This window comes from Dermacentor variabilis, chromosome 11 (genome assembly GCF_050947875.1).
Source record: "Dermacentor variabilis isolate Ectoservices chromosome 11, ASM5094787v1, whole genome shotgun sequence".
Classification (NCBI taxonomy): domain Eukaryota; kingdom Metazoa; phylum Arthropoda; class Arachnida; order Ixodida; family Ixodidae; genus Dermacentor; species Dermacentor variabilis.
The window spans coordinates 47,098,886-47,159,833 of record NC_134578.1 but is presented as its reverse complement, the minus strand read 5'-3'; the positions used below and the strand labels follow the sequence as shown (position 1 = coordinate 47,159,833).

The window sequence follows — 60,948 nt, the reverse complement described above, 5'->3', positions numbered from 1 at the left end:
ACCCCCTCAAGAAAATAAAAACAATGAACCTCCTTACGGTTAAGAGCAACCAACATTGCATCCTCCCTCTCTATTCCCCCCCCCCTCCAGGAAATGAAAGAATGAAGGTATTTTCTTTCATGTCGTATCAGACTCTTTCTGTTTATTTCTGCGTGTGGTGTATGGGCATCAAAGGCGACCAAGGTTTAGGCGTTAGGGTAATTTCTGGTGCCACCCAGAATATACGCAGATTCTATAAACTGAATGGCTGTGGCAGCAAGGTCAGCTTACCTACATGTGCCGCGTTTATGCATGATTTTTATAGCAATGTTCGCTCTCTATGCCGTTGAGAAAACGCTTCTGTTAGGCCGTTTGATGAGAAAGTCAACTGAGGGTGTGGCAGTTCAGTTGGCAAATGCAGAACGGGAATTGTTGGAGGCTTAGTGACAGTCTGAGAAAGGCGCCGAATAATATGGTAAACCCTCGTTATAACGAAATCGTCGGAACAAGGAAATGGATTTCGCAGTAAGGGGTACTTCTTTGAAAGCATAGACGCTTTGAATGAGCCAAAGTAACGCTGGTTGTGCTCTTCAACAGTGCAGGACCTCGTAAAACTCGCATTGAAACAACTGAGCTCTTGATACTGGTGACATCCCAGTGGGAAAATTCTACTGCTTTCTCGTCTGTCTGCTTTTGCCACGCCTAACAGCTAGGCGCAGGGAGCTGCCGCCACCTGGTGGAAGCGTCTTCTTAACGTCGTTTTCTTTCCTATGTTGTTACAAAAAAAGATAACGCACTTAAAGGCCATCGTGCATGCAGCGCCGAGCAGTTTCGTACAAACTTTCTTCCACTTCGCACTTCGTAGTAACCATAGTCCGGCGCCATTGCACTTATAGTAATACGGTTTAAAATGTGTGCACTGCAGTCTAGGACTGCTAAATAGTTCGAAAAAAAGCGATGTCTCAAATAAATCGACTGTGTTAGATTGAGGAGCTGTTGTACTTATTTTCGAGCGACTGATTCGTACTTGTAGTTGATTCATAATTTTTTTTCAGCTGACACACGAAGGTCGTTTGAGGAACAAGCAGTGGCTGATGGCCCCGCAATGCGACCCACTGTTATTAAGTTTGCAAGGCGCGCACCAAAAAGCGGAGGTCAACGTACGCGCCATTCTTCCGTCCACGACAATGCTGGTAGGGTGGTTGGAACTCCCTCTTCCGAAGCCGCGTCGAAGGCGGAGGTTCCGGTGCAAGAAGCCACCAGACCCATTTCCACTGAACAAGATACTCCTCTGTTCAAAAGGTATACGCTTTGCTCAAGGAATTCTTTCAATCCGCATGTACAACAAGCCATGTTAAATGAACTAAAAAAGTTCGTTTCATAGCGAATGAAGTCACTAAAATATGCCTTTTACCCCGACAAAAGCTATCAGTTCGTCGTCTTAAATCGTTCTCTCCGGGCTAAGTCAATTGGCCTGCATTCTGGACGTTGATACATGTCGACTGCTCGCAGAGTACGAAGAAGCCGTATATGGCTTTTTCGTACTTTTGAAATATTTCTGCTATACGTTGCTGCAGGGAAAGTTCCCGAATATTAAAAGATTGGTTATTCGCCTACTTTAGAACACAGTGTAATCCTTCTTTGTGAAGTAAACATTAGCTGGCCCCTAGCTGATATTTTCGAAATCAATGACGTAGCGTGGATCACGACGTCACTTAAACATAACGTGTCATCGCCATGATTATTTTGTATCCGCGCTGTTTGTCTCACCATTCTTCCTGTCGCAATAATGCTAGATTGTTCGGCAATCATTGAGTGTAATCTGCTAATCCGCTTAACTAGTTGTCGTGTAGTGTGTTTAATTCATTTATTCGTGTCATCGTGAAAATTTTTTTTATTGAAAGTTAGGCAGATCCGACGCAGATGTTGGAATTTTAGTGGCACGTAAAAACACACACACGCACACGCACACACACACGCGCGCGCACACGCGCACACGCGCGCGCACACACGCACACACGCACACGCACACACACTTTTAATCAAAGTAAAAGGAAGTGTTGCTCAAGCGGTGTGTATTGATCCTACACTACTAACGGTGATGCACGCCAGTGTTTTTTGCGTCATCCTGTATGTACAGCCTGAAATCTCATGCAATGGCTTTTGTTTATTCACCCACAAAGGCCACAACTTTAATTTTACGCTAATTTAGTGTTGATACGCAGCCCCGCTGACGAGATACGGCGAATCCAAACACCTTTATCAATGTGGATGCACATTGTGGAGCGTCTATATCGCAGCAATGTCGCGAGGATGACGGCTATGAATTATGCTTTTTGCTGGGGTTATAATGGGGGCGACATATCTGTGCACAGATAAGTACGGTCTCGGACCTCTTGTGTCGCAGTGACGCATGTCCGTTCTGGAGGATAGGCCGATAATGAGTACACGCCCAGTGTTACGTAACGGACGGCTACGAAAAAGAAAATCTACGATACCGGAGAATCACACAACCATAATGCGCTATTTGATCAAGAATTCGATGCGATTTAGAGATACCTATGAGCCGACGTGATACGTTCAGGTTTCAAGTAGGAATTTATTTAATACGCCGAACGGAGTTGCCGTTAGCGATACTGCTTTGTCGGTCAGCAGTCAGAGGCTGCACAAGGCCGTTTGCTTGTAATTGTATTCAGCACACATATAACCTATATATATATATATATATATATAGGGGTTTCTTCAAAGTTCAGCACACAGGGCCCGACGTAACATATGCAGGGAAGAGACAACGAACCTTTTGGAAGACGTATTAACGTTCTCGGCTGGTGGACCAGCCTTCGTCAAAGTACTCTGACGAAGGCTGGTCCACCAGCCGAAAACGTTAATACATCTTCCAGAAGGTTCCTCATCTCTTTCCTGCATATATATATAATCGGCCGACATAAACCAGCATCGGCATCCACACCAAAACTCAAGAGGATACGCAAAAACAAGCTTCGTTTTATTCAAGTTTTCAATACAATAAACCAAGCGGTGATTGCCTTTTTTTTACAGTTCCGGCGAACCAAGCGTGCTGAACGACGCGCTGAACGAGCGCCTTCAGCATTATCGCACCCGATGGCGTGCTGCACAGCAGATTCTGGACGACATTGGTGCTCGGTTTGCCCCTACCAGGCGCCAGATACCCCTGCCCGCCATCGTCGCGTATAGGTATAGTAGAGGGCCGTGTTGAGGGCCGACTTGCTTGTGGGCATCGAAAATTATATAGCCGGTGACAACCTACGGTGTCTGACTTTAAATTCCGCACGAAAACACGGGCCAACGTAATATACCGGACACACAAGCGCGCGCTATCCCAGAGGAAATTGAATGAACGGAGACGCGAATTATTTTGTGAAAGTCATGGTCACGTGATTTAGCGATGTGAAATCACTGCCTAAACACCCCCAGTGGGAAGAACAAAGCAAGGTAACCAATTGGCTGTGGCTTGCATGCAGGAAGGTGTCTGCTCTCCATAAAATTTTAATTGGGAGTGCGCATCTGTGTTTCCAGCGAAAAATTTGTATCTTATTACAACCAAATAATTGTGTACGAGCTCTAGGTTCTCAAAACAGCACTCCCACTTCCATTTGAGCATTTGCGCCGCAAAACACAGTTATAGAGAAACGCTGACATTGAAAGAAATTCTCCTGACACCACGGAAATCGCTGAACGCAATTTCCTGGCGCATATGTAAAATTCTGTTGCTCTGAAAGCGGTGTGCTTGCCGCTTCGTTTCTAGGTAGTCGTCGACTATACAACATAAGTTAGAACTTACACGTGCACCCATTGCATTTCGGGTAATAGAACACAGAAGATATCTACAACAGCAGCATGATGATTTATTGGCATTCCCTTTGAAACATGGCGGTCAGTAATAGTCCCCCAAACTGCTTGACTTAATCAGGTATGCTATAGATGCTTTTGATTGTAGTATTTTATTGCGATAGCAACTACATTGAAACTACAGGTGCATTTTGCCGTCGCCGTGATGTTCCTCATAAAGCGGGAAGGCGATAACGCCATCGCTGCGCGTTTGAGTACGTTTGAGTGAAAGTGCGTGAGGGAAGCCGTCAATCGCGGCTCAATCTAGCGCTCGCGAAGGAGGAAAGCGGCGAGCAAATAAGCCGTCTTCCGTCGCACGAAAGGCCGTTGGCTGTTTTGAGGGATCGGATGAAGGGAGGGAGGGAGATAGATAGATAGATAGATAGATAGATAGATAGATAGATAGATATCTAGATAGATAGATAAGGAAGGCGGAGTGGCGGCGGCGCTGTGTTTTGCGACCGTGCGCAAGGGGAAGTGTCGATTGCGGCTCTATCTCGCGCGCGATAGGGAGGAAAGCGCGAGGCTGCGCGGGAGGGAGGGGGACGGCTTCGACTCCGCCAATCAGTGCACGCTCTGCGACGCGGCGCGCGGTCGCCGGTCGCGCGCGTTGTAATAATAATAATATTTGGGGTTTTACGTGCCAAAACCACTTTCTGATTATGAGGCACGCCGTAGTGGAGGACTCCGGAAATTTTGACCACCTGGGGTTCTTTAACGAGCACCTAAATATAAGCACACGGGTGTTTTCGCATTTCGCCCCCATCGAAATGCGGCCGCCGTGGCCGGGATTCGATCCCGCGACCTCGTGCTCAGCAGCCCAACACCATAGCCACTGAGCAACCACGGCGGGTGGTCGCGCGCGTTGTATCTTGAAAGGGATATGCCGACGGCTCATACCTTCGTGCGCGCTGCGTTCTCGTAGCTCTTGCGTTTCAAGCGATAGACAGCACGAAGGTGATTTCGCTTGCTGCTGCTGCCGCGCTTGCCCGCACCAGCGTTTTGACAGCGAGTGTCATGTGTTCATGTTTGCTTGTGCGCGCTGACACCATACTCGTTAATTCAGTCAGCAAGCGAATGTTTCCAAGTTCATATGGCCGATAAAACTTACACCCTTACTTGCTATATCTCTAAACTAATTAGCTATCGCAGTCGATGCTTCGACTCTCCGGCGTAACTGCGACATTTTTGTATGCATCTCCTAATCTTTTTTTCGCTTCCTTGAAACTTCTATATCTATCTTGTAGCGTTTGCTACGCCAGTATTGGATCCGGTCCTATCTATTTCTTCCCTGCCTTTTGCAAACGTCTCTTGCTTATTTCAGCGGCTGGCCGGTTGATGCTACCATGCATTTCAAATCGTAGCGCTTCTGAAAGTGGTTAAAAGATACCGAGATCCCCGATAGTCGATCTCCATCTAAAGTCAGCTAAAGAGGCCCTGTCCGCACAGTGCTGCACTGTAAAGAAGACATATCGTTGTGTGCATGGTTAAATCGCAATGTATAAACGATGCCAACGGTTTACTTGTATGCGCATATATGCATTCCGTTATAAAATCTTGCTTTTAAATATGCAGTAAGAACGAAATTCAGTATTTCATATGATAGATAAAATTTATACGGCATTTTACGCCGAAATACAACGTAGATTTATTACGTTCACACTTGGAGTTAAAACAATTGTTAAATTGTCGCGGTGGGGGTAAAAAAAAAGTTTGTGTGTTGTGCTCTCCCCCACCCCTAAATTGATCGATCAAACCGCCATTCTGTCATTGTCGAATGGGTTACTACTCCTTTAGATTGCACTTATGACTTTGTTCGCTTGAGCAGCCCCTTACAGGTTTGCGCTATCTGTGCTGACTCAAAACAGCTCTGCAGGATTATACGCACTTATTATCCAATGTGCGAGTTTCGAATGCCGTGCAGGCTCAACAAAGGTGCTATCAGGCATGTTCAGTCTTCATTTGGCGAAATGTCACAAATACTGAATGCTTTTTATTTAAAATTAAACTGATTGTACGGCCGCGTGCAACGTACTACTCGAAGATATAGTCCACCTAATATGCGCTTGCAGCCGATTCATGTTAGACTAAGCTGCCTTAATATCTGCATAACTGTGATGCCTTCAGCTGCGACGTGTAGTTGGCTATAAGTTCCATCGTTGCGCGTGCATATTGTGTAACTAAGGCGTATTTAACCTTTCTCAGACTTCTTCCTATAAGGTAATGCAGTTTGCTGAGTGTTGAATTGCATTTCGATTTGTGTGCGTTGTGCACTTGTGACGTGCATATTACCTAATTTTTTCATCGTATTCATGCGGAGTATAGGATGCTAGGCATGCTCAGAGCAAGGCAAACCACTCCTAAATTTATTAAAGAGCTCAGTCTCTCCTTCCTCTACCTTCTGTTGTTTCTCAGGTCTTGCCGAGGATTTTCTGCATTTCTCGCGTACTTGCAGGCAGTGGCCGTGGTGGCATATGGGACGATGGCATGGGAGAGCTGCTTCAGAATCTTCAAGGCGCGACAAGCCTCGCCAACCCCGGCAACCAGACTCCGAGCCTCAGAGACCCGTGGAAGAGCACCCGGTTCCTCCCACGTCGTTTGACGAGGAGTTCAAGCGCCCCTACCCGGTGTCTAGTGGGCTGCTGCAGCGCCGCAATGCGACGGGGGCGGCGGGCGAGCCCGCTGAAAACGCTACGAGTGCGACGGATTCTTCAGATGAGACAGAAAGTCATGACAGTCAATGGTCTTCGGTGAGCTCACGACTGTTCTAAAGGAGACGTCAAAGGGAAATGCAGTCAAATATCGATTTAGCGAAAGACCATGCATCAAAATTATTGATTTAAAGGGTACAAACATGACATGCTTAGCGTTCCCATTTTCTTTTTTTGCGTTAAATGAAAATTTTAGACCTCTAAACCTTCGAAAAACATACTTGCAGGATTCACAGTTTCCTGTGTCTGCTCGTTGCTTCAATTGAACACCTTTCAGGCCTGAAGCCTTTACAGAAAGGAGCGGTATGTACATAATAACAAAAAAAGTACATGCGGTGCCATACAGTTTACTATAGCTTTTTTTTTGTTCACAGCTCATTTGAACCTTGCATTGTCCGAAATAGGGGCGATGGGAGCAGGCAGATGGTTGAAATCAAGACTTGTCTTTTGCATAAAGGAATTCTGGCACAATTTTTGTTCGACAATACGGCACACCAACGTTTCGGCTGTGATCGAAACGTGTCGTGTCCGTGCCGATCACGACGCTCCGAGACACCGAGTTCTTTGATTCGTTCCGCTTGCTCAGGCGCACGTTTCGTTGTCGCGCCGAACGCTGCGCTGGTCGACGCTCACCGCGTGATTGTTGGGTGCAAAATTTGATGCGGGGCACCTCGTAAGTGATCGCTGCGCCATAGCGCATTGTCTTGCACCCCTTGGCGGATCGACGGGAACGCTGTCACGTTCCACTCTCGAAGGCGTAGCTTAAGCGTCCTCCAATTTTTTGTGCTGTTTTTCGGTTAGCCCGCGTTAGAACATCGCGGATGTGTCTCACCTGCAACTGATACTGCAACTGATACTGTTCTCGCTGCCATGAGAGTATGTATCTGCTTCAAAATGCAGGAAGAAGAGGCTCCCGGTTCGCCTTACCTGGCCTCCTTGTCCAAGTTTCTGCACCTGAAGCAGCCGGCTATTTTTCCACAAGTTGAGAGCTTCGCACGCTCTGTGCTCGACGTGCGTCGCACCATCTCCGACGAACCGGAGGAAGTGCTGGACGCCTTGTGCACTCAAAGCAAGCGAGCATACTGCTGGCTCCTGGCTTACCAGGTCACCCTGAATCGATCGATTGCCCCCTTACGGCGTTGAAGTTGTCCAGGTGCAGCCGGGATCCTACACCCTGCGCCACCTCGGCGGCACATTTCCCAAGCAGGCAACTGCAGAGTCAATCCGCGAGAAAGCGCGAGGAATGTCCATAGAGCATGAACGTAAGTATTGTGTCGTGGATTTCTAACTAAGTCCTTAAAACGTTACATCTAACAGAAAGGCTTCATACATCCAACGTATATGTTTGAATCTGTGGGGAGCGAAGCCTTAACAGCACTTGATGGTGTTTATTTTTACTGTACGCAACGTGCAACCTTGTGAAATGATTTCTGACACACCTCGAAAGTCGCGAATTGAATTTTATGATGCAATGTTTGGCACATTGCAAACTTTTTCATACCTGGGTGGTTTAGTGCCTAAATCGGGATCATGCACACTGAGGTGTGTAGGCATGGAAGTCACCGCCACTAAGCCCCGTATTCTAGAAAGCTCCTCCACTCAGCATTCCACCTTGACTTAATAATGATAACGGTGATTTATTGGCATCCTCGTTTAAACGGTATTAGCTCAAGCACACAACGTGGTGGCGTCGCCTGCTTGAGCTAACCAGATAGGTTGTAAATGTTTATCCGTATAGCGTTCTGCTTACTGCTATGGTGTACTGGAATGAATTGTGTAATGCGTATAGCAAAACAACGGGAGAACCTGGGACTCTTCTGCGATGACGCCACCGCACAGGCGTTGCGATCGACTGACGTGGTAGCGCTCGAAATATATGTTGTGCAGAACTTCCTTCATTTATAAACTAAAATACTCTCAAAACACAATTAAAATTATTATAATTAGCAAAAAATAAATACAAATTGTTCGTATTCATCAGTTATGCTGTCTAAGCTTGCAAGTTTCCGACCACAGATCATGCAGTGATCCTGATCGTGTGCTCAGCGTTTCGGTTGCAGAAGACAAACGCTCTTCTGCTGGTTCCGTTGGGTAAGAACGCAGGTGTTTTGTTATCAAAGTTATGAAAGTCCACGACAACCATAACTGCTGATCCCGGAGGACCCATGTTGGCCTCATTATAGCTCCGCCTGCCAGCAATAACTTCAGGTTGTAGCGAGTGATGACGCTGCAGTAGACCGGAGTGCTTCGGTACCCAGGCTATCACTGCGAAAAGAGCCATGTTTTCGCCCCAGGGAGACAGACTGAACTATTCTAGTGCACCGTGCTACTGCTAGCTAGTCTTTCTTTCTTTATTGAAATCTCTAAATCTACCTATGCCTGGATTTATCGATCTCCTTCCTTTTTTTTCTGACAATACTCTAAACATTGCTTGCTTATCTCGACTGCTGGCCAGTTAATGCTTCCCTCCGCTTTAAATTCCAGCGCTTCTGGAAGGTGGACATTACCTAAAGGTCTCCTTGGGCGAGTACCTTCGCGCTAAATTAGGACACGCTGAGTTGTCTCCCGATGTTAAAGCGATTCGCATTTTTTGGGTAGTTCAGGCTCTTCACGGGGCTAGCTGCTTCTATATGGACCTATCTATCGACCTGTCTCTAATCGTTTTCCCACAAGCCTGGGTCTCTGGGTAGTTTATGGCCAAATGCGTAGCGCGTCGAGCAGCCGTACTGAGGGAACCGGGTAGAACCAACTGTCGGACCCACTGGGGTCACTGGGTGTGTGGCACTGTGTACCGAAGAGTTCGTCAACGAATCTCTTTGGCGCCGACGCGAATCGCAGAATACGCGGTACGAGGTATGTACCACGCTTGAATGCATCTGTAACTCCGTCTTGGAGCACTGTGTTGGTGCCATTCGGTTTTGTGCTGCTCTTCAATGAACCTCTTTGATGCCAGCTTGGGTCACAGGCAATGTGCCAGTAGGTGTGTGTCGCTCTTCATTGAACGCCATAAGTTTCAGGCATGAAGGGTAGACTAATCCGTGTGTGTATCCTATAACTGCCCTGTTGGTTAACAATCGCAGCACCACCCGCCGTGATAGCGTAGTGGCTTTTGCATTGCGCGTCTAAGTCCGAGGGCGCGCGATCAAATTGAGGCCAGTGAGCGCGAAATGCAAAAAACTCCCGTGTACCGTGTAGTGAGTGCGCGCTGAAGAACCTATTTGGTCAAAACTACTTCGGAACCCCCGTACAACGTCGTGCCTAATAATGTTATCGTGATTTTGTCCCGTAAAAGTGTACAGTCAAATTTTTTGATCGCAGCGTTAATGTTCCTTTCGCGAGTTTTCTAGAAAGCTTTACGCAGGTGGCGACGCCTAGCGCATGACAATAGTGATAATAGCGCGTGGTGCGTTGTTGAAAGATGCATATATTCCTACATAAATTACGAGAGAGAACTTTGACGCTGGCGTTTGCGGGAGCGGTAAGTATGGCGGTCAATCGAGCGTTGCAATTATAGTTATTGGAATCGTGTACTGACAGCTCACGGCTACCGTTTAAAGACGTTCAATCATTACATTATATCGGTACTTATACCGGAGGAATCGGTCGGTATAACGAAGAAACTTGAGAAAAAAAGCTGAGAGATCTCACGCACGGTTGGAATCGATGTTATGCGAAGCAGTGTGCTGGGAGCCTACCCAAGAGAACGAAAGGACCATGAGATCTCCAAGACGTAGGCGGCTATTTCATGACCAACATAACATGCCTGTCGTGACATTTATGGCAAGACCCATCATCTATGTTCATCATACACTACTATGCCAGCTGTGGTACATACCAAGTTAACAAAACGAACATGACAGCACCACGACGTAGGCGGCTGTTTCATGACCTACATGACACACATGTCATGATAATCATGAAATGCTTGGCATTTAAACGTCAAGGCTCGCACAACGAGCAATGGAACGAAACCTCAAGAGACACGAAGACCGGGTCATGGATTGGAAAGCAAACAGGAGTAGCCCAGCTTCAACTTCACCTTTAGAAAATTTGCATGCGTAGTATAGTGTCGGATCGCACATGAGAAAGGTAATTGGAGATCAATGGGAGAAGCCTTCACCTCAGCAGTGGAGATATAAAGTGTCAGTTTCGCCTGAAAAGCGAAGCGTGGATTGCGATAGCAGATTAGTAGGCAACTATACGAAATAAGGGCACTAGTTTTATTGCATGGCCGTATACACTCCCAATGATTAGGTTAGTTTGGCGTCACGCGCGCACAAACAAACATGAATACATCTCATACGATGACCACGTACACTCTGTGACAAGACGCTGAAGTGAGGAAGCGCCGCGGCATCTGCGAGCAAAGTGACATTCGTGCTGTCTATCGCTTCAACGCAAAGTGAGTGCCGAAAACACACAACACGCACAAAGCTATGAGCCGCTGACTCATTTAGACTCCACCCACAACGCAGATGGCTCTCAAGATGCGGTCACGCGACCGCGCACAACTGCCACATGCGCAATTGTAGCCGGAGTAGAACGCCTCCTCCTCTCTCTCGTTGAAACGAAAGGAAGCACCTTCGTCCTTCCTCTCGCTTGAACGTGAACCAAGCGGTGAGAACAAAGCGCACACGAAGCTATCAGCAGTCCGCGCACTTAGTCCCCATCGGAGGTCGCTTTCAAGACGGGGCCCGCGTGGCAGCGCTAGACGCAGCCACCACCAGTGTAGAACCTGCGCCCCCCCCCCCCCCCCCCGGTGCCTTGCGCACGACGGAATCGATCCACCATCGTCGGCTCACCGTCGCACATAGAGACTACGGCGCATGGCTACGATATTATCGTCCTTGAACTTTATGCGGAACATCACGGCGACGCCGATGGTGACGGCACCGGCAGAAAGGCGCCTAGAGTGCTCATATAATTGCTATCGTAATGATAGGCTGAGGATGATGACATAGGTTAAAAAGGCAGTAACAGAGGACCTTCTCTACCGACAGTGTCACTTCCGGTCATACGTCCGTACCGTGGCGCTACTCTTAGCGTACATGGAAAGCGCTTGCACAACCCACTATGCGCTTCCTTGCAGAGTTTATCCTGGAGCGAGAATGTCTGGTCACGTGGATGTTGCGAGTGCATTGCTGCATTCGGCGGCTGCACCTTGACCTGACTGCAGTGGCAGAGTCGCCTGGTGAGTTCTGCCGACGGTTTCGACTGCGCGAATGCTACAGAGTCATCGAACTTGGTGCCAGTGGAAGAGCGTCGCCCAAAGGCCGCTTCTTTTTCCCCTTCCTTGGTCACGTTTTCCACCTCACCGAGCTGTCGCTCTTCGGGCTGCACCTGCTCCACCCGGAGGACAACTTCCGCCTCGCCGCTCTCGTCGCATCTAATGTGTTGCTCAGGAAGCTCTCCTTGAGGCGGTGCCACATAGCCGACAGGTAACACAGTTTATTCCTTGGTGTAGTGTATGTTAATACGTGCAGGACCTTTGCGCTTGGGTATAGTCGCTCCGATGAAGTTACCACTGAGAAGCGACAACTGCTAGCACCAGAAACACGTACTCGTTATAAGCATTAAAAATACAGGAGAAAAGGGTAAACAATAAGATTTAGTAAATGTTCGATGAATTCGCATCGTTAGGAACGACAGAACATCCAAATAAATCAGGTGTCTCAATCATGTCATTTTGTCACGGCAAATGTTTTCTGCCGGAGGCACAACTGCCCTTGTCGTAACGAGAGTTCAGGCAGACATCGCGTTCGCTACGTCAGAATCTAATTCTTGGGAGAGCAGTGCTTCAAACCAGATAATAAAATTTGTTTTCGCGATGACGTAAAAACGACTGTAACAGCTTTACAGGCCGAGATAAGAGACTATTTGGGAGGGAATGATTTCTGTTAGCCTTTTGGGAAATCTTACCTATAGCCCAGCTTTGTTTATGAAGCAAAACGGAGTAAATTTTTACGAACTTCCCTTGGGCATGAAGGATGCAAAAAAGTGCTGCATTTTCTTGCATGTACAGCAACACGCAATATTATCGTATTAACAGTGTAGATATTAAAATATCTCAACGGCATCTAAATAGTTCAAGATAAAGCCATTACTCCTTTATGACTTCGTGCAGATGCCGATACTAAGCTTATGTGCATAACGTGACAAGGTATATATATATATATATATATATATATATATATATATATAATATCTTCACATAAGTGCATTGGCTTAAAACTGCCTTACAACTTCCTTATAACTTGACGTTGTTAGGCACAAGTAGCTACACACCAATACTTTTGTCTCCTGCCTGTGCATAGCTATTTATTTCTGCACTGATACTCCAGTATACCCAACCTTAGCCAGCTTGACGTAAAATATATTGAAGTAGACGCAGTAGTCCTGGCTGATGCAAGAATAATCTATGTTTAGGTTGGCTCGCCAGGTGAATGAAAGTGGACCAACGTCTCAACGTTTGCATTCTTTCCACTTTCAGCAACTTGGCCGGACTGATCGATGCGGCTATGGGTCTACCTTTCCTAGAATATTTCTCGCTTTCTCTGTGCAACGCTGGATTACGGTTCAAACGAAGCCAACAGCTGGCGCTGCTGCTGGCAAGCGCTGGCTGTAAGCGTCTAAGACGAGTTCAACTCCGAGTTGCCTGCGACCTGAAGCCAATCTTGGAGCACTTAAGTGAAAACAAAAACCTCGTTGAAGTTAAGATCAGTCAGGAGCTCGCCGCTCCTTCCGAGCTCATGAAGCTCTGCGACCTAGCCGAAGTCAACACTTCTCTGAGGCGCCTTGTTCTTTCTGTGGACCTGGAGTCAGCCCTTCCCAGCCGCTACTACCAATTCATACTGGCCAAGTTCATAGAAAACGCGAAAATGGGGTTTCTAATGCTGGAAAATTCTTTCTTCACGACACGAGGTGCTAAAGCAATTGCAGGAGGTCTGAAGAAAAATGGCATTCAGGAACGAGCGTGCCCCCCTTTCGAAGAACTTCCTGCTATGAAAGACAAGTCTGAATCACGGTTCCTAAAGGCGCTCTACCTCAGAAGTTACAACTTTACTTGCGAGCACCTGAGTATTCTTGTGGAAGCACTAAATGCCAACGACACCCTCGAAGTGCTTGATGTGGGACATGTTCGGTCTTCGCCATCCGTCAGTCACGCAGACGTGACGCAGAAAATCATCGATGACGCCATCTGGCAGCATCAGCGGAAAACTATTTTCCAGAAAAACTGCTCTGCGCCTATTGTACGTGTCAACAAAGTGCACTATGCGGAAGAAATCCCGCTTCTGATCTCCGCTATTCGCAAGGACGTAACATTCCGCAAGTTGAATCTCGCATTTTGCGATGTTCCCAGAGATTCCTTAGAAACTGGCTCCCTCCAATTCAGCTACTTTTTCGCCGTGCTACCGTTTTTTCGAGCATCGGACGCGCTCCAGTCATTGGAGATAGACGTGCGTTTGCCCGGGATCCGTACCCACAGCTTTCTGGGACTGTCTCTGCTCGCTGCCACCAGCAAAACCCTGACTGAACTGAGCATCAGTTTAGCGGACACGTGCTGCGAATTCACCTCCGTCCTACTATTCCAAGGTCTCGCCTCGAACGTTTCCATTCGCTCTCTCACGATGAGCGGCTGGGGACTGAAGCATCCAGCGTTAGTCTGGTTCTGGTATTTCAGCCGCATGAACCAGACCCTCCAGAAGCTCCACATTCACGTTACCAGTGCGCAAAGCGAAGAAAGCGAAAGCCTTCTAGAATGCCTGCCGAGTATTATCAAAGAATGTCGCTGGATCGTAGACTTCAGACTAACGCAGGGAATACTGAAAGAGCCAATCGTCATTCCCGAAGTGCTCGCTCTTGTCAGGAAGAACCAGAAACTGGAACCTGTAGCAGTTGTACAGACCATAACGGCTGCCACGGCACCCCGCCGAGTCATGCGCGCTTTTGAAGAGAAGCTAACGGTAGACCTAGGTGTTAGACTCCGTCGTTCGTTGGACATGTCAGGATTCAAGGAGGCCCTTGTGGAACGGACAAACTGGTACACGGAGAAGATTGACAAAGCGATAAAGTTCACCAAGGGCTTGATTTCTCGCACTTTGGGCCACCGTGCGAAAGTTCAACGCCGAGACAGCGCATTGGGGCCCAATTTGGAGGGAAAGGGCAGGCGCTCGCTTGGGGAACTGGACGAAGTCACTCAAGAACGGATTTTTAAAAGCCTCAAAATTCCCGAGGCTTCTGCATGGCATTGCTCAGATATCAATGCCGCTGAATACGAAATGCGTCTCTCCGAGGTGAGCCATGCCGTCAGGACCATTTACGACGAAGAGCACCAATATTATGCATCCGCCTGCAACAAACTGCAAGAATTGATTAGAGGTTTGTGCACATAATGTCGCTTTGAAAGCCCCGTCGGCTTCCTTGTTGGGTCCATCAGCGACGACTGATAATAATGTGTCTTTTGTTTCGTATTTCTGTGGATTTATCACTCGCAACGTGTCGGAGTGTAACTTCACTCTGTCGAATTTTTATCGGCCGCATCCTCCTAAATTTACATAAGCATAAGCCTATGCACAATAACACTATTTACGAAAATGTCATATGAATTCATGACGCTGCAGTAATGCATCAAAGAACATCCTATCGCCGCCCATTTACTATTTTAAGAACGAAACTCTGTTTACATGCCCGACGGTTTTTCATAGCGTAGCAGCGCTGTGTTGTATGCTAAGCTGCGAAGATTTTAACTGTTTTTATGAAACGGTCAAGTCAGTGTTTACCACTGTAAATCACTTTAAAGAATTAGCTTGCTTTTGTGGTGCATTTATGAGATCGTGTATGCGTGTAACTGTGTTTACAAATCACATTGACCATCGACTTGACGCCAACCTTGTTGTGAGAAGTGAATTGAGAATGTGTTGTGGCGCTTTTGGTACGCCAACTTCTTGGCATTCAATCCGTCTATGCCATATGCTGTTGGGCCTGAGTAGAAATAAAAGCCAAGGAAGACTCCTTGTTTGTCATCTACATTGACACGTGTACATGTTTATCTTTATCGGGTGACCACGTTTCACTGCCTAACAGATGTTATCGCACAGCGCAGGACGCGCCTGTATGTGTAGGAAGTTTCTGGAATGTTATCGATGGTTATATCCACTGTCTGTCACCGAACCTTGTGTAATCTGATTGCATGTACGCGCGACGCGGATGGTGTAGAACTTTGCGGAAGACACGCGGGACCCAGCGATTTCTCTGGAACATTCGACCACTGATGTATAAAAGCCAACGCGCTTAACCCGCTGATGAGATTTTTGACGATCGCCGACTGTGTTCGCCACTATCGCTGTACTTTAAGTGTAGCCTGGTTTTGTGGGCACAGGTTCGCCCAATAAAAGTTAGTTTTGTCTTTCACATTATTGCTGCTGTGTTCTTTAACGTCACTATTACGTGACAATATGCACAATTAAAGGGGCATCACAGGAAACGTTAAGCTGGTTCAGTAGATTACACTTCTTGAGCATCAAGCAGGTCGGCTGAAATGGGGTGGAAGGTTTGCTAAGCCAGAAACGGGGCATGCGTAAGGACTAGCGGCGACGCCTGTTTCACATTTACGCACTGCACTCACTAATTTCGCGAATTTCAAGAAATTTCACAGTATGAGATTCCATTGCTTTTGAATATAAGCGAAACCGCCGTTTGGAGCTTTTAAAAATGTTTTGCACACTCAGCGACGTATCCGCGAAAATACCTTAAAAACTGACTGTACAGAACTTACATCATCGCCGCTGTAATTTTTGCACAATATTCTCGAAAGGAGATAGTCAATTAAGTGGCGACTATTTCACCCATTTTTTTGAAGAGTACAGATTGGGTTTTGAAGGAATGTTCATGTTGAAGTTGATACACGCTTAAACATTCCAGAGAGTTCCTTTACTAAAAACACTAGCTTAAACACTAGCATAATGGCAGTCGGTGGACTTTGGCACTACGTACGATGATTTATAAGCAAACGTATTCTGACCTTGCAGGCCCCCATGTTTTCACTACAGTGTATTAGAGTGAATGCTCAACCAAGATTGGTTCGCAATAATGTGAAGACATGAAATGAATAATAATGGCCACACAAGAAATGTCTCATAATCGAGGCTCGTTGGACAAGTTGGTGCATGGAAGTGCGTGCGGAATGCTAGCAAACTGGGAGGAATCGGACCTGAAACATTCATGTTACCTTTGTTATTTCCATCGTTATATTTTCTGGTCTACTTTCATTTGCTGGCATTCCTCACCTACAATATGCCTCTGGAGCCAACGTTTTGACCAAAACAACTTTTTTTCTGGGCAACTACTTTTCTTGGCCGCGTTCCTTTAGCTTGTGCTCCTCCGCTGCCAAAGGGAGAGGAGAAAAAGCAGGAACATAGAGTGGGCGCCGGAAGTAGAAATGTAAAAAAAAAATAACTCAGTACCGTTCCACTACCGTACCGGCGAAGCTGTTTGTGGGCCCTTAATCGTGAACTGCACCTCCGCCACCGGTCGGCCCGGTATTGTACTATCTTCAGGATCGGTCCACGTATGGGGAGTGATTAACGCCTGTGTCAACTCCGCTGCAGGTCGGCCCTGCATTTCACTATCTTCGGGATTTTTTTTTCTACACGTGGACACGACAGTAGAGAAAGATTTTTTTACAGCTTCGCTCTGAAAAATCCCCGCCCCCTCTAGTCCATGAAGATGGCCGAACAGCTAAGCTGTCTTAGTTACACCTAGTGTTACACCATGCAAGTCAAACTTAGCAAGCAGTCTATGTGGTAAATGTTTGGCTTCACCGCTTTCAGCTCATTTTGACTTTCGCGTGCTTCGCGGGGTGAGCATGCTTTAGGAGGGCTTTTTTTTGCGGTTCTCAGGACGATACGTGCAAATTGTGCCAGGAAGGACCAGCAAAACTCGAACACATGCTGTGGGAGTGCAATGTAGTCATAGGAGGGATGGTAGTTACTCCGGAGAACCTGTCATCGAAGTGGGCCGCCGCTCTGCGCAGCTCAAACCTTGGAATCCAGACTTTGGCAGTCCAGCAAGCCCGTGAGGCGGCGTTGAGGCAGGGCCTTGACGTTCCACCGGGGGAGACCTGAGCCTGGGCCGCGTTAAACCTTGCCGGACGTACAAGAAAGTTGTATCCATCCATCCATCCATCCATCCATCCATCCATTCTCCCAGTGTCTTTCTTTTTGCGCGTGAGGTTTGTTTGGGCGGTGATTTATATGGCGTAGCTCAGAGTCGACATGCCAGCGCTGCCAATGTGTTTCAGCGTCTCGGGCACGCACTTTCCATACCTCTGGCGCATAGCTCACGGTCGGCCCTACGACGACGAAGCCGTTCACGAGCCAACTCTCGCTGACGCTCGCGGCAGGCAGCTTGTTCCTCAGGAGTACGCATTCCTCGTTTTCCCATAGTTGCAGCTGGGATGGAGTGTGCGGAACCACTAATCCACAGCTCCGTATATTGGACACAAGGCCCACCACTGGAGATGCAGGCGCTGCAATCGTTTTGACGATTGGTTGGATTAGTTTGACGATCGACGTGGCCGCCGACGCTTCTTGCTGGCACAAGAAGTGCTGGCAGCCACGTCCTCTTAGTATCCCGTTACAATCGCTGGGCACTGTTCGTTGGCCGCAAACCGCCAGCATAACATTTGTTTCTTTCACGGCAGGGTGGAATATGTCGTCCATAAATTTGATGACGATCTTGCTCGATCGCCGAAAAGACACAGTGGGACAACCGCATAAGATTCGCATATAAGATAGCACTCTCATAGAGGGAAAGGGGTCACTCCAACCACTTTCTCCCTGTTGAGCTCTTTTCCTCTCCCGCTAGGTCAAGTGGCCCCTTGTAGCGAAGTCTGACAACGACCGCACAGGGTCCGCATAAACAGCTTGGCTGTTAGAACGACGGGAGAGGGGTATCCAGTCGTCAATAGCAAGGGATCCTAGTAATGCTATCGTATCGAAGTTGCCCTCGTGTAGCTTGCGGACATAGCTACTTCAGCTCTTTTTTTCTCCGGGTTTGGCCTTGGTGTGTTACCGAACAGGTTGAGCGGGGCGGGTGTGTGTATGTGCGGGGGGGGAGGTGATCTCACACAGCCGAGGCACAGAGGGGCGAAAAAGAACAGAGCCATGGGGCTTGCCTGGAGGAGTTCATAGAGAAAGCGCATGCGTGAAACCATTTCGTTAAGTTACAAATGGTGTTTGTGTCCACCTAAATCTATTTGTGAACATATCTATTGAGGAATTTAGGTTGATCGCGTCTTTGCAATGGCTGTAGGCACGTTGTACGTCGAACGTTATGCTTCGAACTTCTCATTATACACGCGTGTACTTGCAATTTTACGTAAACCACGTGAGCAACAGTGTCTCAACAGTGTCTCACACAGCAACACCGAATCACACTGAGCTCCGCGTATGTCTTTAGAACCTCTTCGGCACCAGCATATTCGCAGCCTTCAACATTTACTAAGCGTGACTGAGATAGCCTATAACTCTATAGCATACAGCTTCGTGCCTCATAGTCAGATCGTGGTTTTAGCCCGTAAAACCACATAATTTAATTTTAATTGAGCTTCCTACCAAATTGCCTAGAAAATTCTGGCGCATGGTCTTGCTGTCTTTAAATGTCAGAAATTCGCCTCCGGCATGGAGCTCATCTTCATAGTTTTCTTTCGCATGTACAAGTAAAATTATTCTAATAACTGTGTTCCAACACTTAGCAAGAAATGATGACAGCTGGAGACTTCTGTAGGCTGTTGCAACTTGCATTCGTCTGGTAAAAATACTGCGCTTGGTAAAAATGAGCTTACAATGTTGCAATGTTGATAGATATTCCGTTACAACATAGCAGGCAACTTGTTTCACTGCCCGCATTCGTGACAAGGAAATAGTTCATCACGTGGAGAGAAAGGAATTGGCTCTGCGTGATAGCAAATCATTTCTTCTTAAATCTGCGAGGCGGGAGAATTTTCACGAAAGGTAAAGTTCAAATAGCCATTTACCCGTGCATAACAAGAAGCTACAAAGCAAAGGCGTAGGGGTTTCTCAACAAGGTTCGCTGCTGAAGAAAATTTCGTCGTAGTCTGAGGATTGGACACGTGGCCGACACATTTCCGAGTGGTCGCTCTACCAACTGAGCGAACCAGGAGAGTAAAAGCTCGTTTGTAGCTCGACCTTATCAATGCGCTAGACGCGTCGGAGTGCGTGGCCACGTCCGGTTACGTTGGCTGGCCAGTGTGGTTAACCATGGGTCGACGCTGTTTTCGCCAACGTGACGTAACGAGTGAGCGCGCTCACGCTACGTGGGACTATATTTAGCCCTTAGCATATCGAAATCAGAGGGCGAGATAATAGACAAGTCGAATAGGCCTAATCAGTTCTGCGGAAACTCTCTAAGTGGAGGAAGTTTCTGTTTCAGTTATACTTAAAGTAACTAGACGTCGCATTAAATCGTGTGCTTTATGCCGTAAATTATGAATTGTTTTATAGAAAAGCGTCGCTGGTTTCTTGATTACTGACAACCGGGCAACTTGGCTGATACGTTTCCACGACGAGCGACCACAGAGCATCGCTTACACACGTTACCCGAACATGGTGCGTGGTATGCAAGCATTGCAAAGGTGAACAAACACGGAATTTTACCCGAACTTACTTCCACAGCTTATAGATGTAAAACGTACGTTCGATATTCCACAGAAAGCGTCGCAGATAGGGAACAACTGCACTGAGAAACACAAGTCGTGATACTAATACGACTGCATTAACTGCGTGGCTTCCTCAGCGTTGCGTGCCAAATACTATGCGAGTGGGATCGACATCGGAGCTATTAGTAGAAGACGAGGACGAACCACACGAGAGCCCGTGGCTTGGTACTCTTGTATTGATCAATACTTTATCTCATGTATTCAGTTTATTTTTCATCTTGGATTATATATTTATTTCATTTTTTGTGTTATGTATTTATTGACCGATTTATTTTATTTATTGAATCATATTACTACCCGATTCGTGGCCTATCCCCCATAGTGGGGTTGTGCTATTAATTGAGGCTTCATCATCATCATCATCATCATCATCATCATCATCATTGTGCGTGGCTGGCAGGACTGGGGCCTGTTGGCTTGCACTGCGGGACCGTGCCTTTCCCACATCGGCGCCCAACGTGGGGATCGAACCCACGAACCTGAGCCGTTCTCCCAGTATGAAGCGGAATATAGATAAAACAAACTATTGCCAACGGCTCGGAATAGGGGCCTTTTGTAAGTAAAGTTGGTGTCTTTCTCACCCGCTTAAACAAGCACGCTGTTACAGAGGCTACAATGAGAACGCTTTCGGGACCAGCGTTAGGTAATAATTAAAATTGTCCATAATTCTTTACCCCAGCTTGCGGTTACTGAGTTAAGGATTGCCGTTTTTTTTCAATGCAGACTACTTCACGACTGTTCAATGTATTATGTTGCCGATAGGTATGTATATAATTCCGTGATATAGGCCATGTGTACTTTAATAAACCTTTTCAGCCAGTACCCTACTGCAGGTATATGTTTTCTTAATAGATGCCTGGAAACATTTCGGTTCTCGAAGAGTCAAAGGCTACCCTCTGCTGTGACTGGCAATAAAAACAAACGCCCTGAGAAAAACAAAACGATAGCCATACAAATCACTCGAGGACGTGTTCGACCAAATAGTTCGTATGTCGTGACACACAGCCAACAAGTTCACAGGCCAAAATTACAAGAGAAAATGCAAGACTACTGTTGTCCGTGTAAAAAAAAAAATGGCAAGGCATCCGTTTGTTGAAGATGTGTGGGCGATGTTAATGCGATTGACAAGCTGCGTTATGGTGAGCGTGTAATTGATATTTTTTACATGCGATGACGATTAATATGATTAGCGGCCCATGCCAAGTTGCATTTATCCTGTAAAACAAGTTGGCGACAAAGAGGGAGAGAGGGAAGCTCTTTATTAGAAAACAGATTTTTTGCCGGGGTGTATACAAGAGGTTTATTGAAGAGGGGAACCGGTCCTGGTGCCCAGGCACATACCCAGTGATGCAAGTTGGCGTGAAGATGTTCGACAAAGAGCGGCACACAGCCAACGGCACACACCTCGTTACCCATGTTGGCACGAAGTTCATTGAAGAGGGGCGCATACCCAGCGTCACATACCCAGTGATCCTGGTTGGTCTGACGGTCAGTTTCTGGCTCGTTTCCCTCAGCACAGCAGCTGGATGCTCTGTTTATTATACCGTAGAGCACCTAGTGACACAAGTTGTTCTGAAAGAGGATAGCCGAGGTTGAACGGATGACACAGAGACGTACAAACCGCAAACTTGAAGTTCTCATAGAATTCGAATCAAAATATAAAAAGAAAAACGTAGCGATGACTACCATGCGCCATACACAGTGTGATACAAGAGCCTGTGGCGAATGAACCATACAGGAATACATTACTGGAATCGTGGGCTTTGAGAAGCCGCAAGTGTCGCAAACTTCAATGCTCATATCTGGATAGATATCAATAATGTAATTATTGTACATTAATTTACACTTTCCTGATTAACTAATTGTCTCTAATAAGTTTTCGAGGTGCACGCTGCCTCATAAAATGCCCATATTTGTATTGTCTCGGTTGGTGACTACCCACCCAAGAGTTTCTACAACGACAATGGTCTTCAAGCGAGTACCTCCAGTTTTGTTCACAGCTTTAGGCCACCTTCTGAATATTCACTGCAAGTAGAAGAGGTATACATTCTTCAGCGGATTCTTCACATGAACGAATTGGACTTAGCATATATGCGTAATCTTTGTTTCTGCTTAACCTTGACCCCCGGCGGGGCTCAGTGGCTGAGGCATTATTGAGGTAAAAGGAGGGCGCGGTTTCAACTACCACAACCACATTCCGATGGTGGTAGGACGCAAAATATGTATAGTATCCATGTGGTTGTAATTTCTTTGTGTGCGTGCTGTAGTATATGTGCGATCCTTATTTAGATATGTTATCGCATTCTATCATTTGATTAAGGAATGGGGGTGGCAAGTGGCTTGGAAAAGTGGTATACCAATTTTGGCACCAATAAATATAAAAAAATATTTCATTTCACTAGGAATACATTCTCCAAATGGCATGGGGAAATGTGAGCTAGAAGGGCTTTAAAAGTGGTGCCGAAAATACCAGCTGCGTAAGTCAACTCGGCTACATAACAGTTTGACGCATCTCGTTTTTCAGATGAGCTGAAAATTCGCAAAAAGTATTTCTTTTATTTTACAAATAAGTATATGGCCTCACAACCGATTTTAAGTTATTAGAATTTTGAATGTTCACCGGAAACGGCATTGTTGACCAATGGCGGCAGCACGCTTGTTTGCACATGAGCAATCCTGTACATCATAGTTTGAATTCCCAAACTTTTGTATATACTAACAGCGTTGTCGCGTTCACATGTTTCACTCAGAAGACATGGATGCCTTGTTTTTCATCAAAATTGAAGAAATAGGGCAGATTCTGTAGAAATCATTGTGCTAATCTACGTCAACAACGTGGTCAACACACACCTCCAAGGGCGGGCCCAATAAATATCACTGGTGCCTAGCTCAGCTACTCAAAAGCAGTAAAAAGAAAAAAAAAGAGTTACAGTAACTGACAAGAAGGATTTTGCAAAGGAATCTCGATTAAGTTATGCTGCAAGTTGTCCCATGTGCATTTTAAGCTCGGTTGGTCACAAATGAACAACTAAACGCGATTTCTGGAAAGCTCTTCTCGCGATTACATAAGAGATGTTACCTCCATAAATAAAAAGAACTTTGCTGTGAGATATTGTTTAATTATTGTAATTTGGGTAATGTACCTACTGAACTCAGGCAATTCTTATCTCAATACTACGTTTGAATAAACACTTTTTTCTTTGCAAATTGCGATCACAATAGTATGTCAATGTCGAAAAACCTATTTTGGTGCGCATTTCAATGCGAACTTTATTATTCAATGGAAAGCACCTATTGCGAACAATATTTGACATAAGTTTGAGCGTTTTAATTGCATTATTTAGCTTTTATATGTTCCTTGAACAAAGTACAAAGACAAGCTGTTGTCAAAATTTATAATTCCAACATTTCTCAATATCTTAAAGTAAAGCTTGGCATAGACAACGCGCGAAAACTTTAATAATCTTTACTCAGACGAAGTTGAGAAAATTGCAAAAGAAACATGTTACATGTATTTCCTGCCATCTTCCCTTGAGATGTGTATAATTTTCATGAAACGTGGAACATTGTCACCTTTAATATCTTTCGTGCGTTTGCAGGTGACCAACACAGGTGAGTATATGGTACAATTTGTTAACGTGTAACTGTGTCTGTCTTAGCTCTAGGTTCAAGCAGCAACCTACGGGACAGAGAGCGTAGGCTACCATCATTTCTGCGAACGTGTGGGATGTGTACAGTGTGCAGCTGCTGACATAATATTCTCCTAACGCACGTGGTGCCAGCCCTTGCTACGAGATCAGCTTCAATAATCTCCCGCGTAAGTTGTGATCTGTGCTTTTTTAGCGTGCCATCTTTGTGCATATCTCCACAGGAAGTAAGATTTCTTGATCATTTCTTGACCTTGCATGACAGAATTGCGCGTTCTGTGGCTCATGGTGGTGTAGCCTTCTATTGGTGTGACGTTTTGTGAAGTACTGTGACGAGACCTTCTGATGCTTTCTTGTAGCTACATATTTCGTGCAACTTGCCAATAAACGAGTAGGAAATCAGCGCTCTGTTCCTTTATCTGGCCGACTCGGCTTGTTTCTTCCTTTCTATGTTGTGCTGTACCAGTTTTAGATGGCAATGCCAACGTGCCCAATCCTTACCCCTGTGAACCATTGTTCTTGCACATTTTGCCGACTGATCTCTGCAGACTCTACATACAGCACATCTGAATGGATGAGGACTACATGTAAACCGATGTATTTATGTTGGTTCACGGCATTTGTTGCAGGCATGCTATAGGTTTGATACCAAAAGCAAAAGCAAAACAGACTGACAAATGTTTTTGGACAGCTTATAGAGCGGTGAAATTAATTCTCGGAAGGTCTGTTTGTGACGTGTCGCTGTTTTTCCACACACCTGCTCTGGAAGATAACCGAAACCTTAAAAGAGCGCAACGATGTATTACGTTGCGTGGCACCACCGTCATCTACATAAATTCATTGTGTACATCTCCGTGGTATCATGTTCAGATAACAGGCCTTCAAGAAGACCTTCCTTATCTCACATGCAAACTTCACGGAGCGCCCATTCAAGCTAGAGCCGTTACTATGGACCCAGCGTTTCACCACACTATTGCTCTGGTCCTATGTTTTTTCACAAAATATGTAATTTATTGCTTTCAATAAAGCAGTTTCTAAACGCCTTCATCACCTCGTCCCGGCTTTTTCTTTTTTTTACTGTTCGTATAAGCGCGCACGCCTGGGAAACGACAATGAAGAAGACGCTGTCAGCTGTTCGCCGCTGTTCGCTTGCTTGAGAAACGCCTGAAGTTAATTATCCACTCGGAAGACAAAGTGAGTGTGATGAGTTTGTTTTCCTTTGCCCTGTACGTTTCATATAATATGCAGAAATAATTTTGTGGGCGAAATCTATCCGACTAGCTGGCTCGCAAGAATAACCTTTTGTGTGCTGGGAGGCTAGGTTGCGCCTAATGATGGCTAGATGGCTACTAGGAATTTCCGCAGTTCTCGCTTAAAACCCAAATTTATGTTTTTTATCGTTAACAAAGTTTTTTCAATTGTCTGAAGCATGTAGCTCTATTCAACTTGAGCTGCATTCACTGGAAGGCGGACGTTATTTGCATTAAAGAATTAGTATTTGTAACATAATTGTGAAACTATCGCTAATTGTTAAATTAAAATTTTCTCTGGTACCCCCGCCGCCATTGTCTAATACATTCTCTTGAATCTATTCAGAGCTACGCCTTTCATATTACTGTCAAGGAATAAGCCACTGAAAATTAGTGTCAGTCGCATTACATAATCTTTGTCCCTCCCTTCCTTAGCTCTTTGAGGATTGTGTACACAATGTTCGCCGAGGTTGTGCTGCAACAGCAAATGCATTCATATAACTAATGACATTTAAAATGTGTCACATGCATCTTAAACACTTCTCTGACTGTAATTGTGCTGCAAGTTTGAATAACTTGTTTAAATGCTTTAGTAAAACGACTGGGAATGCAGACGGTTTGGTATTTTTTCTCGGTGTGAGCGGGTTCACTTTCATTGTTTTTTTTTACAATTCTTTGCACCAGGCACAATTTTCAAGTGACTCGATAGGTGGTTTCCACGGCTGCTCGAGATGAAATAATCGATGTTTTTATATATGACGTTCCTGTATGACTTCTCGCACGGAGTTCGTATTCTCTAACTATGAGAAAACACACTAAAGGTTTTAAAAATGGTTAATCTATTTCGAAGCTGTGCAATTTTTATGATTCCGAAAATGTAGGAAACGCGGTGGAGGTAAGTTTTAAATCAACAGAATCAATTAGTGCGTGAAAAAGTTAAAATCACATGGGAAGTTAACCCTGCTTTGCTTGTGTTATATCTTCCAGCGAACATGCAACTGTCCTTCCCCTTTTCAAAACAGTCTCGCACGTCTTTTTGGCTACACTCTCGCTTTGAGCTTATTCGCCTTGCCGCACACCATTGAACTAGGGAAGCGTTTATCTAATGACGTTGTTTGAATTGTGACCACAAGAAGTGCAGACATGAATAACAGCTACGTGTGAATAGCTGAATACTTATATTGTTGAGTCCTTTTTCTTTTCACTAGAGTTTTAACTGTTGTAGAATGTTGTGCTCTGTGTTTCTTTTCATTTTTTTGTTCCGCACGCTTACTGTTTGCGAGATCCTTGCTTGTTATTTCTTCTGTTTCTTGTTGCGTTAACTACTGTTCAAGGTTGAGCTCTTCTTTCTTTTTGAAACAATTTTGCATCCCCACTCACTTAATAATTCAGCCGTGGAGCCTGTGAGCTATGTAAAGAAATATGCTAATTGGTTTTGGTAATTATTGCAACTTGAAAATTGTTGCTGGTATGTTCGTAAGTCATATTCACTTGGAACAGATTCTGGAGGTGACACCAGTTTTGAGATACGATTCCCCATAGTCTGCCGCGAAGTGTACTGGTGTTCCAGGTACTTGTGAGCTTCAGTGTAGTAACAGGCGTTTTGATTAAAATGTAAACGCAACAACAATGCATTTTTACCGCTAGTTCAAGAGATTTTACCTCAAAACTAGCAATGGTTATGAAATTTGTTCTTTGTAGATGGGCCTTGTGATATCATTGCCTCGAATCCTCAGTTGTACTATTTGCGCTTACTTATTATTGCGAACGAACCAACGAGTAATAACCGTTGGTAATATCCATGTCGTAATAGGTTATCAACATTGTAAACCATCATATCTTATTTCTTCGCTTGCAAAAGGCACAATTCAGCAGGCTTGTAACGCGCACCTCAATTAAGCTTTCGGTATTTTATATAAATGAACATCTTCGCTCCCCTCTCTCACTGATCCTGCAGTGAACGTTAATTTCTGGCTATGGAATAAAAAATAACTGACATACGTATAGATGGACGAATACAGGGCGGTAATAGGCCGTGTCTGGAACGGCGAGTGACACAGCTATGGGGCCCCAACAGCATTAGCTGGTTCGGAAGAAGCTCAGGCAACCCTCGAAACATTATTAGACAAAGCTTCTGTGAAAACCTTCTTGAATAACTGTGATTGAACAGATAAGATGGCGCCTGCAAGTACCACGTGTTGTATTCAGTCCCCAAGCGGACGGCTTTGATGAAATTACACCACTGCTTAACCCCCAAGTGTTCAGCTATGGCATTCGATTGCCCTGAACACAACAGCATTGTTGACTTACGCAGGGTCCTGCAATCTATAGAACTAAGTTCACTGGCTGCGTGGAAGCACAATACTCGGAAGAGCCGAACAGGTATGTGTCGTTCTTGCATGTCTGTGAAGCTCTGCGTTTTTCGAGTTTGGCGTCATCAAATAAAAAAGCAAAGAGCACAAAGGACTGCTTGGCGCTTGACTGAAACTTGCTTAATGCTTCTAGTAGGCGTTCGGTGCTACAATAAAAGCACACGGGGATTGTCGTTGCTGAATGCAGGAAAGAATGAGAGCCAGCTCAAGGCACAGAGCATCCGCCGTGTGCGACGACAGTCGAGGGGGCCAGGTATCGGAACCGCATCCCATCTACTTTCGACATGGAAGACCGCCTGCCGGTAAGTCTGCTGTTGACGTATAGGAATATCAGACTCACCAGCCGTCGTGTCACCAGCAATTAGATGTACGTTAAGGATCTACAAGAGGTCAACATAAATCCGGAGTCTCCCATTGCATGGCGCCCAACAACCAGATCGCGGTTACGGTACTTAAATCCCGAAAGGTATTATCATTTACTCAACAGTCATTCACGGCATTCATACAAACAATGTTGTTTTCTGTTACGGTCGGCCCATACGAAACTCATTAACAACGGTGGAAGTTGGTAATAGTCCACCTTTAACAGCATCACTTTCAACAGGGGCGAGCAAAGAGAACGCACCGTACGTCATGTGTTCTCTTTGTTCGTCTCTCTTGAAAGAGGGGATGTTGAAGATGGACCTGTATGAAGCTGACTTTCCCACGAACGAAATTATTTTCACCAGGTCGTGCCGTACGTCAGCTTTCCCACTTCCCGGCCGCGTGGTAGATTGTGGTGCATGCTTGCGAACAAGCGCGTCGGGACATTGCAGTGTCTGGCTGAGTGTCCCAAACCTTGGCGTAACAGCGCATGTGCACCAAAAAAGAGCAGGCCATATGCAACCTGCATGTTGCTTTAAAATGGCCAAGAATAAGTAAGGGCCGAAAAAGCAGTCGATTGCGTTGACATTCCTCTCCGACGCAGTCTGCCGTTTCGAGCAACAGTATCTGTAAAGTAAAATTTATAAACTTCGATACGTCTGTTAATTTAGCTTGCTGCAATGCGTTGAATTCAAATTTATTTTGTCCACGTGGAATGGGATGGCAGTGCCGCCTTATCCTCTTCGCGTCATGCTCTATACAGCTTGTCTCGCTGATCCACTACGAAGATTGTGGTTGCACAACATACAGTAACAGCCCTGTCTTTTAGCTATTAACTGTCACTGTTTCTCTCTTTTCTGGCATTGCAGTATCTTGGCCAAATAGTTGTGTTACGCACCCTGTTGTCCTTCAGTGCGCAGGAGAGATATGTAAGAGATGTGAGTGCCTTCACAGTCGAGGAAAATAAGGGAAATGCAAGGAAAATGCATAGAAATGCAATAAAGGAAAACGTAACGAAAGGAGGAAACGCAAAACGAGGGGACAGGTGTTGGAAGTGCACTTATATTTGTGCGCGTGGAGCTGCTAGTTGTGGCATCGTTTTGTCGCTTTGCGTTCCCTTCGTCCCCATCGTTATGCGTGCGCAGAAACTGTTTTCGATTATCTTCTGGGTGGGAGGACATTTCCAACCCCCACCCCAAATTGAACACACCTTCATCATCATCATCATCAGCCTGGTTACGCCCACTGCAGGGCAAAGGCCTCTCCCATACTTCTCCAACAACCCCGGTCATGTACTAATTGCGGCCATGCCGTCCCTGAAAACTTCTTAATCTCATCCGCCCACCTAACTTTCTGCCGCCCCCTGCTACGCTTCCCTTCCCTTGGGATCCAGTCCGTAACCCTTAATGACCATCGGTTATCTTCCCTCCTCATTACATGTCCTGCCCATGCCCATTTCTTTTTCTTGATTTCAACTAAGATGTCATTAACTCGCGTTTGTTCCCTCACCCAATCTGCTCTTTTCTTATCCCTTAACGTTACACCTATCATTCTTCTTTCCATAGCTCGTTGTGTCGTCCTCAATTTGAGTAGAACCCTTTTCGTAAGCCTCCAGGTTTCTGCCCCGTAGGTGAGTACTGGTAAGACACAGCTATTATATACTTTTCTCTTGAGGGATAACGGCAACCTGCTGTTCATGATTTGGGACTGCCTGCCAAACGCACTCCAGCCCATTCTTATTCTTCTGATTATTTCCGTCTCATGATCCGGATCCGCCGTCACTACCTGCCCTAAGTAGATGTATTCCCTTACCACTTCCAGTGCCTCGCTACCTATCGTAAACTACTGTTCTCTTCCGAGACTGTCAAACATTACTTTAGTTTTCTGAAGATTAATTTTTAGACCCACCCTTCTGCTCTGCCTCTCCAGGTCAGTGAGCATGCATTGCAATTGGTCCCCTGAGTTACTAAGCAAGGCAATATCATCAGCGAATCGCAAGTTACTAAGGTATTCTCCATTAACTTTTATCCCCAATTCTTCCCAATCCAGGTCTCTGAATACCTCCTGTAAACACGCTGTGAATAGCATTGGAGATATCGTATCTCCCTGCCTGACGCCTTTCTTTATTGGGATTTTGTTGCTTGCTTTATGGAGGACTACGGTGGCTGTGGAGCCGCTATAGATATCTTCCAGTATTTTTACATATGGCTCATCTACACCCTGATTCCGTAATGCCTCCATGACTGCTGAGGTTTCGACTGAATCAAACGCTTTCTCGTAATCAATGAAAGCTATATATAAGGGTTGGTTATATTCTGCACATTTCTCTATCACTTAGCCTCCTGCAAACTCGTTCGTATCCCAGTCGGTGCGTTAACAGGATAGACCCTTGCCCACTGACAGTCGTGCCCCAAATGTGGTCATGACTCATGCTCTTTTGATCACATGCTCTGGGTGTGTCCAGCCCTTAATGCCTCCCCACCCATCACAAAGGAGCAATGGGAGGGATCCATCAAGAGCAGCAATCTTCACATTCAACTCCAGGATGTCCAGAGGGTCCACGGCATTGCGGCGGGACTTCGTCTCCCAATCCCATCCTGGGCGGAAACACCAACTAGATTAGATCTCAGTTTTTCAGGACTCAAATAAAGTTCTTGTCATGTCATCTCATGCGTGGAACCTACTATGTTGAACACCTTATATCTGCCCAATTTGTTTCTTCACTTTTAATTTTCTTCTGAGCTTAAATGACGGTGAAATAATTCGCTCTGGTTGGTTAGCTATGAACAAAACTATAAAGGAACTTACAGCATTCGAGATCCCACACACACGCAAAAAAAAGCTGTGTGCGATGATGAAGCAAAAGAAATGGGAGAGAAAAAATGACGCATTCTAGAGAATGAACTAATACGTCAAATAATACTGTACTTATTATATAGGAAAGTGCAGATTCCGTGTGTACTTGGAAAGTCGCTGCTTTATATTCTATTAGTCCAATTTTTCCTTTTTTATCATAGGTTCCCCGAGTTTGGAAGGCGGGATTCCACACTTCTACATGTAAGTTACGCTCTTTCGGTGCGTCCCAAGTTTGCCGCTAGGGGCATGACATTGTCGCATTAGTACAGGAAACGCGTTCAGACTGATTTTAAAGCGTAGTCTTTTTTGCGAACCTTGCCGGACTTTACTGACCGTGGCCGCTGCTTTCCTGCTGAATAACTTACGCACAAGGTGACGCACATGTAACTATGTTAGCGTAAGCTAAGTCACCATGCACACTACCACAGCAGATGGGCGGGTGACCAGCTGTGCTCTTTCGAATGACGCTAGGAACCAACAGTACTTGAATATTCTCACTGCAACACTTAGGCGGCTTCAAGCACATAATTGCTTGCTTAAAACCTAACATTCTATGCCATTCGCTCTCTCCGTTTGCCTCACTTGCTTGGTCGGTTTCTCGCCGAGCAAAAAGGGTCGGCCCCGGAGACGGTGTAATCCGCTGTCACGTGGGCAGCGTGACTGGCATCTCTGTATCTTGCCTGCTTGCCAGGAAGTCACGTGATCGCTTTTGCCAAAATGCCCGTGTTACAAGACGTACAGTTGTGTAATATTTACTTCCCCGCTTTGACACGACCGTCTGCTTGCATGTGGGCTTAGACTGTGACCAATATAGCCCATAAACATAAACATCGCAAGTATATTACCCGTTGCCGAAAAGACAGTAGAGAAGCACGCTTTGCCTCTAGTATTATTACATTTATGTAAAGGCTTCGCGAAAGCTTCGCTTCGCAGCAAATACGACGTGCGCGTTGCCTCTGCATGCCTTCTTTAAAGCGTAGCTTTCTTTGCTAATGTTTCTGGTCTTTCTTGACCGTAATTCGGTGCTGCTGTCTGGCCGAATGGCCCATACAGACACACACAAAAAAAATATATCAAACCTTGGTCCCATAGCATAGTAACCTGAACAATTAGGACACGATCGCGAGTGCAATTTTCTATCGTTGACAACACGAACGTTACTGTGATCGCCACCTGTGTCCCATTGCTTGCCACAGTCGCGCGAAAGCACGGGGGCGTACGTCAGTTTTTTTTACGCCACAGACGCAGGAATAAAATGGGAAAATTTATAGTATTAATTGAACAGCTTCAAGAAAACTTCGCGTCAAAAATAGGATGTTGTTTTTATTTAACTGCAGGAAATATTTGAAATATTTAAAGCAGAATTCTAACCCTACAACTAAATTACACAATAAGACGGACATTACTTCCATGAGCAATGAAACGTTGCATTGCTTAATTGAAGGATTCAGTAGTTAATTTTTTACTACATAATTGGGAGACATATTGCAGTCTGCGAATTGTAGCTAGCGAGTTTCCCAAGGCATATGAACTTGGAAAGAATTCTGAAGGTTGCACCGGTTTCAAGATACGAGCCGTCAGACTTGCAGTAAAGATCCACTACTATTCATTCGACTTATTATTTTAAGAAAACGCTGTTGCATTCATTGAAACACAAAAGTAACTTGAACGAATGTATTTCGTGGGACACTCTGAAAACTGATCTATCGAAATTGGTGTACTCCTGATGATGTGCTCCAATTGGATGGGCCTTGCGAACTCACCCCCCTACGATTTGTGGGTCGCAATATGTGCCGTGACGTAACAAATTAAAGAAGGTAAATAGTGCACGTATGCTAATTATTCAGTAAGGTAATTTGGTGCCTCTTAGAAGTAATGCTTCACCGAGGAATTTAGCTCAAGGATTGTGCTATTACCATAGGCAACCTTTAAAAAGTTTACGAGCAACTAAAGAAAGACACCTGCCGTATATTTCAAGATGTGTTTTGGAGGCTCATAATTTTTTAACATTTCGAAATTGTGAAGTTACAATTTTTTTTTGCGTTTGCCTGTGTGTGTGAGCTTACGTTTGGTAAGGATCAAATATACGTGTCATGACGCTGGCTGTGCGGTGGCCGATTCGGGGAGATTTTCGTTTAACACAAAAAGACGACGCGAAATGGAGCACGTAGGTGGACAATACTATGCCAACAACGGATATTTTCAACGAAGTCGCGGCAGCACACCAGCAATCTATTTCTGTGTGTGTCTGCGCGCACGTGTGTGTTGTGTGTTGTGTGACTATTGCACATGAAAGCCTACAGAGTTTTTTTGTGACAGTTGTTTCTGTTCGCCGTTGGATGAGATTGGCATAATGCGCGAGCACGTCATCCCAATTCTATAAAGATGAACGACAATCCAACATTGACACTCTCGTTTATTTGCAGGTTCCGCCTTTCGCACGTGGGTCTCTGTGCTGCCATCATCCTCCTCGCCACCTTCGCCCTCTTGCTCGTGTGCGCCATCTTGTTTCCTGTGCTTCTCAACCCAACCCGTACGCAAACCTATCTTTACCTGTCTGTGCGGGCGCGTTTCAAGGATCCTTGTAACAAGAGTAATAAATGACCAGCTTTTGACTAAAATAATTGAGTGCCTTCTTTCGTTGCGCTAAAAACCATCTGAGGTTAGTATGAGACTTGCCTATTTTCATTTTTGTTTATTCAAGTACTCCATAAAACCTCATTCGGGCATCAGTGAGGCTGCTGGAATAAATTAAGAATAATTGTAGCACACATCCAAATATATAATGCAGATCAAAAAAAAAACAAAGAAACAAGAAATTACTTTCAGGAGTACAATGAACTAACTGCTAGTTTAAAACAGAACAGTGTGCACAAGAACCACTGAATAGGATAATGGAGAAAAGAATTAATAAGAAATAGAGCAGAAGAACTTTCTCACTTTGATTAGCAATAAGGATGAGTTGAACTGGTGCACTTATGTTTTACAGCACAAAAAAGACAATAGCAACGAAAGCTATAGAGGCAACTCGAGTGAATCAAACACCTAATTATTTTGTTAGTTATTTCAATCACGCAATGTAGCTAATGAAGTTTTCTACATATGATCTCTACTCGCCAAAATAAAGCGATTGTTCACTTTTACTACGGTTTCGCTTGGCTTCATTGCCTGAGGTGTACTTTTGTTTAGGCATCTTGTGCAACATACTACAAATTATGTTTGTTGGCTTGATGTGTTTCTTTCTTCTCCTTATTACCAAGACATGCTCGACGATACTACTTTGTCGCACAGATGCCTAACAGGCAAGACCAGATGCATTTACGTCTTTTTTCTTTTTCCTCGAAATTTTGGAACCGAGTCAAAATAACGTGTTATAAAATTTGCAGAGCTGCGAGTGGTTATTCTTTCGTCTGCGTGGCTTCAGCTGAGTGCGCGGAATCTTTTCGCGCGCTGTACAGTTTGCAGCGGTACTGCTTTGATACTGGTCTGTTGTAAATGTGCTCCGCGAAGTATCGGAGGAATAGCTAAGTAAACAAAAAAGAAGTCAGCCACAATTACCTAAATAAAAGAAATGTAGTTCTCAGTTTCGTTGTTAGTACTGAGGAACGAAGGAGGAGGCCGACGTTGGAGAGGCCTCCTGAGAGATGAAGGTTTGCCTACAAATTACTGCGTTTGGTCACAGATAGTGGCCTTATGCCTAAAGTGAGGACATATTGTTGTCCTTCCGCCAACCCGACGCAACGCACAACTGTTCCATTTGAATTCAGTGCGCGCGAAATAACCGCGAGTGGCATTAAGAAAAAGTGTCTCATATCTCGTGCACACCGTGACAAATTCGTTGTGGCACTTACGGAACAACATAAACATACGCAAATATAGGAATTTATTTTAAATTCTTGCTAAGCTGCATAGCAGTGCTATACTCTGCCGAAATAATGGCAAAGCTAAAAGGGCGAGAAGGAATACGGAAACTGATGCTTTCGTTTGTTCGAAGATCCATTTACCTATCTGTAGGCTTTCTAAACTACGTCATCTTAGTTCATTAGATTCTTCGCTTGTTCTTTTGTAGCATAATATCAATTATATTTTTTTGAATTTCAGACCCCCAGGTACGAATTCGAGGAAGAAAAGTTACCGGTAAGGATGCAGTTTGTTATTATCTCATAAGACTTAATTGCGGTGACGATGCATCCTGGCATAATAGTCGGCAGAGCAGGATATGCGTGATTACAGGCTTATATTATGTAAAAGCAGTAGGTTGTAGAAATGTAACATTAAGAGATAGAAACTCTTTAGGAGCCTGCAGGTAAAAGGCCAAAGTGCGGGTGTTTGTGTTTATAGTATATCAGGTAATTTATGTGTGACACCTGATATAGAAGCCGAAGCACAAGACGCTATGTTTAAGAAGGTGCAAATGAGTCTTAGTGCAAAATCTTTTTTAAGTTTCATCACAATGCTAGGTCCGCCCATTTATATGTATTTTCTTGTACGCTGAAGGAAGCCCTCCTCGAATAAGAAAACAAGTAATAGTATACGACCAAGATCTTACTTATCCCAAGAGATTAAAGCGTTGCGCATTCGAGAAAATAGTTCGCAGTGTTTATGAGTCGTATTCGGCTATCTAAAGACAGTCATTCAAATTTGAAGAGCAGTACTATTGAAACATTCTACGGAATAGTTAGTAGCTTATAGAAGTCGCATGTTTGTCGACCTAACAAAAAAAATTCTTGAAGTTTGTTTAGCGGTTTTATTGAAGCCAGGAGTGTTCTTAAGAGACCAATTTATTCACGCGTGCTTCAAGTGATTGTGTCAATATTATACAGGATGTTTCACGTAATTTGAGCCAAACTTAAAAAGAAGTACGCAAATGCTACATAGCTGGACCGAACCACGGTAATCTTGTTTGCCGTCGCTAAAACATACTAATACTTTTTCTTGCAGTCCGCATAATTGTGCAATTAGTATTAATTAAGGAATCAACTTCTCCAATTATATAATTAGATGAAATGTATCAGCGAGAAAATTGTAGAGCAACATGCAAAATAACTACCGATATAACTTTCTGTTGCTCAGATACGTGGTACACGAAAATGCTTTTTGCGAGCATGAAAGAAGGCCACAAATACACGCAAAATTTGCCGCGTGACTGGCCGATTCAAGCACTTTGCGTGTATTCGTGGACCTTTTGAAAAAAGAAAAAACACCTTCATGTTCCACATATTGAGCAAAAGAAAGCTGTACCGGGAGTTTTTAATTTTTTTTCATGTTGCTCTACTATTTTCTCGCTAATACTTATCATCTAATTAAATTGTTGGAGAAGTCGATTCCCTAAGTAGCACTGATTATACAATTAAGTGGACTGCAAAAAAAAAAGTCTTAGCATGTTTAAGCGACGGCAAACATCATTACCTTAGTTCGGTCCAGCCACGCGGCATTTGCGTATTTTTAAAGTTTTGCTCAAGTTAGGTGAGATACCCAGTATATTAGTGTGATTTACACAATAAATATTAAAGATAAGACTAGCAGTAGATGACCAACCTTGCAGGCTGTTTATGTAGCGCTACATAATTTCTTGTTAGCGTTTCAGCTTAACGTGAACGTGTGTGAGCTTCTCTACGATGATTCGTTTGTCATTCGACTGAGCTAATACTTTCCAGGACGCGGTGGCCAAGAGGGCGAGTTCGCGGACGCCACCCGCGTCGCCACCAGCACCGGCTCCACCAGCAGCAGCGTTCCGCCAGAATGCGTGGAAAAGCCGTGCCTGCCCGAGTGTAAGTTGGCTGGAGTGGCTGTGCGACGATACGCACACGCTTGCGAATTGAGTGTCCTCGCACGTGAACACTTTCAGCCACCACGAGGCTCCGTGGTCAGCGTAATCGTATTCGTCCTATATACAGGACGACGAACTCAAATACAGGTACGATAAGGGGCTTTCGTCCCTTGATGAAGCCACTGAACAGCTGATATACGAGGAATACCGGAAGTTTGTGCGCCATTCAGTTGTTTCAGACGTGCGCTAGGGAAGAAACAAATAACATGCCAGCTACTGTCTGAGTGGTAGTAAAAGCTTGTAACAAACATTGCTATGGATCATAGTAACCACACTTGGTAACGGTACAGATATTATATCATTCCCTACCCGGAGAAGCTGGTACAAACAAAACGGATCAATCACTAATAGTTTACGAGCCATATGGGTAGTGATGGCACCCGTATGCCCTCTTTCTGCGCAGTTTAGCCACGCTAATGACATCACCAATAATTACCATTCAAGAATCATGATAGGTAAGAACATTAAGCGGGGGGTAAAACACGGCACTATGCAGAAATAAACAAGTGGAACAGCGCATCGAAGATTGCCATGAACGGGACACTTTGCTACTTATTTCTGAATACACCCTATATATATATATATATATATATATATATATATATATATATATATATATATATATATATATATATATATATATATATATATATATATATATATATAGATATATATATAGATATATATATATATACTGCTCATACTGCAGTGTCCGTAAGTAAACAAGCTTGTGAACCTAATTTGCTTAACTTGCTCATTGCGCGTATCTGCACCAAAAGGTAACATGTAATTATTATTGCAACCAAAATATAGAAATAACTTTATAAATACCGCATTAAGATAGTCATTACGCACATAAAACCCGCGCAAATAGCGGTAGTGCCTTTTACCAACTTCCGTGCATTCACGAATCTATGGCGTTAGTATTTAGATAGTAAAACGCCTTAACTGCGCATGAAATGTAGTTATTACCTAATAAAGGCTGCAATTACTAAGTCTGAGTTATCTAGGGCAGTAAGAACAGCCATTACCTCACCAATAAATTTTTATCAACATTTTCCTAAGGTTATTGCCCGATAGGGATACTACATTTTGTTGGTGGGTTGGTAACAATTGCGTAGATGTACCCCAAGTGGAAGTAGAAATTCATTCGCCCTATTTTTTTATTTGTTATCCTATTGACACCATTTTAATATGCGTTTTGGAGTTGCAGGACTCTGTCGTGTTGCAGAATTAGAAAAGAAAAAAAAATGCACTATTCTCTAAGAATTGCTGGTGCGGACGTCTTTGCACCATCCAAGAAGTAGAACATGGTTGTTCCGATAATAGCTATAGTTATCACCGACACAAAATGGCGTCGTCGGCATGGTTACGCAAAGCGGCGATGAGATGCGGAAGGGATCGTCGGGGATACTAGTAATTTTACAGTATAACTGGCTGAAGTAGAATGCTCGATTACTATATGGCGCAACTGAAGCAGCCCACGTAGGCTAGGTGATTATTTGTCGTGTTCCCAATCTCAGAGGATGCCTCAAATGATAATAATCAGCATCACTATTATCATCCTCGCACCCACGCTCTTCATGCATTTCGCCAACTGTAGCATCTGGCACGAAAGGGCTAGTAGTGGGTGCCTTAAAATTAGGAAGCACCGTAGTGCCGTATTATTAACTGTTAAAGGAAACATGTAGTCAGTAGTATACTACCGTTGATTATTGCTAAGGTAGGGCAAAAAAGCTCACATAGTTATTTCACTTTGTATGCCTATGTGCAAATGGTTGTATTAACAGTCTGATTTTTGATAAAAAGCATGGAAACATTCCAGTTGTACTGACTTCACTGCTGGTAAGGAATTCCATTTAACAGTGGATTGCTCTGTACATGACAGTAGTTATACGGTAAATAAATAAAAAAGTTCAGCTTTGATACCGACTTTTTTTTCACGGATGCGTGCCGCACGTTCTTTCATACGTAGGTAAACTGTTTGTACACAACATTAAAGCATAACATAGCATCTGAGTTGACACTCGCTGATACTAGTTCCTAAATACCTTTCTTTCTCGTCAAGTGCTTTCTTTTTTCCATCTTTTAGTCTTCGTTATTAGCAGGCCAGCCCAAGTTTACAAGCGATATCTGCGGTAACGTTCTGCGTCATAATGCCGTTCCAGCTATGTACTTCAAGGCCAAGCCTCAGGGACTGTTCAGCTGGCAGGCGCCGCCATGCAGCGATTTCTACAGCTTCGTGTGCACCGAAGACCTGCTGAACCGGACGCACCCGCAGTGGCTGCCTTACAAGCATGCCAGCGTCGGCTACCTGTACCGTTCGGCGTTGCGCTATGTCCAAGGTACGTCATTGTAATTTCTCGAATGCCGATGACGCTGAAAACGCCACAATTATAGACAGGGAAAATATTTGCCATCCCATCTCCGACTGCGCGCACGTGTCGAAATCGCGTCGTGGCTAGACCTATACTGCTACAACGCGTAATGAGGGACGGGTCAACGACAAGAACGCAGACGAGCTTAAGCGTGATAACCTGTCGTTACGCTAACCCGGCCCTCGTTACGCCTTTAAGCACCGCGTCTGGCCATGTTGTTTCACCAGCAGCCCCCGTCACAGCATTACTAGCGCAATCGCGCAGAAAACAGGGTTATCATATGTCCGTGTTTAAAATTTCAGCAGCCATATAGGGAAGTCATTTGCTCTCTCATGGGTCTTTTCCCGGGCTATGTAAGTGAAGTATTCTATGCTGTGGTTGAGTGACTAAGTTGCGCATGCTTAGAAAATGAGGAAACCTATAAAAGAAAGTTAAATTATTGTGTTATTTCTACTGGTGAGCATTCCTTAGTCGTGTGCAAAACTCATGCTGCCAACCTCTCCGCTGTTTGTTTCTTAATTCTGTATGCAACTGCAAATAAATAAATAAATAAATAAATAAATAAATAAATAAATAAATAAATAAATAAAAAAGAAATTCCAATAAAGAAAATAGACAGTCAGAAATTCCCGAAAAAAGCACGCAGTGACGTCAGGGATTTTTCACTTTGTGAAATAAATAAATACAAATTTCGTATTGATGAAAGAAAAAAGCTGCAATGTACTTACGAACTTGCAACGTTCCGCACCTCCCATTGTTTCGTGTTCTCAGTTATGGATCGTTTTGGCAGCTTCGTCGATCTTTTAGAACACAAATTCACCCAAATGTTCCTGAGAAGTGTCAAGCCGAATTGGATCATTGAATGCAGTGGAAATTTGAAGCAAGTAAAATGTGTTGCCTGCCCTCTGGGACCACAATGTCAGCGAGATTGCCTGAATAGTCGTAACATGAATAAGGAAAACAACCAGGGAATCTTTGTAGGAGAAAACGTAATGTTTATTTTCGTGTTTGGTGGCAGCTTCTTTTTTTCTAAGATTGCCTTTTTGTTTTGACACGCAGAAGATGCGAAGAACATCCGGACCATGGACACCGCTCTTGCGGAAGTGACTACCTTTGTCCACAACTGTTCCTCTACCCGTGAGCGAGTACTTTTATATCCTTTTTTATTGGCTATGAAGCGAAAAATACCGTGGCGAAACTCCTGCACATGTTTTTCTACGCGAAGTAGTGCAGGCGCGCTTCATGCCGGTGCCAGTTTCTGAAACCTCGCATAGCTCCTTTGGTTTTGTAAAGGGGACGGTCATGAGTTCCGTATCGGTTCAACTGATGTCCATTTAAACGTTGCACACAATTTGTTCCTTTTGTTACGACGGTCATTCGCTACAAAAATTGGTCATCAGACTCCGAGGAAAGCCGACAGGCAGGCCAACAGGGGATAAGCATTCATTAGAAGATGCGGACGCCATTTTGCCTTTGAAGATAGCTAAAAATGTAAGGCGCGTCCTTATATTTTTTTTCTTCATTCAAGAATGACCCCGCATTGCCTAAGTGCGTAACAGCAGGGCGGGGGGGGGGGGAGGTGTTACAGCATAGAATAAAATACCTCTACCTCTTCATTTTGGGAACGTGCTTGCTCTTCAGGCAGCTCAATTCCATTTCGCTATGCACTTTGTAAGAAAGTAACTAGCGAAAAGGCACGTCCTGGATCGGTATTCACGTTATTTTTAGGGCATGGTAATAATAATATTTGGGGTTTTACGTGCCGAAACCACTTTCTGATTATGAGGCACGCCGTAGTGGAGGACTCCGGAAATTTTGACCACCTGGGGTTCTTTAACGTGCACCTAAATCTAAGCACACGGGTGTTTTCGCATTTCGCCCCCATCGAAATGCGGCCACCATGGCCGCGATTCAATCCCGCGACCTCGTGCTCAGCAGCCCGAGCAACCACGGCATGGTCGTTGTGCTTGGAAATATAGAAGGTTTACTTTAGGTATGCTTTCTTAATAATTCCAACTTTATTGTAGAGCACATATGTACACAAAATATCGAATGGGCAAACAAGAAAGAAACTGAAACCATAATGAATTACTTATTTACATTACGTCTCGTTTCAAGTTACACGTTGTAGAAAATAAAATATTTACATTTTTTATTTGCCACGTTAGGAAAGGCGAACGAAATCACGAGACTAGTTCCAGCAGCGGTGCCACAGGTAGGCTTCGGTTCCGTAGGGTGGGGGATCGGCCGAATTGACATGAATTCACGGCTGCAACAGCGTTACTGGACAGAAATTAAGAAAAAGAAGTTGACACCACACGGCGCTATCAAATCAAACAGTATTTAAAGACTAACAGGGATATATGGTGACAACCCCTTCGGCATACACAAAAGATGACTATCAAAAAGCACCTCTCAAACGAAAAATGGAGATTTGTCGAAAGTGCCACACGCTTAAATTGTGGGAAGGTCCGACAAGAAAACCTGGAAATGCGAACCACAGCAGGCGGGAACGGTAAAAAAGAAACGCCAGTCGTAAAACAGTCTGTATCTATACATAAACAGCTGTATCTCTATAGACACGAAGCCAACTGCTATACGGCTATGTCCTCAACCGAGTAGCAACTTTGCTTTCTTCTGCTATTCGCTGCGTGATCGGGCAACAGGTGGCAGCACCCTCGCCGTGTTAGTCGGGAATAGGCGGTTGGCGTCACGTATTAAAATGCACGTGGTGGCGCTTCATCATCATCATCATCAGCCTGGTTACGCCCACTGCAGGGCAAAGGCCTCTCCCATACGTCTCCAACAACCCCGGTCATGTACTAATTGTGGCCATGCCGTCCCTGCAAACTTCTTAATCTCATCCGCCCACCTAACTTTCTGCCGCCCCCTGCTACGCTTCCCTTCCCTTGGGATCCAGTCCGTAACCCTTAATGACCATCGGTTATCTTCCCTCCTCATTACATGTCCTGCCCATGCCCATTTCTTTTTCTTGATTTCAACTAAGATGTCATTAACTCGCGTTTGTTCCCTCACCCAATCTGCTCTTTTCTTATCCCTTAACGTTACACCTATCATTCTTCTTTCCATAGCTCGTTGTGTCGTCCTCAATTTGAGTAGAACCCTTTTAGTAAGCCTCCAGGTTTCTGCCCCGTAGGTGAGTACTGGTAAGACACAGCTATTATATACTTTTCTCTTGAGGGATAATGGCAACCTGCTGTTCATGATTTGGGAATGCCTGCCAAACGCACCCCAGCCCATTCTTATTCTTCTGATTATTTCCGTCTCATGATCCGGATCCGCCGTCACTACCTGCCCTAAGTAGATGTATTCCCTTACGACTTCCAGTGCCTCGCTGCCTATTGTAAATTGCTGTTCTCTCCCGAGACTGTTAAGCATTACTTTAGTTTTCTGCAGATTAATTTTTAGACCCACTCTTCTGCTTTGCCTCTCCAGGTCAGTGAGCATGCATTGCAATTGGTCCCCTGAGTTACTAAGCAAGGCAATATCATCAGCGAATCGCAAGTTACTAAGGTATTCTCCATCAACTTTTATCCCCAATTCTTCCCAATCCAGGTCTCTGAATACCTCCTGTAAACACGCTGTGAATAGCATTGGAGATATCGTATCTCCCTGCCTGACGCCTTTCTTTATAGGGATTTTGTTGCTTGCTTTATGGAGGACTACGGTGGCTGTGGAGCCGCTATAGATATCTTCCAGTATTTTTACATATGACTCATCTACACCCTGATTCCGTAATGCCTCCATGACTGCTGAGGTTTCGACTGAATCAAACGCTTTCTCGTAATCAATGAAAGCTATATATAAGGGTTGGTTATATTCTGCACATTTCTCTATCACTTGATTGATAGTGTGAATATGGTCTATTGTTGAGTAGCCTTTACGGAATCCTGCCTGGTCCTTTGGTTGACAGAAGTCTAAGGTGTTCCTGATTCTATTTGCAATTACCTTAGTAAATACTTTGTAGGCAACGGACAGTAAGCTGATCGGTCTATAATTTTTCAAGTCTTTGGCGTCCCCTTTCTTATGGATTAGGATTATGTTAGCATTCTTCCAAGATTCCGGTACTCTCGAGGTCATGAGGCATTGCGTATACAGGGTGGCCAGTTTCTCTAGAACAATCTGTCCACCATCCTTCAACAAGTCTGCTGTTACCTGATCCTCCCCAGCTGCCTTCCCCCTTTGCATATCTCCTAAGGCTTTCTTTACTTCTTCCGGCGTTACCTTCGGGATTTCGAATTCCTCTAGACTATTTTCTCTTCCATTATCGTCGTGGATGCCACTGGTACTGTATAAATCTCTATAGAACTCCTCAGCCACTTGAACTATCTCATCCATATTAGTAATGATATTGCCGGCTTTGTCTCTTAACGCATACATCTGATTCTTGCCAATTCCTAGTTTCTTCTTCACTGTTTTTAGGCTTCCTCCGTTCCTGAGAGCATGTTCAATTCTATCCATATTATACTTCCTTATGTCAGCTGTCTTACGCTTGTTGATTAACTTCGAAAGTTCTGCAAGTTCTATTCTAGCTGTAGGGTTAGATGCTTTCATACATTGGCGTTTCTTGATCAGATCTTTCGTCTCCTGCGATAGTTTGCTGGTATCCTGCCTAACGGAGTTACCACCGACTTCCATTGCACACTCCTTAATGATGCCCACAAGATTGTCGTTTATTGCTTCAACACTAAGGTCCTCTTCCTGAGTTAAAGCTGTATACCTGTTCTGTAGCTTGATCTGGAATTCCTCTATTTTCCCTCTTACCGCTAACTCATTAATCGGCTTCTTATGTACCAGTTTCTTATGTACCACGTGGTGGCGCTTCACTGTGATCGATTTGGCCCGATGTCATGGTAGTGAAGCATGCTCACTGCAGTGTGCTGATCATATGTTGACCTCCAATAGCGCACATTTTGCTCGACATGCGTGGAGGGAGAGAGAGAGAAAAGAAGCTTTATTAATGAATGGTCCGGCAGTTTCGTTGTGGTGGCCTCATGTGGCGGCGACATGCGTGGAAACCACAGTTTTACTTCAAAGGTGCACGAAGTGTCATTCAACGGAGGAGTGCACTCAGCCAAACACTCGGTGTTTCGGTGCATCCTTAGGGCTCTTTTTGTGCACGTTCTGGTGGTGGACCGCCTACTCTGCTTAAATTGTTGCCCATATTAATCACATTTTATGCGAATTTCGTACACTGCTTATAAATAACGAAGCATCTCTGTACAACGTACTTAAAGTAGCAAGTTATTGCGCACTTTACATCACCAGATTTTCAAAAATTCGTTGTGAAATACAAACAGTTAATTAACCCAATTATTCAAGCAAGGCCCCTGTGGCGTGACAGCACGTTATCAGTATTGCCAAAGACGAGAGTATTGTTATCTGAGTAACACTACAACGCGCTCTTTAAGCACGAAACTACCCTTGCATGATTGCGAGCTTAGTTGTTTTTATTTGACAAGCTAACATTATTACGATGTTATATTGTTTTCCGTTAGTTATCGTAATAAAAAGCGCATGACGGGATATGGCACAAGTGCATGTTAATGATTCTTTTTTTTCTCGGTCGAATGATACTCCCACCAAATATGTAGTTCATGTTGCGTCTTATCACAGAGATAACAGCGGGATCAACACATTTTAACAAGTTGCTAGAGCGTGGGCGAAACTGAGCACTCCCTACGTTTGTCTCAGGATTTTCCTTTGGAATTACTCTGTTTTTCTTTTTGAAGCTCACCGTGTTACGCGTTACAGACGGACAGATCGATAGACAGATTTCTTTGGTGAGTCGCCTAAGAATGCTTACGCATTAACATTCATGTCATGTGACAGTGCTGCAGTTGTGATAGCAATGCCAATCGAGGGGTGCTCGCGCCGTCGCCGTCATCATTGTGGTGCGCTCCGTATCAAAGGCGCATGCGTAGCACATGCGCAGAGGATTAGAGGGTCTCCAGAAAGGCAGAGTGCGGTTGGCTTTAAAAAAACAACAATGAAGTGAAGGGGACGTAAGGTCAACACTAAACTAAATCACCTTGGTGACGGAGCTCGGACAGCACTCTGCCTTCCGCTGGACATCTTGTGCACTAGCGCTTCTGTTGTGACACTGTGTGTATGCACTGGTTATAGCTAACGTTTTCTAATATCGAACTGGGCACTTATTAACGCTGGTGGATTCCCATCATCTTGTGCACCATTGAGGAGCGACGCGTGCGACACCACCGGCGGTGCTCTTCATCACGCTAACGTTGTGAGACGCCTGGTAGCTGCCAGGGCGCTGTTCCTACTGCACAGCAGAAGTTGTCTTGCATACTGCGTGCTATCAATATGGCACATTCACGTATAGTTAAAATCCCGTATGAGCAGTTTAAACGCAACTTTAAACTTTGCTTTCGCTGCCGAGGCTTCGTGCTTTGGACAAATCTGCCAATTTTTTTTAGTATGAATCGCACTTCACTGACTCTTCGTAGTGACACCGCGAGAGTATGATGAACAGATACGGCGGCGCCGATGGCCTGAGCACGTCTCGAGTGGCCTATTATCCGCCATTGCAATATAGCCGTGGAGGCACCCCAGCAACTCAAGTAAAATAAATGCTTTTTTTAGGCTTCGTTGTCTTCGTTTAGAGACAATTATCGACGTTTTACCTGAAGGCCAAATTTTTGACCCCGATAGAAGTGAGGATATTTTATGCCTTGCTTTACACACGCTGTGCACTCTACTGCCCATGCGACCGCGGGGCCGCCATCGCCCAACCCATGTGACCAACCTGACCACATTAAGGACTTGCCTACATTTGATTACGCCCCTTCCGGTATCGGTACAGTTAACTTTTACCCTGTCTACGTCATCTGTCCACTTTATCTGTATCCGACGGAGCGGACATACCGAATCCCCGGAAGGAACCTCCAGTAAGGTTCGTTTTATTACACGAACTGTGCGCTTGAAGACGGATCGTTCTTGTGACTGTATCATTCATCTATCTTTTGCTCTTAGATTACATAATTGCTCAGGAAACAAAGCCGGGTTGCTATTCCTGGCTCTCTACATTTACGCTGTGTTGTAGAATTGTACTATGTTGGCGTTTTAAACGAATGAGACAGGCCACAGGGACCCTTCCAGTGAATCAGGACCACATCAGAACTGACAAAAGTTGACAAAGTGAATCAATTTGACGATCAAAATAGCACCACCGGTCATTGAAACATCTATAAGGGTAATATAATGCGAATAACTTTCTTGGCATGTGTGAGACCAGTTTCTTTCCAGCTACTTAGCTATTGCAAATATATAGGCCACCGATCCCTAAAAAAATGCGAGCGTATACCGAAGGTGGTGCCGTCTAAAAATGTGGGCTGATCCCGAACTTATAGGGCAGTCTAAAATGAGCGCCTGACCCTGTTCACGGCACTGTTCAATGAAAACAAGATGGCGATGTATACACCCTTCGGAGTTAATTGGCGTAGGCATTGTGATTAGAAATCTTTCTTGATGGGTGTACAATTGGCGATGATGTCTTTTCTGGTATAATGGTTGATATGAAGAGCGGTGTATACCCAATGACACGTCACCAGCGACCGAAAATGGCGTCACATTTGAGGTTCATTGTAGAGCGCCACACATCCAGGTACCCAAGTTCGCGTGAAGCATGTTCATTGAAGAGCAGCATGCACCCAGTGGCAAACACACAGTCACCGAAGTTGGAGTAAATGTGGTTCATTGAAGGGCGGAAATAGCCAGCGGCACACAGGCAGTGACTAAAGTGTACATGAAGAAAGGTTCCTCGAAGAGCAGCACATGATCATTGTTAAATAACCACTGACCCACCTAGGTGTGGCAGTTGGTTTCGAACTTGGTTACCTGAGCACGGCAGCCTACTGCTCTACCCACTAGACCACGGAGTGCTCAGTGAGCAAAGTTGGCGTGAAACAGGTTAGCTGATGACAGAGAGCGACATTCAAGCAGACATACCGCAAACGTTATCGATTAGCCCCTTTAAAATGTTTACACTGATATTCAGTAGATTTTCTAGAATGTCCATGCAGGTTTAGAAAATTAACAAAATTTTTTTAGAGTTTACCAACGTTTCTTTTTCTAACGTCTGCCATGGTGTGCGATGATGCAGAGACGGCTGCTCGCACCCGTGAGTCGTTCCTGTTCGCCCTGGAGACCGTGGGTCTCGGCGGCTTTCCCTTTGCTCACGAGCACGGCAACCGGACCTGGAGGCTGGATGAGGTGGTCGCACTCTCGCTGAGGCACCTGGACGTTGCGCCCTTCTTACACGTCCAGCTTCCCGACGCCCACGCGGAGTACCAGGAAATTCTGGTTAGCTAGTCGTCACCTCTGAACGTTCCTGCTAATTTCAGTTGATTGTTTAGAAGCAACTTGAGCAATAGTTAATTAAGTTCAAGTTCTGCGTTCGAAAGGTAGCGGCGCAAGGAATGTAGACGGACAAGAAACGACATAAGTGCTGGAATAGAGAGCAGTTGACGAATTGAATCAAGTTAATCACTTAGCAGCGCGACGAATTGACGCTTACAAGGAGATGCGACAGAAGCGCTTCTAGGTGCCGGTTCGTTGCCCTGTGAAATGAAAAACGTAATCCAACTCGCCCAATTCTCTATTCCTGTGCAACCTTCAGAGCCTGGACGTCTTTTCGTGGTTACCTTAATAACAATGTAAAGTTGGAGTTGTGCACTACTCTACGACTATCCTTCTCATTATGAAGCTTCTCATATGCGAGAGTTTTCCAATTTTGACCAATCATAGTGGGTGCTTTTACAAGTTGCATTGAATTTCTAAAGTATATTAACACGAATATCTCATATTCCCTGCGGAATATTGTGGACATACATTGTTTTGTGGCGGCAGATTGCGGCCTGCTTTATGTGGTATATGACACAAATGACAGTGAATATGCACGTATGCGTTATTAACTAAGTGCCTGCATTTGACGTATGTCTTGGGGCAAATTACCCCGCAAAAATATACAATAAAAAGAATCGTCTTGAAATGGTGTTGCATTTGACGAACCAATCTTTTTTTCATTTTTTTGTGTATCCACTACGTAGAAGTTCCGCGTGTTGTTTTTGACGCATATTATGATGAATATACAGTAAATCCACACCCAGGAGGCGGGTTTGCCGAAGTTTGTTGTCAGAGGCACCTTTTTCCTTGCTCAATCGATTGGAGTTACTGAGTCTGTTTATAAGCTGAATAACTCAATTTACATCTGTAATATTTGTAAACAATGGTACACAAATACTGGGAGTTCTAGACCAAGGTCCACTCAATATTTTGAGCGAGACCGGTGTCCTGCTTACAATACTGTGGTAAAGGGGAAGGTTATAGAATATTAGTCTAATGTGTACAAAACTGCTGCTTCAAGTATGATTTATTATGTCAAATGCGGTTGCCAGATTTGTTACAACTTTATGCACGAGTAAAAATCTTTGCTTGAGTCCTTTGCGTAAGGTTTAGACTAATGGTCGCCTTCGTATAATGTAAGGACTCAGATTGCTTATTTGTAACTCCCTTGGGTCTAAAGACTCAATCGTCGATATAATGCAAATTAAGTATGAATATCATAGTTCGGTATACAGTCATAAAAACTAAAGAACAGATGGCTTTATATTTTGTAGAAAAAGAAAGCCCCATCATCACGTTCTGCCAAGCAAAACTCTCGAGAGGCGTTACCAAAGAAATTGTGTACTACGCCTTGTTTTGCTCCGTTGATGACGTACGAGGGAAGCGCACTCCTGACCCGAGCCGTAATTACCACGTCGAATTAATAATAAGAAAATGAGATCGTTTGGCTTCCAGTTGACGCCTACCATGAGACGTCCGACGTCGTCAACACTTGAGTTTTCTCGTGCAGGTGGCTTTCTGTGCTCCTCAAACTTTCAGTTTGGGTCTTGCAGCCAGCCAGCGAGAAACTTTCTTATGCTGCCGGGTCTGTAGAAGGACTCTTTGCGCGTATTGAAAGCTGATCTAAGATAACCTCCTGAGTAGCTGCAATGTTTACAATTTCAGTAGTCATGTACTAGTGCTGCATAACTAAATTAAGTATTTTATTTGCCTAATTAGTGAGGCAATGAGAACACGTAGGTTGATTTGTCATGTTCGCCGTTTTCAGTAAACCGGTTTATAAAGAATCTCATCCCTATCTTGAGCTATTTGAGTATAAGAAATTTGTGGCAGTCTTCGAAAAAATACCAGCTATATAACTGATGTCACATCAGATCAAGATTCATAATTGCCCACTATGCTCTAGACATCAACTGTCTTGAATGAAACCTGACGCCAGAATCCATCGCGTTCACGCGTGCGACGTCCCTTTTCAGATAAACTCTAAACTAACTTAGCATGTAATGGTTTCAAGTCGTTACTCTGGGAAGATGAAACACAATACGCTTTAGTTGCAGACGCAGCGGCGTGAGCCTTTTAGTTTCATTGTGATAGCAGTTACAAGACACTCACCGCGTCAGCGCCCATGTCACCGTGCTCAAGACATCGCCTCTCTTGAACTGAACTTGATGTCAACATCGGTCCATTACAGGCGTGCGATAGAATCTTTTACAGTTGTTGCAGACTGCGTATTGCATGTAAATTGCTGATGGGGTTATCTCTGCAAAATTAGCTATAACCGATAATTGACGAGCTTTAAGTCTACAGACAACATACCAGAAAACTGTTTTTCTTGCCGAGTTTCGGTATTGAGTATAATGTATTGAGTAGAGAGTAAATATATCGCGAGAGCTGGCTTTACAAATTCCAAGCGACTCTATAAATGGCCTGCGAAGTACATTTGCAGTTTTCTGCCTTGAGTCTCTCCCAATTGAAGAAAAATGTTTCGCACAGTATTTTTTTAGTAAGAAATACTTATTCGCAGTTTTTCTTGTGCATTTAGATAAAAAATGAACATTGTTTCCAGGTATTTATGTCTGCCGTCATTAAGGAGCTAGCATGCGTTTGCTTGTGTTCATGGCTATATAGGACTGTTGATGTACGGCCATGTTTAAGCACCATGTACACAAATCGTAAGAGCTTTCAACACACTGCTTTGAGATGTAATATAATATCGCATTCACTGGTCGCTGCAGCTGACAAGGCACAGCCCACTCGTGCCCCGTCTAGAGTTGTACGAATCGAGCAAGCAGCTGGACCGTCTCATCAGCACCTGGTGGACGCTGAGGACTCTGATGCCTTCGCTCAGGCAGCAGACAATGACTGACGTGGAGGCCACCCTCAGCATTTTCAAGGACATCGGGAGGGTAAGGGAAACTGGACAGGTTGTAGCTACCAACACGAGTGCGAGCAAGTCTTGTACGGACGCCAATGGCGCTAAACGTCTTACCTGTGGATAGGCTCAAGCATGATTGGAAAAACTTCACTCGAGGCACAGTAAGCTGCAGGAAAGTTGTAGAATAACAAAGGTATAAACCTGTTCGGTGGTTTGCTGTGCCTCCGCTATGTACAATTCATGTTGCATAACAAGTAACCACCCTATTTGTCCGTAAAAGGTAGAGGCGGTTCATTGTGCTTGAGGTACTTGTTTTTATTCACGTGCTCATTCCACTACAGAGCTGTTCCTCTTGGAGCAAACATTCAACTCCTTGCGAAATGCATCTCTCTTCTAAAAATCACAATGGTTGGAAATGCCACTGGACAACTTCCTGTGTGGTAGCATTCTACTGCTTCTGCAACGTTTTTAATAATAAGGAAAAAATCAACATTTCCGATGATCCGTGCAAGCTGTCCCTGCTGTGATGTCCCAAAAGAGTAAACAAGAGAAATGAGGGGAAGCAAGATGCTCCAGTTTTTGTTAGTAGCAACCATACGAAGGCAACACTTAAATGGGATACTACAACGAAGTACCAAATAAGCTTAAACGGATAAAGCATTCTTTCAAAACTAGGTGTCCGTTAATGTAATGAGAGTACGTTCCTGATTAAAAGAAAAAAATGAAATTCAGAATTTACTTGATTTTTTCAATTCCTTGCGAGAAGACCAGTGCCGATCCATCAGTGTGAGGGCGCAATTTTGAAACCACTTTTCCTTTGTGTACCGTCGTGGCTCAGTAAAAGTTACTGAAACGTGCCAAGTTCACACTCCGGATGTTTTAGAATATCTTTGCCCATAAAAGTGTAACTATATGGCATAAGGAGGGGCCATAAAATAGCAATGCTGTCAAGACAGTTGGGCGATGAAAGTTTAACGCCATCTCTCCTTTATTGCGTTTCTTCTGGCCTCCTCACATGGTTAGGGTGGTAAGGGTGACATTTTTGGTATTCGAGAAGTGCAATTTACTTATAAAGCTCGGATTATTTTCCTGATTAGTGTTTCTTTAGGTGCGATCAATTTTTCTTGAACCAAAAACTCGTTTGTCTTTTCGTCCACATAAAAATTAACAGCGGCAAGTGCTATGCTTTGGGAGCACGTGACCTACACCTATTTCGCCTATGGATGCATGCGCGACGAATATGCCGACTGAACAAGCTTAGCAAGTTGAACGGAGTTAACTGCGTGTCACCGTCGGAACCGCATGTGTGTTACCGGCATTTCAGTTGATAGCATGAATGTGAAATCTCAAAGTTTAGAGCGACAAGTGCCAATGAGTGCGTAGTCGCATTTAAGAAAATGATGAAGAGCGGGACTAACTGACCCCGCCACTGCGGATTCGAACCCAAGCTATCTTCGGTTTCAATGAAACACGCTAGTAGCTCATATCATACTTCGCGAAGTCAACTTTGTATATTTGCATCCGTACACAGTGGACTTAAAATTAACGCCACCGTTCTTCTTTCTTTCTCAGGCGACTGCCACCACTGAAGTTGTCGCAAGCCAGCCCGTGCGCACTGTTGTGAAACATCTACCGCCCATACATTATGTAAGTTCTGAGACGCAACACCTTTGAAAACCATAGCTCATTTAGCACCCTTAGAGTCGCGTGTCGTGGTCGAAGAGTTGTTTTAAACGGTCTTTGAGAACGCTTGGTCGTGTACGCCTGCTTGAAATGGTGACATTTCCAGTTGCATAGCTGGCGCTGCATTACTTCAATGTTCTTTGCCATGGACGTCATACCCAGTACTCTGACCTGAACCACTCTTTTGCGTCTCAATAACGGCACCCCGTGGTCTGGAACACGCGGGCCGGCAGTAGCATTTATCTTATGAAGGACCGCTCTGGAAAATACATTTCAAACCTCAATGCCAGTTCTATTAACGTTTTCTTTCTTCTCGTTAATCAAGAACCTACAGCTGCAAGAGTGTTGCTAATGCGGAACAGCAGATTCCTATCGCCACCCGCGCACAGGGTGTTGTGGATGCCGAAATTCGCTAGGTCGAGAGGATGGACATGACAATGACCATGAAATCTCAAGGACGCGATCCATGGCTGATCTTGCGCACTGGTACATTGCAGTGGGACTGGGAAAGTTTTCTCGACACCGTTCTGAGAGGGGCCCGCATCTTCGACCAGAACTCGCTGGTGATGGTAGAAAACATGCGCTACCTGCGGGAAATGGCTGTGCTCATTGGTCAGTACGAACCGTGAGTAACTTCTTCCTTGAAATTTAAACCAGTTACACGCCAATGTAGCGCATACGTTGCGCTGCAGTCGTAATTTTCCAAAGAAGAGAACGTGTTCAGGGGATGATAGAAACGCAACGCCAACCGGTGGGAGAACAAGTGCAGTCTGAGCCTGTAGCCAACGTACTATCAAAACAACTTGACCAGACGAGCGCAAATGGTGTTGTCGAAATGGTGGATATAGCCCGAGGCCTTTCTACTTCCCCCAATGGGAAATACATGCTGAATTTGTGTGTTGTCAACCATCGCGAGCAAATGTTTAGAGGTCACGGCAGCAGAGAAGAGTCCAAATGTTCTTGTGATGAGGTGGGGCAGCGCGGCTACGAATTCGCGCATGCACTAAACTGCTTGAATAAATAGACGATGAGCAAAACGTGAACAAGGTGAATGCAGGAGCCAACGTTTTGACAAGTGGACTTGTCTTGAAGAAGACAAGTCCACTTGTCGAAACGTTGGCTCCTGCATTCACCTTGTTCACGTTTTGCTCATCGTCTTGAATTGCCATCTCCCGCATTCCCCGTCTTTTCTTTGAATAAATAGAAGCGCATTGTGCTGCTTAACTTTTTTGCTTGACATCTAGAATCTGGTCAGGAACTAGGGCTACTCCAGAAAAGAACCTTAGATCTGCCAAGCTACTAATGTATCAGGGAGGCAGTTACCGACATTGGCTCATGGACGACAAATTTGGAAAAACACCACGGCTATATAAGCTTGAGGAGGGCCTCCATACTTGTATTTAAATACACACTATAACAGGGCAAGCGTCCGGAAAAAATATCTTAAGCTGCACCTTGTAATCATTTTCATGACTAGATCCGCTAGCTTATAAAAGCACGAAATGCAGTACATCAGCGGGGGAAAAGAATACGGCTATTTATTTTCTGAACGAAAGCTTCTGAGCGCATAATCTCAACCCTTGCGCTATGGCTTTAGAATTTTGCGGCAACCGGCTTGTTCCTCGCCGTGGTGTGTGCACTCCGATTGATCTACACGGGCTCGAGTATCCAAATTTTTTAGCAGGTTGGAGAACACGCACGGCGATAAAGAAAAAATAAGGGATGCAACTCCTTGCTACGTCAGCTTTCATAGTCCCACCGTTTCCTTTTGGAACTTTACACAGAGCGAATGAATCAATCTATCAATAACTCAGTCACTAAATAATGAATGATGGCAGGAATCAGTGATTACTGTCGTTGCCCGAAAATTCCGCCCTCAAAATTGAGGAAATATTGCGATTGCCCTAATCGCTCAACCAATCTTTCAACCTCTCAAGTACGTGATCCATGTAATAACTGTATCAAAGAATAAAAAGGATAGATAGTATTAGTAACCGAATTTACTGATCAGCGAATAATTGAATCAATGAGCGAAGAAATGATTTCATCAATCAGTCAATAGGTCGATTCATTTATCCACGAGAGAATGACTGATCACATAAGTTAATAAATGAATAAACCACTAACCAACTGATTAGGAGAACTCTCTAATTATCAACCAAATAATGAACAAACCAATTGATTAACAAATTAAACAATTACACATTTCCGTACATAACTAATTAATTAAGAAATAAATGAACTAACCGATTACCCAAGTAATTAACCAAATAAATAAGAACATTTAAATTTTAGCCCTTCTTGAGAACTATGCATATTCTCTCTGACTATTCATGGTGAACACGCATGGCAACGTTCTCCCTTTGTCACGTGACTCGTATCTGGGATCGCAGGTGGCACGTGCTCAACTTCATGGCGCTGTGCGTGGCCGACGAGCTGAGCGTGTTCTTCCCGGAGCGCCACGCGCGGTCGACTAACACTGCGCGGTTGCCGTACCGAGACCGAAGCCTTCCGACGAGGCCCCAGCTGTGCCTGCGCTTCGCCGAGCGCACGTGTCCGATAGGCGTGGAGGCGCTGCTACTGCAGGCCATCGCCGGAACCAACGTTCGCGAGGACCTCGTCAGGGAGGTCAGGAGCAATCTTGAGGGGAACTCCCTCTTAGTACAGGCTTGACGCGGTTACAGCTTTTGGAGGCACCCATTTTTTGTGAATTTGCTTACCAAATGTAGCTGAAAATTATAATTTAAAGAATTATGGGGTTTTACGTGCCAAAACCACTTCCTGATTATGAGGCACGCCGTAGTGGAGGACTCTGGAAATTTCTACCGCCTGGGGTTCCTTAACGGGCACCTGAATCTAAGTACATGGGTGTTTTCGCATATCGCCCCCAGCGAAATGCGGCCGCCGTGGCCGGGATTCGATCCGGCGACCCTGTGCTCAGCAGCCCAACACCATAGCCACTGAGCAACCACGGCGGGTCAAATTATAATTTGAGCGAGCAACATATTTTGCGTCAAGTTGCGCACAGAATTGCAGCGCGGTGTCCTCGGTGTGTGGAGCAGCTTGTGAACGGACGTTCCTTGAGGCATACACTTGGAGCGAAGTCACGTAGAGAATATCTATTTTGTTTTTTTCAATCTAGGATTACTAGTGACCTGTGTTGTCTAAGCTAACTCATTATATGTATGGCGAAGTCATTCAAAATTTATTATTGCAGAATGCCTCTGCGTTCGACAGGCTTCTTTATGCAAATCTGGGTGACCTTTTTATATAGCTCACTGGACACATGGAAGGGATAAACACGTGTGAGATGTAGGGCGCCTGCAAGTATCATGTGAGATGAGAGAAAGTGTGAAGGATGCTGTTGATAAAGTTGTGTGAGAAATGCTTGTTACTGCGGGAACTGTTGCCGTAAATCACACCGAACTGTGTTCTAGGAGATCTAAAATTTTTCTGCGTGCACCAATGGCTTGGGCGTAGGCACACTCGAGAAAAAGAGGTTATTATTGCATAATAAGCTAATGAATTCAAAGAACTAAATCATTTTTAGATTTTCGCCTGCACGTTTTGTGCGTAGATCAAATGCATCGCACTTTAACGTCAGATATTTTTAAAGATTTATCCTTTTAGGTTTTCTAGTGTTCATGACAAAGTGCTCAATAGGTCAACTTGTCCGGCCCCCAGGCTAACAATTTCACTTCCTTAGCTACTCTTTTTTGAACTGGTAAATGATGTCTTGAAAACATTTACAGCCCGCCAAAACCTTTCAGCAAGCACTTACTTAACCCACTCATCAGTCGTGACTGCTGGTAGTCGCAAGAATATGAAATACTCGAAGCCTGTACTAACAAACAGCTCTTGCAGTTTCTTCTGGCTGATGTGAGGGCAAAATTTTCCATAACAGGGCAATGGTATGTTGACACTTGTTCTTTTAAGATACTGAAGCTATCTTTCTCTGGCTATGTTGCTAGCCTCTTGTGTTACTTTAAAGCGTAACTACCTTCCGCTATGGCGCTCAGCTGTTTACAACGAAGCAGCGGATTCTATTTCCTACCGCTACGGCTGCATTTCGGTGGTGGCGAAACTAAAGCACTCGTACACTTGTTTACAGCTGCAGAATAAAGAAACTAAGGTGGACAGACAAAACTTGCAGCTATCCACTGCGGCGTCTCGCATAGCTCCCGCGTTGCTTTGGGGCTGTCGGTCACTGAAATCTAAAACACAACTTTTTCCACCATGGGAATAGAGCTGAACGCGTGCAAAAAAATTGAAAGCGCGGGGAGAGCCAAGGGGCTTACCTTATGATTCGACTCACCTACGTAACATATGCTAAAAGAATGTTATTTTTTGTTATTTTTCCTGAAATTTCCTAAGGTATATCTATTCTCATCACTTCTTTGGTACGCTCATCTTAACGCTGAAAGCATTTTTAACACAGTCATAGGGTAATTTTTTGGGTCTTTTCTCGCACACGCTTGCTGAGGATGAATTGTGCATGGTGTTGTGTTGTGTCTGAGGAATTTTTAGTCGTCGGATTTTAGGTCACGCTGTCCCTGAGAATGACAGCCCCGTTTTAGTAGCCAACTATATCTGCGACTAAGGCCCCGGAAATGCTCACCAAGAACAGGTACGTAGTGCGTTCATGATCCTCGTTACCTTTCTGCTCTGTTTAATGCACGCAGTTCTCTTGGTGGATACCGCAATTCAGGGACACTCTGGCGTCGTACGCCAAGCGGCTCTCCTGGCTGGGATACAAAATGGCCTCGGAATTGGAGAGCATCGTAAGTCAAATAGACTTTTCTGGTCAGATTGCCAGTGTCAAAAATGCAGGTCGCCATGCCACTGTGTCCCAACTGCTATATGACGCGCCCCGCCCCCCGCCGGGGCCATAGTTGCGGGTTCGGCTGCATAGCCGTGGTTACTGCATTTTGATGGAGGGGGAAAGCGAAAGTGACCGTGTGTGGACTTCTGTACACATCAAAATAGAACAAAAAAAAACGCCGCACGTGAAAACAAATGTAAAAGCGTCCGTTACTGCATCCGTGCTGAAGCTCGGATGTAGCTTTGGCCAGTAAGGCAACAACAATTTGCTCCGCATTGTATAGCCGAATTTACGTCAACCAAATAACGAATCATCGCACTAATCGTTTGAATTCCAACATTATGTCGCACTCGTCCATAAGGTTCTGTGCGCACCATTTATACTTTACTGGCGAAGTCATACTTATGGGAGGCGTTCTGGAAAACTGGGCCTAATTTCAATACACTCCGGAATAATGTGATACCGGAGTCAAGGTCAACTCGAGAGCGATCAGGTGGTGCTCCGTTGAGGAGATACGTGCATCTAGATCATGATCGACAAGTGTTGCAAGGCCTCTGAAAATGAGTTCGGTAACGCTTCTCGCGCGGCGATGAGGGCCAGCTTGCCACGACGTGTTCAGTATCAGATATAAATGCAGCGCAACATGCGTTGAAGCCAAGAATTTGCTTTGAAACGTAATGGAGTTTCAATGTGGTGCAAAATTTATGTTGTTTATATCTCGTTCAGATGAACACCCCATTAGATGCGCACTTTTTCACCGTTGTTTAAACCTTTATCAACTTTCAAGGGTGTAAAATATTTTACAATCTAATCTGGGGGCGCTATTACGTAAAACTATTCCAAACTTTTCTATTCCAATCCTGCAATCGGCCCACCACGATTGGTCAAAAACTTTTTTGACCACCCCCACTTCACCTATCTTTCCCGCGACGTCACGAAAAACGCGATAGCTCCCCATCAGATATGACGTGTACACACTCATTATGCATAATTTGACCGAACAAAACAAAAATAGTTATTTCTGATTCGTCGCCTTTTCGGCATTAGCCTTCGGCTATTGGTCAAAAGGTTTCGGGCTGCACTCACTTCACCTGCCTCTCACGCGACGTCACAAAACCGCAAAAACTTACCGCGTAAAAGTGACGTCTACGCGTTAAAGATGCATTAATATGCCGAACAAAAGTTCATTTTCTTCTGAATAGCGGCAAGCTGCTCCGTTCCGAAAGGAATAAAAGATGGCTGCCGCGGATCGCTCCGGCACTGGTACTGGCCCCTGCCGTAGAACATGGGTTTATTTCCCTGTCATAAAACTTTCTGCATGGCGGTGTATTGTTTTCGAGAACTTTAGGCACGTTTACGACCTCGTTCTGCAGACTCTTCTTTGCAGAGGATCCGCTTTAGCGTCATTCTTAAGCTTCCATTGTATGCCGCCAGGATTGTCGACAAGACACCTCAAGCTAAGTAAGGGAAAGCGGACCAATCGTAGACGCCGCCACCACCCTCTTCATCTGGTTATCGATATTCAGTGCACTGGCTCGGCACCATGGAATCCCTCTCCACTTGAGTGTGCTGCTCGCCTCTTGTGAGACAATTAGATAAGACAAACCGCTCAGTGCAGGCAATGTTATTCGTTTTTCAAGCAAACAAAAGTGACCTCCTATGAACGAGGGGAGCGTTTGATTGGTTTGTTCAGACAACTATGCAGATGTGCGCCCGATGCTTGCGTCGACGGTCACGCAAATTTGTCGTCAGGACAATATAATAAAACATATTGGAATAGTTTTACGTTATACGGCCCCGTAATTGTTGCTTCTAAAGTCGCATTTTACCGGGACCACGTTGAGGCTTGCCAGAAATCTGCACGGGGGGAGCTGATCGCTTTGGCCTGCAACGCAATCGTTCTGGGAGCCCTGAAGCAGGACGTTGGTGATGAATCGTCATTAGAAATGCCAGCAACGACACGCTTAGTGTTTCCGAAGAGTGAGAAATGTCGCTTATTAAGAATCGTTGTCTGTGATGTTTATATTGCTAAGATTGGCGCACATCTGCGAATAATTGTTTGAATTAGCGTCTAGAGGAAGGATGTGTTTGGCTACACGGACTTCGTATGGTGCGTGTATAAATTGAATAGCAGACCTCAAAGCCTGCTTTCGTTTTCCTGCTTTAGCGTGTCAGGAAATTGTGCTTTATACTGGCTGTGTATCTTCCTTGAAGAGATACCCGCGATAGCACACGAAAAACCGGGCGGCCCATGACGTCACAACGTTGTAGCGTAGTGTTGGTTTAGTGTTGAGGTCATCGCAAGGCAACCGCCATTGGAGAAGACTCTTCGCGTTATTAGAAAAAAGTAATTTCAGATTGATTACAAGAAATACGATAAACTAAGTTCCTAAGCTCAGATAGTATATGCTTGCAGTAGCTAGAAGGTTCTGGCGAAGCAAAAGTAAACTTCACATGTCATGGTTTCCTTAAAACTACGCTTTTTTTGCAGATTAACGGCCTGAAAGTTGAAATAATGTTCTCCGACGCTCTACTTGGAATCGGTGAGGACCTGACCCAAGTGGAATGCGGCGTGAGTAGTGCTGTGAATGCACTTTCTAGGCGTACTTTACAAGTGCGATGTTTAAGGGAAACGTATTCAGCACGAGGCCAAACTGAACCGTGTCATAGTATGCAATCAAACGGTGCCTTTAGAGAAACTTGATGCGTGGTTATCTCTCTTTTCTTTGCCGGCAATAAAAATATGCGTCCCCAAAGTGCTGCTGATTGAGACATGCTTATCACGTTCTGGAGTAGTTACCAATATTAGCGTGCGGGGCAGTCTGGCGGGAGAGTCTTGTATTTGATTGGCACAGGCTTTACAGACATTGAAGACCCAATACGAGCTGAGCTGATGTAGCGTTCCGCTGTTGAGCACGAAGTCATGGGTTCGACTCCCTGCTTCGTGGCCACATTTCCTTATGGACGTAGCGAAAAAAAAACACCCATGACAAGTTTAGTAGAACATTGAAGGCGCACTAAAGAGCATCACTGGATATGTCTTTAGTAGGGTATTGTTTCGGATATTTTCATTGGTTTATTGATTGAGAATGCGTAAAGAATTGATTACTAGTGGGAACAATTAGTCACATTCGCGCTTTTTTATTTCGTGCGAAAAACTTGGAGCTGATACATTTTTGTGACTTCACTGATTTAAAAACGTTATCTTGCGTTTAGGCCTTCTTGGTGCAGGAAATGTTCTCGGAATTTGCTAGGTTGAACCTTTTCTTGCTTTACCCAGTCTTACAATATGAGTCATTGTTACAAAAGCTTAATTTACCAGTGCAGCTTCCTTTAGTTTCTCTTAACAGAGGAAGTGTCAAAATGAATCCGGAGTCTTCTATTGCAGAGTTCCTTAAACACGCAGTGCTTCTCTGACATGGCACACCTGACAAATAAATAAATAAATAAATAAATAAACAAACAAATAAATAAATAAATAAATAAATAAATAAATAAATAAATAAATAAATAATAAAAAATAGATAAATAGTCAATAATGTTATGAATTGCAGGTTGGTCATTTCTCAATGTCACCGTTTTATTTCGCCCCAGTATGACAGGAATCTCTACAGGCACCACCCTATGCATCAGTACACGGAGGCCTACAAAGCGCGACTGGACAAGTACTATCTCAGTGGCAATTCGACTCCTTCCTTTCGAAAGTGAGTGAAACGCGTGCATTACGCCATGCCTGATGCTCGAGAGCATCTTGGATATGTTAGAATCAGAGTCCTGAAATTGCAGTCGAGATTACGAGTCAGAACTGGGGCTGAAAAGCTGTTGTAACTGGCAGAATTGGCCTGTTGGACTTGTAAAAGAGTGGGTGCCAATGTATACGAAACCCAGTAGAAGTGAGCGACAGTTGGTGGCGTGATAATATCAGATCAGGAAATTTTCCGGCACAAACATCGGAGTCTGTACATGCTAGGCAGAGTAGAACTTAGAAGTGAAATTGCAGGAAAGGCCTTCGTACTGCCAGTGGACTTAATAAGGTTTAGCACAAGCAGAAGTAGAAGAAGAACAGAAGCAGAAGCAGACGCAGAGCAGAGCAGAGCTCGACTCTGGCTTTTTTACTCGCGCCGTGCACCCTTCATACAATACATACAATGCACCAACTGGCCCAGTTCTTTGAACAATTAGGATTGAAACT

The 60,948-nt window shown here is 44.6% G+C and overlaps 2 protein-coding genes and 1 long non-coding RNA gene across 3 annotated transcripts; all 3 read left to right on the top strand.

Moving 5' to 3' along the window:
- The first annotated feature begins 7,447 nt into the window (after positions 1–7,447).
- Positions 7,448–15,658, top strand: LOC142563084 (uncharacterized). Its single transcript, XM_075673603.1, has 3 exons — positions 7,448–7,819; positions 11,647–11,995; positions 13,048–15,658. Exons 1-3 carry the CDS (start codon positions 7,801–7,803, stop codon positions 14,948–14,950), a joined length of 2,271 nt encoding a protein of 756 aa, XP_075529718.1. The 5' UTR covers positions 7,448–7,800; the 3' UTR covers positions 14,951–15,658.
- Positions 15,659–25,056: 9,398 nt separating this feature from the next.
- Positions 25,057–27,860, top strand: LOC142564021 (uncharacterized). Its single transcript, XR_012824464.1, has 3 exons — positions 25,057–25,136; positions 27,507–27,574; positions 27,752–27,860. It is a non-coding gene; the product is annotated as an uncharacterized LOC142564021 (long non-coding RNA).
- Positions 27,861–36,483: 8,623 nt separating this feature from the next.
- LOC142563236 (uncharacterized) lies at positions 36,484–56,826 on the top strand. Its single transcript, XM_075673788.1, has 8 exons — positions 36,484–36,554; positions 38,782–38,958; positions 40,051–40,128; positions 47,135–47,334; positions 50,112–50,282; positions 52,432–52,559; positions 54,328–54,562; positions 56,617–56,826. Exons 2-8 carry the CDS (start codon positions 38,784–38,786, stop codon positions 56,824–56,826), a joined length of 1,197 nt encoding a protein of 398 aa, XP_075529903.1. The 5' UTR covers positions 36,484–36,554; positions 38,782–38,783.
- Positions 56,827–60,948: the final 4,122 nt, after the last annotated feature.

What these genes read in the sequence shown, in the direction of transcription:
- LOC142563084 (XM_075673603.1), top strand. An exon ending in CGGTGCCACATAGCCGACAG is followed by an intron (nt 11,996 to 13,047) that starts GTAACACAGTTT and finishes TTCCACTTTCAG; the next exon opens with CAACTTGGCCGGACTGATCG.
- LOC142563236 (XM_075673788.1), top strand. Translation starts at nt 38,784, where the DNA reads ATGTACTTCAAGGCCAAGCCTCAGGGACTGTTCAGCTGGCAGGCGCCG. An exon ending in GGCGTTGCGCTATGTCCAAG is followed by an intron (nt 38,959 to 40,050) that starts GTACGTCATTGT and finishes TTTGACACGCAG; the next exon opens with AAGATGCGAAGAACATCCGG. An exon ending in CTCATTGGTCAGTACGAACC is followed by an intron (nt 52,560 to 54,327) that starts GTGAGTAACTTC and finishes CTGGGATCGCAG; the next exon opens with GTGGCACGTGCTCAACTTCA.